This window comes from Vitis vinifera, chromosome 9 (assembly GCF_030704535.1).
Source record: "Vitis vinifera cultivar Pinot Noir 40024 chromosome 9, ASM3070453v1".
NCBI classification, from domain to species: domain Eukaryota; kingdom Viridiplantae; phylum Streptophyta; class Magnoliopsida; order Vitales; family Vitaceae; genus Vitis; species Vitis vinifera.
Window position 1 is genome coordinate 7103794 of NC_081813.1, and position 72089 is coordinate 7175882.

At 36.3% G+C, this 72089-nt stretch overlaps 2 protein-coding genes across 2 annotated transcripts; one reads left to right on the plus strand and one right to left on the minus strand.

The window, feature by feature from the left end:
• The first annotated feature begins 808 nt into the window (after positions 1-808).
• On the plus strand, positions 809-34992 carry LOC100268143 (uncharacterized). Its single transcript, XM_002265024.5, has 11 exons — positions 809-1306; positions 2613-2681; positions 6600-6692; positions 7428-7549; positions 9353-9548; positions 16482-16657; positions 22061-22190; positions 28596-28756; positions 31844-31935; positions 32208-32304; positions 34627-34992. The coding sequence occupies exons 1-11, from the start codon at positions 1019-1021 to the stop codon at positions 34670-34672; spliced, it is 1470 nt and encodes a 489-aa protein (XP_002265060.2). The 5' UTR covers positions 809-1018; the 3' UTR covers positions 34673-34992.
• A 2156-nt stretch (positions 34993-37148) lies between these two features.
• Positions 37149-37957, minus strand: LOC100245821 (uncharacterized). The gene is made up of 2 exons (XM_002264981.5): positions 37682-37957; positions 37149-37543 (listed from the first exon to the last, which is right to left on the minus strand). The coding sequence occupies exons 1-2, from the start codon at positions 37880-37882 to the stop codon at positions 37361-37363; spliced, it is 384 nt and encodes a 127-aa protein (XP_002265017.3). The 5' UTR covers positions 37883-37957; the 3' UTR covers positions 37149-37360.
• Positions 37958-72089: the final 34132 nt, after the last annotated feature.

The following is a 72089-nucleotide window of genomic DNA, read 5'->3' on the forward strand; positions in this document are numbered from 1 at the left end:
AACCCCATTAGCCAAGGTTCCAAGCTCTTCTGCACTGCTTTTGGCCATTGATTTTGCTTTTTGCTTCTCTCCGTTACTAGACTGCCTCAAACATAAGAACAATACCTCAAAGAAGATCTTCTATCAACTTCGAAACCTACCCAATTTGCATCAGTATAGGCCTCAGCCTCATGGGACTGCCTTTTCATAAAGAAAAGAGCTCTCCTTAGACTTCCTTTTAGACACTTGAGAATTCACATGATAATGTCAAGATGTCACATGATAAACTAACTCACCAAATTATTATTATTTATTTGTAAGAACAAAACAAATGTGCTTTTTTATAGGATGTAATATCGTATACTAAAATAATATAACTTTTTTCTAAAAAATATAATTTATGATTTGTCATAATATTACTATTTATATTTTAATAAAAACTATTTATGTTTTAATGTATTTGTAATAAAATTTTTTTAATAAGATTTGAATTAAGTTTAATTAATATTTTATAAATTCGAGTTTATTATTTTGTTTTACAAAATTAAAATACAAAATTGTAAATAAAATAACTTATCCAAACAATTTTTTTATTTTTTAAAAACAACTTACCAAATATATTTATTTTAATAAAATAGTAAAAAAACTTTTTAAAAATTTTTAACTTAAAAATATTTTAAAAAAATAAGTCTCAGAAAAACTTATAAAACGGGTATTACTAATTTTTTGATTTTAAAAACAGAAAACAACTTAAATGCTTTCAACTGAATTGAAAATAATTAAAAGCTGCATCTGATTTGTGTACGAAGGGTGATAAGACGGCCAGAGTGACAGTATTTAAAACGTGATGTATGCAGATCACACACCACATCCTCCGAGAGTCTGGTCCCACTCTCTCCCACAATCTCTTCCTTCTTCATCCATAAAGCCTCTTTCTTCACTTCTCCAAAACATCCTCTCAGGATGAACGCCACCGTCACCCAACATTTCTCCATTTTCTGTTTCTTCTTCTTCTCCTGAATCATTCCTCAACATTTCCATGGCAATCACATCTCTCTCTTCTCTCAGCTTCAATCCCGACCGTCCACTTCTTCTCTTCTCCTCATCCAATGGCCCTTCTTCTTCTTCCTCCTCTTTCTTCACTGGTGGCACCCATTTCCGGACCCAAAAGAGTCTCGCCTGTGTATACTTACCTTCTTCTTCTCTATCCAGTAAAAGGGTCTCTGTGGTGGTTGCTGCTTCTTCGGACTATTATTCCACACTTGGGGTTCCCAAATCTGCCAATAGCAAGGAAATCAAGGCGGCCTATCGAAAGTTAGCTCGCCAGGTATTCTATCCCTTTGGGGGGTATCTGGGTTTTTCTTTATTTACCGGTCTTTGTTTGGTTGTGGAGAAAATGCCGCAAAAGAGAAGAGAAGGGAAGCAAATGTTAAATTTTTGCCAATTTCTTTTTTATGTTATTTTGGTTTGGGGCGAAAGTGGGAGACTCGTGGGGAGTTGTGTTGTTTGTCTTCTAGGATGCTAAGGATAATATTATTTCATTTTCTTTTCTCTCTAATTTCTGTGTGATTAAATTGAGTATGGTAGCTCAATTTTCGGTTGGTGAACCGTGTTTCTATTAGATTCTTGTGTTTCTTTTATTTGTGGTTCAGTTGGTGAACTGTGTTATTATCAGATTCTTGTGTTTCTTTTATTCTTGGGTTCAATTTAGGTTTCATTTGGCTCTTTGAATGTGGGAGAAAGGAAAGAAAATGCCTGAAAAAGGTTTCATTTGTTAAGCATTCTGTGCATTTCCTTCAATCCTTGCTCTTTTTTTGGGTGGGCATAATTGAACTAGGCCATGGAGCGCTCTACTTTAATGCAGTGATCATTTGGTATTCTAATTAAGAGTAATTGCGAACCTGTGGTTGTAATTGTTTGAAGAAGTTTGATTTGTCATACTGTGATGCAATGCGGCATTGGCTAGTTACATGGGTTTAAAGTGCTTACAATTATTTGCTGAAATGGTGAGGATTGAATGACACTTACGTTTCGGTTTGTGGGGTTTTCTTATTTTGATGCTACTAGTTTGTTTAATGTGTGTGTTTGTCATGGATTTGCCCACCTCAAATGAATGCAATGAAAGCTAATGATGCACTTTTGGGCAATCCAATTTTACGTGTTCTCCAGTGTTTGGAATCAGGAACCTAATAAAAAAGGATCAGTCAAGCACAACCCAAGTAATTTAGCAAAGCCAGGGAGTTGAGTCCATATGGATAATGCCACTTCAGGATGAAGGAAAAGTTGACCAATATTTCATCATATCTTTTCACATATAATGAAGATCTGGGGAGATTACACTGCACTGTAATCTTGGTTCGAGTGCTGTGCAATTTAATTTCTCATTCGTTTGACTTGGTGTAAATTAGCATTATTTATGAATAAAAATGCACCTAAGTACTGCCATGTTTTAATTCATAAAAAATTGTATAGAGGAAATATGCTCTTGTGCTGATGCTAGCTATTGGTCTTGCCAATGTATGTTATATTTTAATGCATTTTAATTTTGCAAATCTAGTAGTGCTCACAAAAATTTTGCACCCTTTTTCTTTCCTCCTGTGGATTCTGATTTTTTACTCCTTTTTGTTTTTAAGTATCATCCTGATGTCAACAAACAACCTGGAGCCACCGAAAAGTTCAAGGAGATTAGTGCTGCATATGAGGTATACATGATAACTGATTTTCATTTTGATCTTGGTTCTTTTTATTTTTAAATTGTCTTGTTCTTTCTGGGTCTTCATTCCTTTTTCTGTTGGCATCCTGAGACCACATGCTGAATGGATGGCCTGAACCACCAACTATTTAAGATGATATGCATTTATATTATTTTTCAAGAAATTTCAGTTTCTTCCGAGTGTGATTGCATATTATTATGAAACTACCAGATTTACAATTTTTTTTATGTTTCTTCCAAGAAATGTAAAGGGAGAAGATCTTCATTTTGACCTGCATAGATGTGACAACAACAGTACTACTTAAAAGTTACTTTAAGAAATGGTTGTAGCTGCCTGTCTGTCTTGTTAATTTCTTAGCTATTTATATTTTTAGGAACTCTAGCTGAGTTGCTGACCCTCTTACTATGTGGTTCTTCCTGTCGACCTAATCTCCTCCATCCTCCCTAATTTATGTCCTTGATATTGTAAACGTCATGCTATTTCTTTGCCATCTTCATGTATATACATCTTAGTCTGTTAGAGGTATGAAATATTGATTTATTCATTCCAAAATAAATGCAATAGTGTCTTTTTGTTTCAGTTACACAGGGTAGGCATTTTGGGTTCATTTTTGTTAAAGAGCATGATAGATATTGTGGACTTGAATTCTATAAGCTTAAGTTTTTAGGAAAATTGGTTGATTAATATGGTATTATATCCTCATTTGGTGGGAGATTATGTATTGGAGCCTCACCGCGTATTTATTTTTCCAATTTCTTGAGCCTAAAAGAGGTTGATTGTGGTTGTTTTCCTATGGGCCTTTGTGTCTCTCCTTGTGCAGGTATGAGGCCACACATGAGAGAGGATGTTAAAATCATGATATATATTTTGGACCCAAATCTTACAAGCTTAAGCTTTTAGGAAATTGGTTGTCTAACAATTCTCAAGCTTAAGCTTAAGCATGTGGTACATTGATTTTTTTCCCTTGTTTTCTACCATTGCCCTTCTTTTTTGAGTCTAAAACTCATTCCTTATGGGTGCTTCCTTTTTTCTATTTGTCCTCACATCCAAAACCATCATTATTTCTCCTATGCTTTGTCTTGTATAACTAAGAGATTTGAATTTGAGTGGACTAGATTGTGACTCTCTTGATGTAGTTCCTAGTTAATGGGATCTTGCATTCAAGCTCTAATCATTAGAAAAAAATGCATTATTTTAGAATGCATGGAATGCATGGTGGTGAAAGAAAGAATTGTGGAAGAAGTGACTGAGAAGTTTCAAATAGGTTATGCAATGCTATGACACATTGATGATAAAATATGTAATGTAAGGTCTTTAAGGTACAATTGCACATCATGGTCGCTGCTATGATCCAAAATGATAAGGTTACAGCTCCTTTTATATAATCAAAAGACTAAATAAATGTTATTAAGAAAAAAAATAAATTATTAATATAAGCTTTATCAATATGAGGATGTTAGAATTAGCCCTAAATTGATTTTTTGTTGCACTTTACGCCATAATATCACCTTTCAATCTTAAAAATTAGGACGTTTTTATGATTGATATCTTTGATATGTAAACTGAATTTATTAAGAGGGAAAAATGTGAAAAGCATCTGAATTAGGAAGGTGAAGAGAAGTAAGAGAAAAGAAAACAAGCTTAAGGAGAAAAAGAAACCAAAAGGAAAAAAAAAAGAGGGGTTATTTCCCAGAGAATCAGTCCCTCTTTGATGGAAAATCCTCCTGGAGACAACATTTCTGCACTTCATGACCATAAGCTCTGATATTTCAAGAATTATATTATTCTTCTCTTTCTAAAGACTCTAAAAGATTACGTGTGGTGCTGTTGAAAGCCTCCTTATTCTATCATTGCTCAAGCTAATCCTTTAATCCAGCATCAAATTATGGATAGAACATTGCATAATCATCTGAATCATAAAAGATAAACAAATGCCAAAAATTCCTAAGGCCACTTTAAATTAAAGAAATAAATGTTCCACCTACTCCACTTTCTCCTTGCACCTGGCACTATTTTGGGGTCATCTAGTTCCTGATAATCAAATTGTCAACCACCAATCATCTAATCCTCATCACTGCCAATTCAGGAGAGTAAACTTAAATGGAATTGATGGGACTCACACTGAAAACCCTACTCTCCATGAGTCCTTGAGTAGCCGACACTTCAGACTAAGATTCTATGAAAAGACCATTTTTGCTGATGCCAAATATTTCACCTCTCTATTATCATTTATTTGAAAGTAAGAAGCTTTCAGTTATATGATTGATCTATGAATGAGATAGATTGGCTATGGACAGATAGTATGTACTTTATTTATATGTCAATGATATTGTTGTGTGCTCATGTTTGTCTATGTGTATTGCTGACAATTGAGAAACTTGAAAATTTCATTCCTACAAAATGTTCTTCTAATTTTGATGTAAGTTCATGTATTTGACACAAATCTATAAATTTCTGAAGTCTAGAGTCAGATTCAATGTGGACTTTGGGGGCAGCTGCTCCCCTCAACTCCAAAAAAAGAAAAAGAAAAAGAATTGCAAATGCTGTATCAAGGGTTGACTTTTGGCCAAATGGGGCAATGCGCGTTTCACCTTATCCCCCCAAACCTATGTTTAATATCAATTTAATTTGGCCTATCATGATGCCTATAACTTATGAAAAATATTCACTATCCTTTAACATTTTCCTATTATATGTGTACTGTTGTTTCTTTTGTATATGTATATTTGTTAAAATCTTGTATCGCTTATAAGTGCTTTTTTGAATTGTATATGTAAAAATTATTTCTAAACTTTCTTGTTATATTGTTTCTAGTGAAATTAATGATGTTTTAAAACTTAGCAGGAAATTCTAGGGTTGGGACTTCTTTATTGGTTTCTTTCTGTCTTTTAAATTGTAAAACTAGTTATATGATAAAAATATTTGGTTTTTCTATGATTTTGAATTGATTTATTATATTGAATGAGTAAGATTTGAAAATGAGAAGTAACCTAAGGAAGAAAAGTGAATTACAGTCTCTAGATTTTTGAATGAATCATATAAACTAGTTTGAAAATTTTTTAACTTCTTATTTTGGATTCTAAAAAAACCTACTTTTTGGGACTTCCAATGTTGCAATTTGATATTTCCCTTGGTTTAGGCATGAAATATGATTTTGGATGGGTCTATGACTCTGCATTGCTCTTGCCAGCGCAAGGTCCCCAACTCAATTGCTTGGATTTGTATGTAGATCAGTGTGTGTATGTGCATGCCACCATTTACATGAATAATGAATACCAATTTTCAACAGTTTTATTAATCTTCAATGATATTAGATGATAACAATTTTTCTGGGCTGGTCGGGGTTTAATAATCTGTCTTGAGTGTGGTTCAGGCTCAGTTTCAGCTCATACTGGGTCAATCCTTTTCTGGATTTTTTGGCCTAGTTGAACCTTACCAAACTTACAGACCAATTCATTAGAGTTAGCTCTAGCATTTTACGATACTCTTTTTGTCCAAATATTGTCTATTTCAGCATCCTTATTTTGACTTTTATTGTATGAACGTATGGTTTCTTGGTGGCTCAAAATACTAGTTCACAATGCATAATGTTTTTGGGACATGAAAAAGGCACAAATGTCCCTTGGGGTTAATTAAATTGCATGTTTGATATGAAAGTAGAAGAGAATGCAACAAATTTTCACTTTGTTTTGCACATAACTGTCCTGGTTTTATTTTTGGAAGCTCTTACTCTAGGATTCTGTCAACCTTTTTCATTTTGCAATTGCCAACATATTTGTCTCAGGAGCCCATACTATGTTTTTCATGTTTATGAATGCCTATAATTCATGCTATCAATGTACACTTCAAGTTCATTATCTCTCTTTCATTAGATTGTCTTTTGAATTCTGAAGTACAACTTGTCAGGTGCTATCAGATGATAAAAAGAGGGCTTTGTATGATCAATTTGGTGAAGCTGGAGTGAAGAGCGGTGTTGGGGGACAAGCTGGTGCTTATACGGTATAGCATATTCTTGTTTTCTTTCCAATAGGGATAGGAGGTATGAGATAGTCTTGTATTTCTTTTAAAACTTATCCGACAAGTGACAAATAATAAATACTGAAAGGCAACATTTTCTTGGAGAAGCATAGGCCTTTTATTGGCTTGTATTTACGCCTTGAACTACCTTTGAACTATTTGAAGAAAACATTTTTTTTTTTTTTTGATAAGTAAAGCAATTGTATTAAAAGTGCCTAAATTATACACGATGTATACAAGGCAAAAAAAGGAGAGATAGACAAAAAACAACACCCTCGCTTCACTTACAGCCCAACCAATCTGAAGAAAACTTTAATTATGTGCTCATTTTCTTTTTGTCACTGAACATGATATGATATAGAGTATGCTAGTGAGCATTTTGTTTACAAAATTTTATTCTTGACAAAATAGTGGAAACACAAGATAAAAAGTCTGAAGTGTTTTTAACTCTTGCTAAAAGCCACAACTTTTTGAATGCTGAAAGGCTATTGAGCTATTGAATGTTCGATATGTAGTAAAGACACCAGAATAGACCTGAAATGTATCAACTTCCATCCAACTCACCAAGGTTGTAGACATCACTTGTATGAGCCCTTGAAGCTTGGCTCAAGTGATGAGGGGTAGGGAAAAGGATCAGAAAACAAAATCATTTGCATGGCAAAATGTTACTGCAAATTTGCAAATCTACAATTGATATCAATTTTTTTTTTTCTACAGACTAATCCTTTTGATCTATTTGAAACCTTCTTTGGACCAAGCATGGGTGGGTTCTCTGGTATGGACCAAGCTGGATTCAGAACACGGCGGCGTACTACTGTCTCTAAAGGTGAAGATATACGGTGAGTCAAGATTTTAATAACCCTGTTTTTCTCCTTGATGTGGTCCTTGTGTGCTAATTTTAGGGCCATGTTTAATTTTGGTACTCAGAGATTCACTCTAATGAAGAGAAATGTTTACACTACTCACTGGGTACAGAATCTCTACCTTCTTTTGCACTATGAGAAGGTTGATTGAATACAAGACTACAAGTGGTCTTAGTTGCATGGCCCAGTTGAATTTCTAATGCTCCATTATTTTGTTTGTGTTTGATAACATTGTCACATTTTCTTTATTTTGATGTTGTAATCGCTTGAGAAATTATAATTATTATATTTTCATTAATTGTTGTATTGGAGGTGACCTGGGTTTGTATAGCTTCTTTATAAGAGCTTATTGCCTAAAAAGGAACTAGTTGTGTATTCTGTTCTTATTTTAGGGTTATGTAAGTGCGCAACTTATGCACAGAAGAACTTTCATCTCTCTAAACATGGGCCTTAGAGTACTGACTAATGGTGGGAACTTGATTTTTCAAATCTAGATTCTGCATTTTGTCACTTTTGATTGTGCAACTAATTAAGGAATGAAAGCAGTACTTTTTTAATCAAGTGCACTGGATAGGTGTAATGCTTAATGCAATTTAGTTTTGTTTATGTCATAATTTTTGGTCATTTTCCTGAGACCTGATAACTTTTTGCTAATAATAAATGGCATATCTATATTTTTGCAAATTAGTCTTGGTCTGTGAGCAATGGTTGAAAAGGAAATGTTTGAATGTAATCTTTATTTTCTACCATTAATGCTAAAATGGTTGCATCTTTAAATTAGTGTAAGTGAGAAAATTAGCCTCTGCCTCTCTCTCTGTCTCTGTCTCTGTCTCTCTCTCTCTACCTCCCTCCCTGGTTTTTATATTTTATTTTGTTCTATTATAGATATAACCATTAATTCACTGTTTTCCTTGTAAAGCAACTATTACTGCCTTCTTTTATAATACTTAAGTGATGTATTTGAATTCTTTATTTATTCACTCATGTGTTATTTATCTGTTTTACTCATCTTTTAAAAAATTTGTTATGCTATTGTCTTTGTCTTTTGCCAAAGGTGCATAGCTAGTAGAATTCAGATCATTGCTCATAGCTGAAGCGATTCCTATTTTCTAGACAAATATCAGTGAGAAAGATATACTTTGCAATTGTGAAATGCTTGAGAAGTTTCATCTTCACTTGAACATTATGAAAAAGAAAGTAATGTACTTGTTAAAGTTGAGTGCTATTTCTTTTGAGTTTGTTCGTGGCAGAGAAAAGTCCAGTAGTATATTATCTTGCAGCTGATTTATTGGACCAATTCTATGTGCGGAATCCTTACTCTTTATTGATTAACCATGGCAGTGATTGTATTTTGATAATTATGTAAAAACATACAGTAATTGGTACATGAAGATTATATTCATGTAACCACATCACCCGCAAGGGTAGCCCAGTTGGTTAGGGCGAATGCTGGGAAGTGTGGTCCCAATAAGTGATACATCGAATCTTGTCATTGATGATATCCTGAATTTACCCGGTGTTGGTTGTTGTGGGCGGTCAGTATCCCGAGGTTTGGGTCTTCATGGAGAGTCCTAAGGGCTTGGCTATGGAAGGTTCCTCGATTATCAAAAAAAAAAAAAAAAAAAACATATTCCCCTCTACAAATTACTTTAGCATTTGTCATTGGTGGCTGGTTAAATGCTGTTTCTTTTTCTTATTATATGTTTGTTTCACACTGAAATTACTTCTAGATGGTTATTGAGTACATTAGAATTGACCCCAGATTCCTTAGTGTTTCAGTTATGACATGACTTTAAAATTTTCTGAGGCTATATTTGGGGCTGAAAAGGAATTTGAGCTTTCCCATCTGGAAACATGTGAAGTTTGCACTGGTACTGGAGCAAAGATAGGCTCCAAGATGAGGATATGCTCAACTTGTGGTGGCAGGGGTCAAGTTATGCGAACTGAACAAACACCTTTTGGCTTGTTTTCGCAGGTATTTAATCACAATTGATTGGTTGCTTCAAATATAAAGCACCATGATCCAAAGTTAACATTAGGAAAACAGCAAAAGCTTTGCTAGAAAATGACTTGCAATGCTATTCCATATTTTATTGATATAAAATTAGTTTGCATAATGATTATTGACTTGTTCAGAATTTATCAATTGCTTTAGCGTTTGCATTGTATGCTGGTAGTTATCTGCTATTTGCATGAAGATATTTCCTTTATATGAGCAGCATATAGAAAAATTGGGTGAAATTTATTTATAGCTAAGTAGGTTTTATGTCACTATGTTGATGTAGAGAGTGAACTCTGAAGATAGGAGTGTAAATGAGAAAACTATTAATGCTTGGCAACTCTATACTTACAGATATAGAATATCATGACGCAGAAGTATCAGTGAACTTGCATTTATAATGGAGACGGTAAAAAGTATTGGACCTCTATTCACTTTCTCCTTCAGTATGCATGGTTTTCATCTCTCTATTTTTGTCCAACAGGCTCTAATATATAGTGAAAGTCAGCAATATGAACAGAGCATTTCCATATTGTCTAGATGACCCAGGGGAGAGGGGGGCGGCGGGTGTTGGGATGGGATTTCCATGTTGTCTTAATCTTGGAAAGCACTCCATTTATGAGTGATAGTAGCTCTGCTTCTACTATTTATGATGCGACTATACATGTTTGGAGTTCCCATCCCTTGTTGCTAATTGTAGTATGAAGGGGAAATGCCAACTTGGAGGGAATGGGAGTGAAAGTGGTAAAACCTCCTTGATAGTGGAAGAACTCATGCAATTGATGAACTTCGATAGAAGCATATACTTGATAATAGACCTTATGGTGTCTGATCCTTCAAAATGATAGGACCAAAGATCTTTAGAAAGCAAAGAAATGTTTGATCATGTGCTAAAGTTCTCATTTCTTTATAATCTTTTGTTGTGGGTTAGGATGTACATTGATGGAGGCTCCCTAGTCATGTTAGATTCTATAGACTGGTTGGGATATTCTTGAAGGGGTGGTTGTTTTTTTGTTGCCCTTTCTTTTTTGTTATGCTTTCTTGGCTTCCTTTGTGTATGGCTTGTGTAGAAACTGAGAATTTTTCTAATATTCATTCAAAATTGTATTTGTTTACATAATTGAGTCCCTATTTAACATATACACAAAGAGCATAGAAATTGAAAAAATACAAACATGGAAAAAGAATTAAAATCACACAAATTACCCACAATTGGGGCCTCAATTTTTCCCTCAATATCCCTACAAATCACCATTCAAATTATACCGGATTTCCACACTCCCTCTCAAGTTGGATCATAAATATTAATCATGTCCAACTTGCAAATAAAATCTTGAAAGCTTGATTTCTGTAACCCCTTGGTGAAAATATCTGCCAATTGTTCCCTTATAGGGATATAAGTCATGCAAATAATCCCTTTCTCAATTTTCTCCTTTATAAAGTGTTTGTCCACTTCTATATGTTTGGTCTTGTCGTGCTGAATAGGATTATGTGAAATACTAATGGCAGCTTTGTTGTCACAATAGAGTTTAATGGAGAACTCTATTGTAATGTGTAGTTCTTCCAACAGTTTCTGCAACCATAGTCCTTCACACATACCTTGTGCAACTGCTCTGAATTCAGCCTCGGCACTGCTTCTGGCTACTACACTCTGCTTCTTACTTCTCTATGTTACTAAATTCCCCCAGACATAGGTACAGTAGCCTGTAGTAGACCTTCTTTCATCTGCTGATCCTGCCCAATCTGCATCTGTATAGATCTCTACCTTTTTACTGTTACTCTTTTTAAAGAATAATCCTCTCCTTGGAGAACCCTTTAGGTATTTGAGGATCTTATACACTGCTTCAAGATGAATTTCCTTTGGTGAATGCATGTACTGGCTAACCATGTTTACGATGAAAGCAATGTCTGGTCTAGTGTGAGAAATGTAGATCAGTCTACTGACTAGTCGCTGATATCTCTCTCTATCCACGGGTTTTCCGTCGCTTTCCGTCTTTTTTCTTGCCTTGATAGGAGTATTGCTTGGCTTGCATCCTAGAATGCCAGTCTCAGTCAACAAGTCAAGTACATACTTTCTTTGGGAAATACTAATTCCCTTCCTTGATCTGGCGACCTCCATTCTTAAGAAATACCGCATTTGACCCAGATCTTTTACCTCAAATTCTGTGGCTAAGACCTTCTTTAACCTTTCCACTTCTCCTGTGTCATCTCCAGTGAGAATAATGTCATCAACATACATGATTAGGATGGTCATCCTTCCATTGTTGGACTGTTTGAAGAACATAGTATGATCCGACTATCCCTATTGGTATCCTTGGTTCTTAATCACCTTTGCAAATCTATCAAACCATGCTCTCGGTGATTGCTTGAGACTATAGAGAGATTTCTTCAATTTGGATACCCTGGTTTCTTCTTCTTCTTTACAGAACCCTGGTGGTAGCATCACAAACACTTCTTCTTCCAACTCACCATTCAGAAAAACATTCTTGATATCAAACTGATGGAGTGGACAGTCGAGGTTTGCTGCCAAGGATAAAAGAACTCGTATAGTGTTCAGCTTTGCCATTGGTGCAAATGTCTCGGTATAGTCGATACCGTAGGTCTGAGTGAACCCCTTTGCAACCATGCGAGCTTTGTATCGTTCTATTGTGCCATCCGCCTTATATTTCACTGTGAATACCCATTTACAGCCCACTAGTTTCTTTCCTCTTGGCAAATTCATCACTTCCCAAGTCCCATTTTTTTCCAATGCCCTTATTTCTTCCATCACTGCCTCTTTCCATTCTGGAATTTCCAAGGCTTTTTGAATGTTTTTAGGAATCTGGATTCTATCAAGGTTAGTCGTAAAAGCACGACACTTTGCAGAAAGAGCATTATAAGACACAAATTTCAAGATAGGATGGAGAGTACATGAATGAGGTTGTTTCCTAAGAGCAATGGGTAAGTCATCTGTTACCTGATTAGGATTGGAGCTAGAATCCTGAGGGGTTGGAACTATCACCGGTTTTGACTCTTTTAGTGCTTTGGAGATGAGTGTCTCATTGAACTTCGATTTTGGCCTCCTTGAGTTGACGAGTGTTTCCCTATTTGTCTGTAATTCTGTATCTCCCCCTGAGTTTAAGTGTCCTTCTGTATTAGGCGAAAGGATAGATATAAGGCACAGAGTGGATTCAAACACAGCAACATCAAGGTAGTCAAAGGTTAAGGGTGGTCTAGTTTCACTCACGGACTCCCCCTGAAGCAAGTAGTAGGGAGTATGCTAAAAAAATGTGACATCTAGGCTAACATATAATTTCTGTGAAATTGAGTCATTATATTTGTAGCCTTTTTGAGTGGAAGAGTAGCCAAGAAAGACACATTTAAGCGCTCTGGGATCAAATTTGTTCCACTTAGGTTCGTGAGTGTGGACAAACACAGTGGACCCAAACACACAAAGTGGAAGATGTGCATCGAGTCTAGAATGAGGAAAAAACTCTTGAAATTTTTGGAGGGGTGTAACAAAAGATAGGACCCGACCAGACATTCGGTTAATAAGGTATGTGGTTGTCAAAATGGAGTCACCCCAAAATTGTGAGGGCATGTGAGAGGTAAACAACAAAACACGAGCAACTTCAAGAATATGTCTATTTTTCCGTTCTGCAACCCTGTTTTGCTGAGCGGTGTCAATGCAAGAACTTTGATGTATAATACCATTTTCTTGTAGATAAGTGCTCAAGGAGTGATTAAAATACTCAGTACCATTATCAATACGAAAAATTTGAATTTTGGTGTGAAACTGAGTTTGTATCATAGAGTGAAAGTTCATGAAGACTGATCGAACCTCAGTTTTATCAGTCAACAAATATACCCAACACGCGAGTGTGATCATTAATAAAAGTAATAAACCATTTTTTATGTGTCCTATTAGGGGTACGTGAGGGTCCCCATAGATCGCTATGAATTAGAGTAAATGTATAGATGGTTTATACTTAGATTTAGGAAAAGATGCCCAATGATGTTTGGCAACACTTCACACTGAAAATCCCATGAAACTTTATTTGAATATATTGAAGGAAATAAATGTTTTAAGTACTGAAAACTAGGATGACCCATCCTTTTGTGCCATAACAAAAGTTCATTGTCCTTAGGACGAGATGCAGAATTACAAACATTAGGAGGATACTGTCCACGCACATCAGTTTCGTTGAAGTAGTATAGACCTTCACGTTCCTTAGCACTGCCAATCATCTTCCCCGATGATAGGTCTTGAAAAACACAATGAGATGGTAGAAATTTAGTTGAGCAATTAGACTTTTTGGTTAACTGGCAAATTGCAAGATAAATTAGGTACATGTAGGACAGGGTTGAGAGTAATAGACTCAGAAATACGAATACTCCCTTTGCTAGCAACTGAGGATAAAGTACCATATGCAATTTTTACTTTTAAATTACCAGCACAGGGAGAGTATGTAGAAAATAAATGATGAGCATTAGTCATATGATCAGATGCACCAAAGTCGATAATCCAGGGAGTAATATGAGACATGGTGCTAAGTGCTGTCAGAAAGGTACCTTTTTGGGCCAAAGAACCAGAGGACTAAGTAGTAGAAGACTGATCAGAGGTTTGGAAATTAGAAAAAAGCTCATATAATTTTGCAAGCTGATCGGAATTAAACCCCACACTAGAAGTTGACTGACGAATTTCTGTGGGAGTTTTGTCTGCCTGGGTTTCGGTGGAGGCCTGATGACTATGGGCTTTATTGGACTGTCTGGGCTTCTAATCAGCAGGCTTGCCATGTAAAGTCCAGCAAGTGTCTTTAATGTGGCCTAATTTCTTACAATGCTCACAATAAGTCCTCTTGGACTGTCTTGGGCTTAACCCGTTAGATCCAGCAGCATGAGGCCCACTAGATCTAGCACGAGGCCCACGGGTTAAAAGGGCTGAAGCCTCAGGCCCAAATGAGAGATCCAACATCACTCTCCTTTTGCTTTCCTCTCGCCGCACCTGAGAGAAGACCTCTCGGATGGAGGGCAACGACCGACGACTGAGAACCCTGCTCCTGACGTCGTCAAGCCTGCAATTCAGCCCTGCTAGGAACTCGAAGACCCTTTCGTTCTCCATCTTCTTGAAGCGCACACTGTCACCCGTGCACTCCCACTCCTCTTCGCAATTGAGATCGAGATCTTACCACAAACCCAACATCTTGGTGTAGTATTCCGTGACTTCCCGATCTCCTTGCTTCATCTACTAGAGCCGCGTCTTGAGTTCAAAGATTTGGGAAGCATTCTTGGCATCGGAATATGTTTCCCGTATCACATCCCACACATCCTTTGCCGTCGGGAGGAACATATAGGTTTTGCCAATAGCTGGCTTCATAGAGTTAATCAAGCATGAGGTGATGAAGGAGTTTTTGGACCGCCATTTCTGGGATGCTGCTACATCAGTTGGAGCTGGTCGTCGAGTCTGGCCGGTAAGATGCCCTAACTTTCCCTTTTCGTCAATAACAAGCTTGATTGCTTGCGCCCACGCTCTGTAATTCTTACCGTTCAATTTTTCAATGGTAAAATGAAGTGGGGAGTTGTCGAATGCACTGACGGGGCCCATTGAGGAGTGTATCTCCGACACTCTTTCATGGGTTTCCGATTGATTGGACTCATGGTTGTCTCCTCTTTGGGCAGCCATGGATTGATTAGGGTTTTAGAGCAAACACCGCTTTGATACCGTGTAGAAACTGAGAATTTTTCTAATATTCATTCAAAATTGTATTTGTTTACATAATTGGGTCCCTATTTAACATATACATAGAGAGCAAAGAAATGGAAAAAATACAAATATGGAAAAAATTAAAATCACACAAATTACCCACAATTCGGTCTCAATCTTTCCCTCAATATCCTACAAATCACCATTCAAATTATATCGGATTTCCACAGCCTGTGTATTTTGGTGCATCTTTAGATAGCACTTTTAATATATTTCTTTCATTTACTTATAAAAAAATAGACCATCTTGTGTCGTGTTTAAAGAGATATTTCTTTAAATGTAACAAATTTGGTTTTGTGATAGAAAATAGGCTACCAAGTACTGAACTAGTTTCTTAAATAATATGGAAAGGATCTACATGATATAGCAAGGAGCTCGTTGTGGATTTGTTAGACTTAAATTGTCTTGCATACTGTGTAAAAAGTAGTTCTTGGTCTTTCCATGTGATCTGTCACTTGGGCTGGAACTGTAAGAAGAGACAAATAATATATGGAAAAAGAAAAAAATTTGAGTCATGCCCTTAACTAGAGCAAGCTTTCCTAATGGTTTTCAAAGCACTAAATAATTGGGTTAAGAGGCCACTAATTTTGAGCAATCTTTCCTTTTTTTTTTTTTTTAAATAAAATTGCTACATGCTTCTATTTAATTTTGAAATGTCAAATGTTTTGTCTATCAGCTTGTCAAAAGTTTGCTAATATGAGGATAAGCCTAAATTCGATGTGGATGTTGCTTCACTTGTAACTCTGTGCAAAGTGGGAGGTTGACGATTATAATTTCTGAAAATTCCACTGTAAGCAAAAAGGTTAATTTTTTGCTTATCTTGAAGGAAAATGAATGCATTTGTGAATCGTGAGAAGATAGAAATAACACCAAATGGGGAAGATGGGAGAGCATTAGATGAGTTAGTTTGACCATATGCAATGACGATTAATAGCTTCACTAGCTAGGAGGCTTATGGTTCTTCTTTAAGGTGCTACAAGGACAAGGAAATGCTAAAACTAATCTGGGTTGATATACTAAGAAATGACATTTGGCCCATGCTTGAGCGGTATACTCAATCCTGGATAGAGTGAAAAGAAAAACAAGTCATACAGTTTTGCACCTCTTGAATGTTTTGACTAATCTCATAATTTTTTTCTTATATCGTAATCTTTTTATTAATGCAGGTTTCTGTTTGTCCAACTTGTGGTGGCGATGGTGAAGTCATTTCTGAATACTGTCGAAAATGCTCTGGTGAAGGGCGTATTCGTGTTAAGAAAGATATCAAAGTTAAAGTTCCTCCAGGAGTCAGCAAGGGCAGTATTCTCAGAGTTGCTGGAGAAGGTGATGCTGGGCTACGAGGGTATGAAAATAAATCATACTAACTTTACCTCTGCCTCAACTTAGGGTTCTTGGTATCTTATGCAAGTAATTATGAAGTGACTTTACAAAATATACTTTTTCCACTGGCTTGCCTATGACCCAACATATAAATAAAATAATTTTTTTTGATGGGTAAAAAGCAATGTATTAGAAAAGGCACCCCAGAAAGGCGCCTCAAAGTACACTACCCAATGTATGAATAAAATAATGTGGTCTATGAGCTACATGTACTATCTTCCATGTGCATATCCTGCTCCTCATGGCCATATTTAAAGATTAAGAATTAAGCATTTTTCTATGTTATGCATGGTAGCAGTTAGTGTGTACCACTGCAAAGATAACAGTCTCTTGCACTCACATTTATATTTTGAAGAATAAGTATTTTTGAACCAGAATATATGTAGAATTTTCTATGAGCAGCCAGGTTCCTTTGCTTCTTGTTTATTTTGTTTTTAAAAAATGAACTAAACTCCTTTTTTCACCAATAGAACATTTTTATCATTCCAATAAGAGGAAATCTCTTTATTTACATTTGGAGTCAGAAACAGGAAGCACTAGAATCTCTTCATATTTACTTGACTCCATTGAATGGGCTGTCTGGAAGCTGTTTGAAAATACAAATACAGATATATTGGTTAGATTGATTATTTTACTGTGCATAAGATTTTTTCTAGGGGCCAGTGTCTAGTAGAATGGTGAAAGTCTCAGGCATTCAACTGAGTCCAAATCACCTCCCTGGACCCTGCTCGGTAGGACCAGCACTGGATGCCAGCCTTTATTGATCTTTTTAGGAAATAGTAAGTATTTTAGGAAGGTATCATCTTTTAATATGTTTACTCATTTGTCTATCAAAAAATATATTAGTAAGGTATCATGTAGAGCCCAATTAAAATGGGGTAATAGTCTCTGGTGTGGCAGCCACTTCTCTACCCCATTTTAACTAGTCTCAGAATGGCTATGCATGAAGAGGTGTCCATCATATTAAAATTCATACTTCTGAAACAAGCCATGTGGCTGTTGTTATTTTCTACCGTAAGTTATATTGGATTCCTACCACACTTGCATTATTCTAATATAAAGATGGCTGTTTTTTGGTTTGATCTTCTAGCATTTCTGTCTTGTATGGGTTATCTAGTTATCTTTAGCAACAATGATTATCATTTTATTATACCTGTTGTATTGGAATGAGAAGTATATTGAACCTTTTGTGTAACCCCTTATTTTAGCAACAAATTCTAGTTGTAGTTGACAAGCTTGCTAAACGACTTGTTCATCTTATATAGCATGTGAGGCATTCAAAAGTGGGCTAAAAGAGGGTGTGTGAGGCTAAAAGGTATGTGGGTCAGGCCTTGTAGGATTTGAGGGATTTAAAGGCCCTATGCCCATTTGGCTTTGTTGGGGGGGTCGTGTTAGAGATCTTGGCTTTGATATGAGACGTCCTCAAAGAAGGGTGTATCCTAGGTCGAGAAGGCGAGGTGATCCAGTAAATGATGTGCAAAGGACGACACAAGGGGATTTATTAGTTCATTCCATTTGTTCACGGATAACTTCCTATGAATTGATTACTTTGTTGTCATTGATCCTCTGTTCCTCATGCATTGATCTAGCGCTCTTGGAGGAAGCATCTCGATCCATAGGTAATTCTCTAAGCTCCACAAATCATTTGAGGGGTAGGGTTTCCTATTCTTTTTATTTCTTTGAGGGGATGGTAGTGGGCCCTAGCCTCTTGGCAAAGGGGTTTGGAGATGTTTCTTAGAGCAAGGGTAAGGCCCTTTTGAGGATAATTTTGGTGGATGGCAGTATGGTGGAGTTTTCATCTGATGAGGAGAAGGAACATGAGGATTTGATGGGTGTGGAGACAGGGGAAGAGGATGTAGCTTTCCTAGGGGAGTTGGGGTACCCCCTTTGATGATTGGTCGAGTAGTAGTTTGGTTGCATTTAACAACTTCTTAGGCATGTTGACAGAGGGGTTTGAACTTGAAATTATAGCTCTCCTTAGAAAGATAAAGAGAGAAAAGAATTAAAGGCCCGAGTTACTGGGAAGAGAAGGAAGAAAAGCTGCTCTTCTAGATATGCAAAGGAACTAAGGAGATTGGAATGAGAAGGTAAAGTGAGTGAGAATTGCATGAAAAGTTGGAAGCTGACAACAGTTTGCCAATGAAGTTAAGAATTTTATCTTGGAATGTTATCGGGTTTAACGAGGAAGGTTATAAAGTATTTGATCTGATCCTAGTGGACAAACTTGGTTTGTTTACAGACAACAAAAATCCAAAATGTTGGTGGAAGTAATGAGAAGCTTAAGGGTGGAAAGATTTTTAGAATAGGGAGTTATGGGAGCTAGGGGTGCAATTGTAGGAGTAGGTTGTTTGTGCTAATAGGGTTCTAAAGTTTGTTAGTGTAGAAGTGGGAGGGTTTTGAATTTCATGTCATTTTGGGTGTTGCGAAGTTGGCTTTGTTTGGGTCTTCACTGGGATGCATTGAGCAACATCTAGAAGGTAAAAGGAGAGTTTGTGGGTTGAGTTATGGGCTATCAAGAGGCTGTAGGAAGATCTTTGGTGTGTTAGGGGTGATTTCAATATTGTCAAATTCATGAGGGAACATAGCAACTAGGATAGATTGTGTGGATCCATTAGGAAATTCTCCCTTTACAAGGGAGGCCCTTTACTTGTTGTGATGGATTGAATGATTAGCCTATGTCGAGGTTAGATTGGTTTTTAGCCTTGGAAGGGTGGGAAAGTCATTTTAACTAGTTAGTGCAATGTATATTGTTGAGGCCTATGTTGGGTCACCCTCCAATACTGTTAAATGGTGGAGGGATGAGGGGAGCTAATATTTTATTTAGGCTTGAAAATATGTGGTTGAAGTAGATGATTTCAAAGGCCAACTTAAGAGGTTGTGGGTGGCGTATACTTTTAGAGGTTTGTATAGTTTCATTTTAGCCTCCAAGTTGAAAGTGCTGAAATCAAACTTGAATGTTTGGAACATAGAGGGTTTTTGACAAAGTTTTAGTTAAGAAGGAGATTATTTTAATCAGGTGGTCTTTTGGGATTCTAAGGAGAGGGAAGTGGGTCTTTCTTAAGAGACAGTCAAAGCTAGAAAGGTGGTGATGTAAGAGTATTGCATGCACACCTCTTTGGACTAAAGAGATTTGGCTGAAGGAAGGTGATAGAAACATTAAAATTTTTCACAAATGGCTAATGTACACGGAAGAAGAAATTGTTTCGTCACGATTAGAATTAATGGGATTTGGCATTATGAGAAGGAGATAAAAGAAAGGGTAGTTTAGGCTTTTCACAATTTGTTGTTTGATTGGGGGGGAGTGGCGACCTAGCATCAATGTGATGTCTTTCAAAGCCTTAGACAATCAGGAGGTTGAAGGAGTATAGGTGCCATTCATTAAGGAGGAAGGATTAATGTCTATCAGATTTGAATGGTGGTAAAGCTCCAAGCCCTCATGGTTTTTCCATGGCTTTTTGCAATTTAGTTGGGACTTTGTGAAAGACGAAGTGGTAGGGCTATTTAAGGAGTTTTATGACTAGTGAAGGTTTGGAAAAGGGCTGAATGCTATGTTTTTGGTGTTAATTTCAAAGAAAGGGGGCGATGAGGGTTTGAAAGAGTTTAAACCAATAGGCCTAATGAGTGGGTTGTACCGACTTCTTGCTCAAATGCTAACAAATGGATTGAAGAGATGGTGGGAAAAACGGTTTCTACGTTTAGGAATGTCTTGGTAGAGAGAATTCTTTAGGCAATGCTCATAGCTAATGAGACATTTGATTTTGTGATGAAGAGCGCCTTCAATGGTGTGATTGTAAGCTTACTCTTATTTGAAGCACCTTATGCAAGCCGCCTATCTACTTTATATTCTTATTCAACATTCCCATAAAGGTGATATATTCAAAGAGACTTCCTATGAAGGGGCGAGGCTTTAGAGAAATAGAGACGTTAATGAGATGACCAATTGTTTGCAGGGACAAGGGGAAGGGAGGGCTTGGGCATTAGATGCCTTTCCTAGCTTAAGAGGGCTCTCCTTGAAAAGTGGTGTTTGACATAAGCATATGAAGGAGAAGCATTTTGGAAACAAGTTATGCAAGGGAAGTATGGAGAGGAGGAATTGGGTTGGAGTTCTTGCAAAGTGAGAGAAGGGCATGTGGTGGGGTTATGGAAAGATATTATAGGGGGATTAAACCTTTTTTTAGTGGTAAAGCATTCTTTGAGGTGTGCAATGGGAGAAGGGTGAAGTTTTGGAAGGATAGATGTTGTGAGGACAAACCCTTATGTGTGTCTTTTGCCTCTTTGTATGCCTTTGCATTGTTAGAAGAGGCTTGGGTGGTAGACATTTGGGTTGATCTAGATGAGGGGGGGCCTCTGAAATCCTTATTTCTCTAGACACTTGAATGATTGGAAGCTAGACAATGTAAAAACCATTTTCTAAAGGCTGCAAGGGTGGATTTTGAAGAGGGAAGAGAAGGATAGGGTGGTTTGGATGGGCTCAAGGTATGTTGTTTTTTGGTTAAATTTTTATATTCCGTTATGGAGCTAGGACATTCAATTGTTTTCTCGGTGAGCATAATTTGGAATCCATGGTTCCTGTCTAAAGTGAGTTTTTTTTTTTTTTTTTCTTTCGTAGGAAACTAGTCGGGGAAAGGTATTGACCTTGAATTAGTTTCAAAAGAGAGGGTCGTCATTGGTGAACATAGGTATTCTTTGCAAAAGCAAAGAGGGATCAATTAATCACATCCTCTTACACCATGCCAAGTAAGGGTACTATGGTAGCTACTTTTCTCTTTATTTGACATTATTTAAGTCATGAATTCTACTATTAGGGATACTCTTTTAAACTAACATGACTCTTTTATAGAAAAAAATGCAAGAAGGTTTGAAGAGTCGCTTCTTTGTGCATATTGTTTGGAAGGAAAGGAATCGAAGAGTGTTCAAAAGGGAGGAGCAGCCTATATTCAATCACTGAAGTGCCCATTCCTTAGAAGTCTAGTGTTCTAGGTTAGCATGTACATAGAAGAAAGTTTAATGCCTTTAATTGATTTTGTAGGATGAGTGGGATTTGACAGAGGGAGGGAGAAGTTTTTTTTTGTGTTTCTCTCTTTTTGGCAAAGTCTTCTGGTACTAATTGTACATGTCTTTTGTATTGTGGTGTATAATTTCTTTGCCGATATCTGTGAAATCCTTTCACTTATTTATCCAAAAAAAAAAAAAAAAGGAAAAAGAAAAAGAAATTTATATATCATGTGATCTTTTAATGTTTAGCCCATTAATCTTAACTCTCAACTATTCTGTTTGAAATTCTTAGTCATTCCAGATTTTATGCTACTTCAAAAGATGTATCAACATACATGGTTCAGAACTATTAATCTTATTTTATCAGCAGGGGCCCTCCGGGAGACCTTTTTGTATACCTTGATGTTGAAGAGATACCAGAGATCCAAAGAGATGGCATAAATCTCTGTTCAACAGTTACTGTCAGTTATCTAGATGCCATATTGGGGGCTGTTGTTAAGGTAAATATTATTTTTAATAAATTTTCATCAGTACTCTTTAATTATAATATATGCATTCTTCTTAACTTGACTCTTTAGCCTTCATCCCAAGACATTACTATCTTGCTAAAGGACCACAATATGATGTTTTTTGAGTTCTTAATAATCTAAACTAGTTTAAAATCTTAAATATATGTACAAGTGAGAGAATAAATTGTCTAAAGTAAATGATTCTTCATCAATCTTTGTGTATCAATAAAAACTGAAACTGCATCTTTTCCATGGTAATATGTAATCACATGTGCTGTTAGCTTGTTACATTCTTGAGTGTGCATATATATATGTATGTATGTATGTATGTATGTATATATGTATATATATTTCTTGATAGGAAAAAGAGAGTATATTTAAACATGCCTAAAAGGAGGCGCACAAAAGTACACACGATGTGTACAATAGCCACCTAGGCTAATGATGGAGAGATAAAGCAAAAAAAAAACTCCCTCCTTACTTAGCTCAACTACTCTACAAAATCAATCATTGCAAAAGAATAGTCCTGATCCACTGTATACAATCCTAACCCAACCCAAAAATAAGGACATAAAATCAGATTTGTTTGCTTGGTCTGATTGCTTGATATCATTAAATCCCTCCTGTTTCTTTCTTTCCAAAGAGTCCAAAACAAACACAAGGGGGCAGCCCTCCAAGCTTTTTTCCACTTCTTTCCAATGAATGAACCATGCCAACTCAACAAATTCCCTTTAACTAACGAGTGCATGACCCAGACTACAAAAATAGAGAAAATCAACTGCCACAACATTCTTGCTTTGGGACAGTGAAGAAGCAAATAATCTGTTGACTCTTCCTCTGCTTGAGTATATGTGAGTTGCTCTCCTTGTCATAAAAATTGTCTTTAAAGTTCCAACCAAGTTTTGAACATTATAATCCAAGTTAGTGTATGTTTTAGTTTCTTTCAACATGATAATTATTTATTTTGTTTTAGTTAATTCTATAAAGTGTTGGGGCTATTTTCAGAATTTTATAATCTAGAAATGAGTCATTTTATAGGCTTGTGTTGGTGTGGATTTTCAATCATTGTAATTAATGGAACCAAGTTGCTTAACTTCAGTCCAACTAACTTGGGAACCAATATGCTAATGTTAAATATATATGCTTTTATAGGCCATCTCGGGTGCAATTTTGGAAAATAATTAATATTTTATTTTTTTATTCTATTTGTCATTTTCACAATACGGATTGATTTTTTTCCCCTTAAGCATTTTAGTTCACATGCCATAGTGCATGGTTCCCAAGCTTTTAGTGTTGAAAATTGCATAAAATATAGTCAACAATATAGTCAGATGGCCACATCGTTGCCCTTGGAAGGCCATTGCACATTTGCTCCAAGTTTTTTCCACACACACTCGCTTTGCAGTGGGTGATAGGATCAAAATTCGTTTTTGGGAAGATCTATGGTGTGGGGATCAACCTTTTTACTTACAATTTCCAAGACTTTTCAAAGTCACCACAACCAAAAACCTTCTTATTTCAACTATTCTGGGTAATAACATTTCTTTGTCTTGGGATTTCACCTTTCATTGCAATCTATTTGATGTAGAGTTTGTGGATCTTGAAAGACTATTATTTCTACTTTCTAGTGTCCATTTATCTCCTTCTGTTCTATATGCGAAAATTTGGGTTCTGTCGTCTTCAGGAGCTTTCTCAATAAACTCGTTTTTTTCAGCCTTATCCAATATCTTAGATTCTATTCCTTTCTACCTTACTAATTTTTTGTGGAAGTCAAAAGTCCCTTCTAAAGTCAGGGCCTTTGCTTGGTTAGTGACACATAAGGTAAATACCAATGATATGCTATAGTTGAGGAGGCATTTCAAAGCCCTTAGCCCTGATTAGTGCATCCTCTGCAAGGAGAGTAGTGAGATGATTGATCATCTCTTTTTGCACTGTTCGATCACTTTGGGTTTGTGGCATAGGATCTTTTCTCAGGTGGGGATGAAGTGGGTTTAGCCAGACAGTATTTGCAATATAATGGTGATTTCCTTTGAGTGTTTTGGGAATTCTAATAGAGGCAGGACTCTCTGGAGGATAGCGTGTCTCTCTTTGTTGTGGATTGTGTGGAGAGAGAGGAACGCTTGGATTTTTGAGGATACTTGGAGGACTTCGGAGTTGATGTGGGATTCTCTTCAGTTTTATGTTTCTTTTTGGGCTTACTGTACAAATATTTTTAAACCCTATCATTTGAGTGTAATTCAGCTTAACTGGTTGTCGATTTGCACACCTTAAGGTTGGGTCTACAGGGCTTGGATTCATTATATGTATAGGCCTTTTGTCTTTTTGTATAGCCCTCCTTGTGTAGTGGAGGTTTTCTTAGTTTTTTGATAAGGTTTGTACATCTTAGGGAGGACTTCTCATCCTTCTCATGTTTTTCTTTTTTAATACAATTGTTCGTTTCTGATAAAAAAAAAAAAATTGCAGAAAATATAAGGGCATGTTTGGTTTTGTTTACTGAGAAAGTTTTCTCCTCTTCAAAAACATAAGGTAGAAAAAACATGCAAAAAATTGTTTGGTACCTGTTTTTGGTATGTGTTTGAAGAAAATACAGTTAAAAAATTAGTTGTCTTCAAAGAGCAGTAAATTGATATTCTATGAAGTTTTCTAGAGCTATTATCAGAGTCAATTGTAAATATGGAGAATGATGAAGGATTTAAGCGAGTTATGATGTTTATTATGCTTGTGGATCTTAGAAGCTGTAACACTGAGCAATCTCTTTCCTACCAATCAGGAGAGAACTTCAAAAGATAAGGAAATCTGAAACAATTGGGAGTTGAAAGCCAGAGAAAAGGATCTCTGTGACAATTAAAGAGCTTTAGAGAGAAGGATATGTGGAATGATTGGAAACTGCATGACACTTTAACACTTGAAAAAAAGGTATAGTCTCACTAGGAATCTAAAATACAAGAATATTTTCAAGAAAGAAACCTGTAGATACATTTTTTTATAGGTATATGTATGTCCCCGTTGGGACTTGAACCTGGTACCTCTCACAATCCCATCCAACCCTTTCCACTTGAGCTAGGCCTCAAGGGTAAGAAACCTCTAGATACATTAGGAGAGGGAGAGAATGAAAGGCAGAAAAAATTAGAGGCTTAAACAACTCAAAATTAATGAGTTGAGGTTCCCTACAAAATTGTAAGAATTTTCTTCCATAGACCCTCCTAAACTGAGAAACTGACTTTAGAAGGTGCCAAAGGAAACCAAACTTCCTTGGCTGAGAAAGACCCACACCACCTTGGGTTTAGAGAACTGTAGAATGATTTGATGAAGGAGCAACATTCTTTGTTAACTTCCAAAGTAACTTATTGGTGCACCCTTCTCATGCAACTTCTTATTGGAAACATGGAAGAAAGCATACACTGTTCCTAGTCCCCTAATATGGAAGCATCTCCAAGGGGACCAATGACCTAGATCACCTCTCCCCACTTATTCATGTTTGTGGCAAGCAATCACAAACATATCTAGGAAAGCGTATTTCAGTGTGTGCTCTCCACACCATACATCAATATGAAACTTTGTAAAACATTTCTCTCCTATTGAGAGTCATGTGCTGCAGTCTGGACTGGAAGGTTTCCCATCCCTTTCCTAATTGCTTGGCATGGGCCAACCCCAAGTCACTCCTCCTCCTTTGAGGTCCAACCTTTATCTATACTCCTTCCCAAAATTAACCCTGGATAACTCTCCTCTACAATTTTTTTCTTTTTTTTTTTCCTCCAGCCCACACCTTTGAAGCCACTTCCCAAAGAAACCTTTGTTAAGCATTGAAAGACTTCAAATCTACAAACCACCTTGTTCCTTCTTAGAGCAAACAATAGACCATCTCACTAATTGAATATTTTTCTCAAGATCATAACCTCCTAGGAATCCCTTTGGATGAACCCATCTTGTTTTATGATATATCTAAGTTGAATTCAAAACCAACCCTAACCTGCTAGTATAAAAAGCCTTGCCATTCATGTCATAACCTATGGATTCGGGTGTCAGGTGTGGATATGCATCTAGGTGTTGGGTCAGTTGGATACAACATTAATTTTCATTTTTTTTATATTTTAATTAAATTTTTAAATATTATTGAAAATTTTCTATATATCTCAAATTTTATAATATATTAATTTTGATATTTATTTTTATTGTATTAATTATTAAATTTATAATTTATCTTTAAATTTTATATGTTATTGTTTATCATTTATTTTTATTTTAATTAAATGTTAAACATTAAAAAGGATGTTGAGAGAAGTTTTAGGAAATTAAATGGGAACATATTTTTTATTTACCATAATTGATGAGAACTTTTCCAAAAATATATAGTTCATTTTATGTGAACTTTTATTAGTTGAAAACTTTTAAAACTTATATTTTTAATTATTTAAATTGAGGCTCTTTTTTTTTTAAAATTTTTTTATAGGAGTTAAGTTATATTATTTTAACATTTATATAGTTCAACTTAACTATAATTTCTATGTAAATATATTTTTAAAATTTTTTTCTTTAAAGTTAATAAAATTAGTTTAAATTTAATATAGTTTTTAAAAAGAGAATAGATAATTGTTATTATCTATTATAATTTTTTTTTTCTGAGATTAATAGGTAATTTTTATTGTCTATTATAATTTAAAAAGAAATCAAGAAAGAGATAAGAGCGAATAAAAAATTTAAATAAAGAGCTAAAATTGATGCAACCCAAGCATGTTAATTTCACACCTGCAGCCGTGTCATATTTTTGTATTAAAATAGAAAACACATGAGAAGTCCTCAAGATGTACAAACCTGATAAAAAAATTGAGAAAACCTCCGCTAAAGGAGGGCTATAAAAAAAGACAAAAGGCCTATACATGTATAATGAACCCAGACCCCGTAGACCCAACCCTAAGGTGTGCAAATCGGCAACCAGTTAAATTGAATTACACTCAAAGGATAGGGTTTAAAAATGTAGCCGTGTCATATCAACATGGGTATTTTTGGTTGAAATTGAAGTATTAGTGTATTACATGTCAAAACAGAAAAATGTTGATGCAAATGCTTGAAATCGCCATAGCAAACTCCAAGTAACCCTAGAAACAGCCACAAGATTTCCTACTGGCAACAGAGGGAAATGTTGACACAAATTGTTCACATAACCACAAAGAGAAAAAAAATGCTGATTTCAAATCACAACAAAGAGAGACAGGCAGCCAAATGGGTTACCATTTAAGGGTTTTTGCCCTTGAAAGATCAGTCCTTCAGATTGCACAAACCACAGCATTAGCTGGGGCTGCGATTTCTCTATACATTTCATTTATTCAGATTGTATACATTTAAGACTTTAATCCCTGTTAGATTTTAAATTATCTTATGTTATTCTGGAAAAAAGTAACCCACAAAGCTAGTCATTGAAGAGGGGTCCTGCTGCTAAATCGATTACAGTTATGGTTCCTTTTTGTTTTTTGGCTGGATTTGTTCTCCAAAGTTCAGTTTTTTGGATTGCACAAAACAACAGCATTAGATGGGGTTGCGGTTCCTCTCTAGCCTCTATGTGTTCGGATTTTATATATTTAAAACTTAAAACTTATTATATTTCATCTGCTCTGTAAAAGAAAATCAGCTTTGAATTGAAAAAAATAACACTTGCAGTAGAAGCCAATGAAGAGGGGTACTACAACTTAATAGGGCCAGGGCAACCTGAACCCAGGCTGATTATTATTAGGTTGGTTTGACCTGATTTGAATCAGTCCAAACTAACACCATCTAGATCCATTTATATCTGGTGGGTTGGTGGGCATGGTCTGGACATGCAAACATTATGACTATGTTTGGTTCCCGGAAAGTTTGAAGGAAAATGTTAGGGAAATAAAATAGAGGAAAAGCAGAAGGAAAGAAAAATTGAAGGAGAATGAAAAATAAATTTAAAGTAAATAAATTATTTTTATATACCATTCAAACTTTTTTCACTTTTTTCACTTATTTAACTTTTCTATATAAAGATTAAATAATTTTAAAAATATAAAATTTTCATTAATTTTAATTATATCCGAATTTCTTTCATATTTCTCATAGTAAAACCAAACATGAGAAAATCGCTTATATTAAAAAAAAAAAACCAAACATGAGAAAATCATTTTCTTTAACATCTTTTTTCTTTCCCTAGTATTTTTTGGGAACCAAACATAGCATATAGGTTTTGTTGTAAAGTGGCTTGACTGCCTTTTGGGATTCTGAAGACATTGATTTTAAGTTTGATTTGTAATTTCTATGCACATCCACTTTACCAACATTTAGAGCTAAGATATAAGTTATTGAGTGCAATTTGCTGCAAGTTCTTGTTGGATGCTTTTTATAGACTGTGAATTAATTGATTCCTTGGCACTTAAACAGGTGAAGACTGTTGAAGGGGTTACTGAACTACAGATTCCATCGGGTACTCAACCTGGGGATGTACTTGTCTTGGCAAAGAAAGGTGCACCAAAACTGAACAGACCAACAATACGTGGTGACCACTTATTCACTGTTAAAGTAACTATTCCAAATCGCATCAGGTGCGCAATCATTATAGTTACTTTATCAAGTTATTCTTTTAATTGAATGTTTATTTGATTTGCTACTTAATTATATTATAACTGATGATTGGATGTTGTTGTTATCTATGCATTTGACCTATGGTTTGGCTTTTCCTACTTATTTTCTCCTTCTCTTATCCATTCTTACAAACTCAAATTTCTTTAGTTTATGCGTTTGTTTTACAATGTTCTATGAATTTGCTTTTGTGATTTAGATTCGTATATTGTATGAAAATTTAGAGCATTTTCTTAATAGGTTGGAATGGATACTTGTAAATATAGTGTATGTAAATATTTGTCTGGATACTTGTAATTTCTTATCAGAAATGGCTAATAGGTAAATAGCTTAGCAAGCTTTGACTTAAATGATTTGGTTACTTTGTCTTTTAAATGTGTATCATGTGCTTAGTTGCGTTATTTTCTTTTTGGGTGATGCTTTCTAAGCGCGTGCGCACACACACACACACACACACCTCACTTACAAAAAAGGGTAAAGAAGTAAATCCCTCATTCTAATTCTCAATGTTGATCTGTGTTCCCAAATAATGTATACAGTAGGGGACTTTCAAACTCCCCTTATTTTGAACCCTTTTTGATTTAATGTGCTTTAAGGTTGTTAGATAACCAATTTTCCTAAAAGTTCAAAATATTAGGATTTGGGCCTACAATATAGATCATGCTCCAACACCTCTCCTATTGCTGCACCCTCTCCCACGTGCAGGCCCTATACATGTTATGAGAGGCACAAATCACCATTTCCAACACCCCCACACTTGGGGCTTCACATTGCCAAGAGAGGACTCCAACCCCCCACCCCCACATATGGCCTTATTCTCAATGTGGGAGGCACAAACCACAAGGATGGTAGACAGATCACACTTTTGTGATTGAGGACTTGAAACGCAAGACTTCTAGTTAACTAAGCTCACACAGGGACTCACTAAATTAGGGAAATAAACATGCAATGAAGTTTGAATTTATGAGCATTTGCTAAATGAGACTTTGATATCATGTTGGATATCCAATTTTCCTAAAAGCTTAAATTGATTAGGATTTGAGCCTGCAATATATATAATGCTCCAACATCCCCCCTCATGTGTGACCCCATACTTGCCATGGGAGGCACAAACCACAATGGTGGAAAACAAATTATATTTTCGTGATTACACATAGTTGGACAAATGATATAATGAGATGAAGATTTGAACTCCAAACCCTCTAGTTAATCAAAACTCTGGGAGTTTATCCATGATCCATAGCCTAAATGCTATGGATTCCCCTTTGGTCTTGGATTCCACAAGGGTTAAGGAGAGGGATGATCTTGTTTGTTTGCCAAGTGAGTTTATCAAGTTCAGTGAGTTCGTGGGGATGTCTGTGGATGGGTTTCGAAAAGGAGATCAATTCCCTCCTCAGGAGAATGGAATCAAGAAAAAGCCGTGAAGTTAGGGTTTCAGGGGGCAAGAGGAAACCCCCTTCTTCGTTTCGTATCGGAAGGGAGATCTGAAAATTAGCGTACATGGTGAATTATAAGGATTCACAGCTCACTGCCAAGGGAAAGTGGAGGAGAGTTGGGGATTAAGGGAAGCACTTTGTAGGCGTGCTCAAGGGGGGTTTCAGTGCCTTGGGGGGTTTTCCTGTGGGTGCTTATTGTGGGTCCTCTTAAAAGGGTCTTTCTAACTCTTTGGGGGTTGTTTGCTGTTAGTGGTGTTTGGTTTTCTTTTTCTTTTCTTCGCTTGCCTTTTGGCCTTATTTGTATACTCAGTGTGCACTTTTTTACACCTTTTTGCAAGCGCTTTTAATTTATTCTCCTATTTACCTATCAAAAAAAAAAAAAAAAAAAGGGCCTAAATGCATAACACCAATGAATGATCCTGGGAATATTCCAAGTCCTGCTGTTATGCCTGGTCCTTAAGTTTTTGGCTGTTCACTTGGCAAGCTGATGCCCCTAAATGCTGCTTCTTAAGAATCTGTATAGGTTACACAACGCTCTATCAGAATTTCTGATCCCATTTTTTGAATGAATACGTATCTGGTAGCATTTTTATGCATCCTTATGGACGTGTGAGATGAGGTGACAGATGCTCTGTCATGCGAACTTTATAGAAATAGGCCTGTGGAGCCTGTGTGTGTGAACCAGCGACCCTTGCTTAACACAAGCAGAGCCTGAACTTAATTTGCTGATTCTGAGAAGTTCTTGGTCCTCAATGCTGGCTTAAGTACCTATGGGGTCTGATTGAGCTGGGTTAAAATTGGCTTATCATATACTGAGCTTGTGTCAATTTATTGAGCCTAGCCCGAACTGGGTCACTGCCATGCACACCAAAGCTTTAGCAATCTGAGCTGAGCTCCAGTCCATACTGGATTTTAATTTAGGGAGCTTGAACAGAGCTGGAGAATGTTGACACAGCTCTTTAATGTGTATGGTCCTAATTGCGTCATAAGTAAAATACTCCAATTTAAAGTTAACCAGAAATCTTATGCAATCCTATGTTTTTTGTTTGGTTAGCACGCATTTTTTCATAGATTTTTGTGAGAAAACAATACTTCTAATTAACTCAAAACTCAAATGTAGCTTTTTTCCTTTTGATAGGCCTTACGCTTATTTGTTGCCAGTTAAGGTTTAATAGTCGTGCCTCAATATAAGTACAGTTCAGTTGGTATGAGTACTTGGACGTTGGTGCATTCAATTTTATTATTTATCTGCCCAATGGAATGTTCTGATCAAGCCTTGCATACTCACCTTTTAAATGGTTGTTCAGTGTGTATTTTGGAACTTGTATATTTTGGGCATTCTTGACATTTTCATAATTTTACTTGTATTAATTTTATTTTCATATTGTTTATATTGATGAATGCTGAGAATATTTTTTACCAAGTTGATTTCTTCTTTTAGTTATATATTTGTCCATGTTTCTTTTTTCTAAAACCTACTTGGTAGTGAATGCTCTGGCATGTTACCTTAGCAATTGGCTGAGATCAATAAAACCCATGCTTTTCCATGATCCTATTGCAAATGTAGAAATAATGCAAATTTTTTTAATTTAATGCTGTGGTTGTTTGTTATAGTGCCAAAGAACGTGAACTGCTTGAAGAGCTTGCTTTCCTAAGTAATAATACCAGCAGCCGGTCACGAACTCGCCCTAAAGCTCAGCCAGCCAGTAAGATATTTACCATGTTTAATGACTTTTCATTAAGTTCAAATTATTGAAGTACCTTATTTTTGAACATGTATCCACATGAGTTTTCATCTCATTGTTTCTATTCAATAGTTGCAGACTGATTTTCCTTTGCCAATCCAAATTATGTTTGAATTGCTGTGGAATGAGAAATACATGCCATTGCACATACCACTTTCCAGCTAGATTGATAAATATGTTTTTATATAATCTTATGGGTTTTGAAACTTTAACGTGGTGCTTTAATTTTACAGCAAAAAGTAGGGAAAGTCAGAAAGATGCTGTTACAGAGAAAACTGAAGATGCAGGAGATGATAATGACGTATGGAAGAAGTTAAAAGATTTTGCTGGGTAATTATTTTGCTCAATTTTTCACCTGCAAAGTATTATCATGATTTACTTTGACTGTACATTGAATTTGTCACTTTTCTTTTTAACTGTTATCATATGCTGGTGGGATGCAGGGGTTACATTTTTTCTAGCATCATTAAATTATTTTGTATTCCCAGTTAATAATTTCTGTGTAAAAAGGCATTCCAGAGCCCAAATATCAAGCACAATTTATCATAAAAGAGATTCCCATCCATAAGCTTCAGGCGTGAAGCATGGGTTCTGGAAGACTGGAACTCTATAATTTGGGATGGGGCACATGTTAATGGGTGCAATATCCACCACAAGATGGCTCCTTCTTGGGAAATTTATAACCTATCAAAATTGGCTGTTGTGGACATTTAACTTAAAAACAGTTGAACAAAATTTCCGGTATCTAACACATGGTAGAGTATAGATGGTTGGGATGCTAGGCTTGGTACAATGGTAACATGCCTTGTTTCCCGAAAAATTTGTTGTTGAATGCTTCTGCTTCATTACTGTGTTGTTTCATGGAGGCTTCATAGTTGTCATTATGCTTATGGTGGTTTTTAGGATGTTGTTTGCTTGGAGGAACCATCCTTTAAGTGATTCTTAGGTTTAGTTCTGTTGGTTCTCTTCTCTTGAGGGTAGTGTGTGTAACTGTGTATGTATATGGTGAATTCAGTTTTGTCTTTTGATTGAGATTGTTAGCTTGATATACATTGTGGGTCCATATCATAGCAGTTTAGGTTAACATGATATTAGGAGATAAAGGTCTCATGATTCAGTCTCTCCTACTACTACTGTCCCTATCTATGATAGACATTGTGGGCCTATATCTTAACAGCTTGGGCTTTTAGCAAAGTTTGTAGGTTAACGGTGATTTTCTTCTATTTCCAAATATTCAAAACAGCGAGAACTCTGGGTTGTCATATTTATTCCGTGTTTTTGAGGGTGTTCAAATCTCTTCTTCAACTCTTGAATCTATGTTTGGTCTCTTGAATCGCCTGTATCATTTCTTAATAGACCCTGCTTCATTGTTCAAGGAATGTGAACACTGTTCCAGCTGTGATGATTGGCAAAGATTTGTTGCCTCCAAAAGTGTGGGTCTTGGCTTGGTTGGTAGCACATGGCAAAGCAAACTTAAATGGCTGGTTTGAGGCAGCCTAACAAAGCTTTTATCACCTGAACTCTGAAGGAAGAGTAGATGTAATGTAATCTCTCCTACATTTAGTCACTCTTTCTGGCACATTTTTTTTTTTACTACTTGAATCAGCTTGGTTCCTTATAGGAGGATTCACTTTGATGGTTATAAAGGAGATAGAGTAGGTTTTGTGGTCTTGCAGTGAGCATGCGGCAATTTGGGTTATCAGGATGGAAAGAAATTCTAGAATTTTTTGAGTAGTAATCTCATTTTGACATGGTTTTGGGTTGGGATTGTTGGTTTGTCTCTCTTTAGGAGTCAACTAGCCATTCATTTTGCTGCTGCAACATTATTAGAGAAAACCTGTAGGCTGTGTTTGCTCATGGAGGATCTTGAGCTAGTAAATCTAGCTGCTAAATCCAGCCCATAGCGGTGCTCTAGATCCCCCAGACCGGATCATCTTTGTGAGTATATCACTAAGGTGAAAGAGCTTTGTGGAAATCAACCTCTCAATTTTCCTTGACTGGACATGACTAACATTACAAGGCAAGTAGTTTTTATATTGTTCAACAATTGGGAGTAATTGCAGTTAAGGGTCAACTTGTCACATGCCAATGTCTTAAAAAACATGTACTTGGAGGATTTGGACATGATTTCTTGTATTTGATGGCAATCCATTGGCATAATACAATTTCCAATGATTGTATCATGTCTAGTATGGTTCTTTCTCAAGAGTACCTTTCTCCATTTCTATACGTTGAAAAAACGAATATAGCACTCAATTTTGATCATTGCCAAGATAGCAAAATTGAAGATGACTTTCTCTTCAAACCTTATTATCTTATTGCTGTCTAAACTTCTGTGCTATCCTAATCAAACATCCAAGTCTGAGATTCAACATCCCTCCATAAGTAACTGGTTGATTATCCATTACTGGATGCTGGTCCCCAATTGTGCAGTCTACACACAGATGACTTTTTTGTGTTATGTTGTCCTCTGGTCTTCATGGCCGCCTTTTTAATAATCTTTCTTTCACTGATTTATTTTTTTGTGTTTTTTTTTCTTCTTTTTTCTGATGTTCCTTGGGGAACCTTTACCCCATTTATTAGATTTGCATCTACTCTCCTTTCAACAATATACTTGTTTTAGATTGACCGAAAAAGTCATGAAACTTGCAGGTCTGTTGCAAGTGGAGCTCTTAACTGGCTGAAGGACAACTTCTAGTCTGATGATGTATCTACTCAACATATTAAAACCTGCATTGGTTTACTCATATGGGCCTCATGTTTTTCCCCCTAAAAGTATGGCCCCAACAGAATCAGGCAGTCATTATTCCAGGTGCTTTAACCGAGCGGTATGCATTTTGCTGAAAAAAATGAATTGGCCCCATTGTGGATATTCTTTGATTTTTCTGGTGTAAATTTTAGAACTTGGTATATTACTACAGCTTCGCTCTGCAATCCCCCCATTCCCTTATTTGGCATTTTTGATGGCAACAACAGCTAGCTTATGCAATGAATTGAATAAATTGACAGTTGAAAACATCAGCTTGTTTTGTTCTAAACAATAGTTTTCCCTTTCAAAGATGGTGAAAATTTTAGCAAATTATATCCATCAGATATATTTCTTTCCTTCAGAATGCGGGGAAAAAAAAAGGGTCCTGGATGAATTTCATTCAACTTGGTTTCTTGTATAAACCTTTATTCAATCCTCCAGAGGGGAAATTTTTTGTTTAAATGTCAGGTAGACTTGATGGCTAGAAAACAGGGAGATTTCAGGTCATCTATGCAAAACAGGGATCTAAAAATATTCAAGGAAGAAAAACAACTGATGGCTTTTAAGCTTCAACTGCTTACATTGAATGAATGGATAAGCAACTTGAAACATTCCTTTCAGAACATAGTCAAGAATGTTCATTTTTCCTATTGTTCTCATGACAAGTGGCCTTGTTTGGAGGAATAAAAAGGTAAAGTTGGAGCTACAATACCACTTGAAAATGAATATTTCTTCTGTCTTTGAAATTGTCTCCATGAATGACAATGCTCAGTAGCAAAAACTGAGATTTAATTGGTACTATCTTTGTAAATTTCTACATTTCATTTTGATAAGAAACATCACTTAAGTGACAAGGCACTGAGAATTTTGAGGTACGCCTTCAACTTCTCCTGTTCAGAAGTATTTTTGAAGTGCACTTCTACACCATCAAAGTGAACTTTTTGAACTTTTTCGATGGCCATCGGAAATTAGCTACTTAAGTCTACTTAAGTCGAATTGCATTGTACCTTAATCATATTTGTTTGTACCACGCATGGGGTCTTATTACGTTTTGGTGGTCGTGCATGTGCAACTTAATTTCCATAGCTTTGTTCTGAGTGTCATTCCTTTATACCACATATAATGTCTCATTGTTTTGTATTTTAGTATTATTTGTTTATACCTTATCTTATTTCTTTACAACTTAATCATGTTTATTTGTATGTGGATCCATATATTTGTATTTCTATGTGAGGCCCAAATTTTACCATACATTTTCAACTACTCGATTCAAAGTTCAATAGCTATTAGGAGTCGGTTTGACAATGATTTTAAGAAACATTTTTAGCCTAAAGTATTTTTGAATCAATATAAAATATTTGATAAAATTTATGAAACATTTTGAAAATTTTGAAAAATCATTTGTAATATTGAAAAATCAATTGTAGTGTTTTTTTGATAAAATACTTGATATATGGTTCTCTTAAAATTATTCTTGAGAAAATACTTTTATTAAAAATACTTTGAGTATAAATACTCTCAAACACACTCTAATTTAGTATTATAGTATTTTTTATTTTTAAAATGTAACAAAAAAATGCTTTTAATTAGTTGGTAGAGTATGAGATTTAGAAGTTACTTGATCTATCAAGGAGTATCTTTGAACCATTTAAAAATTGAAAGGGTATTTGGGAAAATTTAATACTTAATGTTTAATGACTTAAAATATTTTAAATTAAATTATATTTAAATCATATTAGGAATGTATTTAACAATATTTCTATTAAAATTATTTTTTATGTAAATATTTTCTCTAAAAGTATTTTTGTAAGAATATCCGGAAAGCCTTATAAGTGATTTTTTAACTTTTTAATTTTATTAAATGCTTGAATTTTTTTCATAAACAATTCTTTGGGTGGAAGGGGTTTTTAGAAGCACATGGAACTCTAAATGATTAAGTTATTTTATTAAAATCATTTGATAATATTAAATTATTTTATTAAATATATTTAATGTTAATCAAACCACACACATAAGTAAAAAATTAAAAAAAAAAACAAGATTTTTAACCTGACAATTAATATGATTCCTACGTTTAAGGAGTGCACTAACATTTAATAATTCACTAATAAAAACAAATAAGAAGCCTTACAATGGTGAAGTTTTAAAAAAACCTCTCAATTTGAGATTGTACTCTAAAAGAAAAATCAAAACCCTTAACATAAAAGTGTTAAATATATAATAAGTACAAACTTATCGATAATCATATATATATATATATATATATATATATATATATATATATAAATCTCCATGAGTGTAGCCCCCTTCAACCTCGGGAGTTGATCTAAGAGTTGATCTAATAGCTTGACCCTAAACCCTCCACATCAAACACGACAAAATTGATTCAGGCTTCACGATCCAACACTTATTTAAGTTATTAATCTAATCGAAGAGGCCATAAAAGCACTATTTCATCATTTGTGAGAAAGAAAATTTACATTAAGTTTTCAATGGAGGCTCAATTCAACTCTTTGCAGACGATTGGCTGCATGAATATTCATTTTGAACAACCCAATTGAGCAGGAAGGATCACATTACTTTCCTCTTCACAGTGGGATTTGCAATTGAATACCATACACTAGACACATTCCTACCTCAGTCTTGTCGACTTTGCTTCAGCAAAAGCCAAACAGCCACAACAACCGGAGCCGACACCATAATCAGAGCCTGTATGATGTTGGGTCTTGTTATCTCCGGCAAGATTATGCTTCCGTACTTTATCACAGCTGCACCCACAACAGACCCACCTCCTAATTTCACCAAATACTTCAAATCCTCCTGAAAATTCAACAAATATTCACTCAAAATTGAAAATTTCATCCATAATCCGCAATACCCAGATAGGTAAGTTCAGGAAATGTACACCAAACATTGAAGACTCGTCCATTTTTGGGAGCACAGAAAGTGAAATCTGACCTCTGAGATGAACGATGGTGAGATATTGTTGTTCATGCTGGAATCTTGTTCTTCTCGTTCGGGGTTGGAAGCTTGGACACGGGAAGATCCTCTAAACGACGTCGTTGGGAATTTTATCCTTGGATTTAGTTGCAGGTAATGGGGTGACGAAAAGCAGAGTTTGGGAAGAAGATGACTTGCTGTGGCTGCCACTTTTGCCATATCTCAAAGCTCAAACCAGTTCCCTCTGTTGGACTATAGACTACACAAGCTTTTGTGGTCCCAAAGCGCATCACTGGCTCATAACCATATATACTTTCCCTCTTTTGCTTTTTATTTTTCTTTAATTTTTTTAGAAAATTTTATTTGTGAAAATGAACAAGCTAGGGTGTAGTTTCGAGATATATATATATATATTAATTTTAAAAATTTATTTTAAAAAGATAATAAATTTTAAAAATCATGTAAAAAATTTGGGGTATACCTCAAAGTTTCCAAATTTTAACAGTAATTTTAAAAGCAACTTCTAGGGGCGAGGCTGTAGCTGATTCTTTTAAGTTTTAGCTTTAAGACCTTGCCTAACTATGTTTTGGCTGATGAACTGTTGGAGCCATGACTGATGCATCTAAGGTGACACATGTTGGTTCTCCTCTATAGGAAGTAGGTTATATTTCTATGTAGACCAATAGGTCGTCCCTTCTATCTAGTCTACACGGTCATGCCAATTCCTCCATCTTTGTGTTGTAACAAAAAATAAGGTAATTGTTTTTTGGTTGAATAGAAAATGTTAAAATATTTGATTTTTTTTATTCAATTAAAAGTAACCTGTTGATATCGTCTAATATAATTAAAGTGAACTTATTAATGACAAGTCATTATATACTATTATATAATAGTCTTCCATTTTGAATCAAGTCGTTCTCTAGCTATTATATACTATTTTTGAATTGACATTTTTTAAGTAGTGTCTATACTCGTACCCACCATATGATGTTAGATTCAAGGATTAAAATATTGGAAATAATGAAAATACTGTTAGAGTTTTGAAAATTAAATTATGAAAATTGAAAACTTGGAAATTTATTAAAAAACGACAGTTTTGAAAATTACTGTATTTTATGAAAATATAAAAAATATCAATGAAAATTTAAAAATAATATATTGATAAAATTAAAATTAATCAAAATTTATAAAAATGTTATAATTTTTTTTAAGAAACAATAAAAATATATTATATACATATTAAAGTTGTTTTATTGGAAAAAATTATATAAATATATTTGAAAAAAAAAAGATGATTTGTGCTATTATTTTTTTTGCTTAAAAAATATTTTTGACTTATTTATTGGTTTATATTAAATGTATAATTATAAGGTCCAAAAACTTGGTGATAATTGTTGAGAAAATAAGAATAAATTCTCCAATATTTTAATCCATGGTTGGATTTATAGTCAATAAAATTTGGTTTTTTAATTCATGGTTGGATTTTCATTTTTAGGTGGTATCTATATCTTGACTTGTTGTTTGGTACCTCTAAATTACTTTGTTTAGAAGCGCCGATAAAATCCAAAATTTTAATCCATGTTTGGATTTTCATCTTTCGGTGGTGTCTATATCTTAACATCTTGTTTTGCACCTCTAGATTACTTTGTTTAGACTAGTATTTAGGAGGTAGTTAGAATTATGCTTTTATATGATACCTTTATTTCAATGTCATTAGTGCATTGATGTATATTGCATATGGTACATAATCAGATATTATATTTTGTTAACATGCTCGCAAGACATTATTTTGCACCAATTGAAAGACATTGAAATATGGTCAAACATGTACTACAATATGATAAATCAAGCAACAATGATGGTTACTATTTAGATCATTCAAAAATATCCCCAATTTATGAAGCAAATCATGTGGACTACCTTCCATTAAAGGTCATGCTATTAAGTTACATGAAGATAATCCTATTTGTATTGCACAAATTAAAGAAAGATTTATAAAATGTGATAGGGCTAAGTATATCTCTCTCAAATTCTTCTATACTCAAGAGTTCTAAAAGAAAGGTGAAATTAATGTTCAACAAATTCGGTCATATGAAAATCTAGCAAATCTATTCATAAAGGTGTTGCCTTCAACTACATTTAAAAAAGTTAAGATACAACATCAAAATGTAAAGATTGGGATATATATCTACTAATTAAAATGTTGAATAAAACATAATTATATCTATATGAGGGGGAAAAAAAATACTAATACGTATATACTATATTCTTTTTTTTTTTTCATCCAAGTTTTGTCCCACTCGGTTTTATTGACAAGATTTTCAATAAGACAGTTTAAATGGTCAAAGTATTTAAAGAATATTGTACCCTTTTTCCTTCATTAAGGTTTTTCTTAGTAAGGTTTTAATAATCATATTTTTATGATCATCTAAAGGAGAGTGTTATTAAATATGAAAATTTATTAAATTATGGAAACTTGTGGATGATTATTCATATTGATATAAATTCTTTGTGACTTCTTATAAAAGGGAAGATCTTTAATGAAATATTCATTTAGTTTCCTTATGAAAATTCTATTTTCTCTTTTCTCAATTTCTTGTTCTTCCACTTTATTTTCTACAATTTAATATAATTGTATAATTTAGTTGAAGATGAACTTTTATTTAATTAAAGTTCAAAAATAAAAAAAATTCAAAATTTCAAATTAAAAACTTGATGTTAAATTAATAAAAAAATAAATTAAGATAATAGTCATATGAGAAAAACAAGATAAAATAAAACAAAATGAGTATGACTATTAAATAAATTTTGTGAAAGATTTTATTTGTGGATTTCTTTAATTTTATTAAAGTCCCAATAAATTGATAAAATGAAATTTAAGTCATTTCACTTAAAATCCTATAAAAATAAATTCAACTAAGAGAAGAATTACTTTATTTCATAGTCATATGCCAAACAGTGCATTTCACATTTTTTTTTCCCACAATAAAAACTTGTCTATAATTTATATATGGTTTTCATCTCATTTTTTTATTTTCATTTGTTTTACAATAATTTATTAATAAAGGAAATATTTTGGATAATCCATGTACTGTTCAGCCTTTTTGGAGACAAGCTGGATTTATTCTTTCTCATATTAACCAGCTTGATATTTGATGTGATATGTTACCAACATCTTTCTCATATTAATGCTGAGACAAATCGGATTAATTCTTTCTCATATTAACCAACTTGATATTCAATGTGATATGTTACTAGCATCTTTCTCATATTAATGCTGAGATAAACTAGACTCATATTAACCAACTTGATATTTGATGTGAAATATTACTAGTATCTTAGACACAAATTGGATTTATTCTTTTTCACATTAACCAACATCTTGAGATAGGATGTGATATGTGTTGTTGCCTCGCGTCTTTGACAATCCACGCAGTTGCTAGATGGATGGACACGTGATTTCAACCCATAAAAGTTCTTGATCCAGTCGTCATACCTGCAAGAAGGCATCCGGACAGGGTGTCCGGACACACCCTCCGATGGTTTTGTTAGCCATGGTGAGAGAGAGATATAGATCAGTTGGCCTTTTATTAGGTATCAGGAGGTTACCAGGGGATCCCCTTCTTCTTTGTCTGAAGGCTTTATATATACAGCTTCAGGGGTACTGTTCCTCTCATTAATGGTGAAGAGATATTTTATGTTGTTATGATGATAATAGGCGTCAGTAGGAGCATCATCACCCTACGAACGGCTGTCAGAAACCATGATAGGTGATGCGACTGTCATAGATTGTGGGAAGTGACTTGCTGTCTCTTCATCTTGTCTTCTCACTCTGCAGGTGATGGGATGTGGGTCATGACTGTTTGTTGTGATAGCGTGTAAGACTCGCTTTACTTTAATTGATGATCCGGACGATTATATCCGGATGACACATGCTGATTATCCGGATGTATTGTGGAGCGGATGCATTATGAAGGTTGTCCGGGTTCCCATGCTCTACCAGCGTCGTTTGCTCTTCCTTGGATAGGAGAAGCTGAAACGTCATTTGCCTTTCCTTGAGGTGGTCCGGATAGGGGAACTGCGTCATGCGTATCCTTAGGGGAATCCGGATGATGATGGTCCGGCTGATAACACGTGCCACGTGTCATTGTGAGATGCGTGCCATGTGTTTCCTAGAGGGAGGGGTCCCTACAATATGCTACTCTCATTAAGGAATGGCTATGACAAGTTTGAGGGGACTTATTTAATATCCTCCAATATTTCAAATATGAGTAACACCAATGTAAATAAACTTTTAAAAATCTTTTGATGGTGGAATAATTAATTTTGTTAACTCACATAAGCAATTCTTGTGTGTTGGATGAAAGAATAAGGCCCTAAAAAAATAGGAAAGATCACAACAAATATTCCTTAGAATTTCAAACTAGGCAAATGACCTTGTTATGGTAAGCGTGGAGCGAAGAACAAGGTAGTAAAAGAAATAGGGAAAGATCACATCAAATGGGTGTGTCATCAATTTCTTATGAGGCATATTCATAAGAATTTCTAACTAACTAGATGGGTATAAGCGTAGCATTTCCTTGTAGGTTACATCCTTTAATCCTTCCTTTCATAGTCTTTGTGTTTTGGGTCTCTTTGTACTATTTTTATTTTGAAGTTAAACATTTAGAATCCCTATTAATCTTCTTGGCTCTAATATGTTAAGACATTCTTTACCTTAAATTTGGAACCAATTTCTTGTCAATAGAAGCTTTAATGTCATGGATGAATTCATTTTTTTCTTATATTTCTTGTCTTTAGGTCTATAATTGGTCAGACTATGTCAAAATTATTTATATTTTTATATTTCTATAATTAATCTAAAAACTAAAAAGATAAAATAAAGAAAAAAAAAACAATTGAAGTTTGATTGGAAGAATGAGAAAGAAGATTTTTTATTTTTTATTTGCTTCAATATGAAATTCAAGGCAAGTTCTTTACATATTATTTATTTTTGAAATTCTTTTCTTGTTCTTTAAAAATAGATCAATAGGGAAATTTGTTTTTTGGTAAAAATATTATATTAGTGACTTGTACTTGAGTTTAAGAAAAAAAAAATTTGATATTTGAGTTTCATTTTTGATGGCATGTAATAAAAAAAATTAAATAATATATACAATGGAATTAGCTTTGAATATTAAATTATACTGAATAGGGGATTTAATAAAATTTAAAGGGAATTTGGTCCTTGAATTAACAACTTGGCGATTGCATTGGAGGGAGATAAAGTTTCTTTTTATGGCTGCAATGTCCATGTATATGGTTGTCGGAAAGAAATAATAAAGTAATAATGAGATTTGAGTTGTGGGGTAGGAGGATAAGTAATAGCAAACTATTTAATTGGCTTTATCTATTTAGTTATTTATTTATTTATTTTTATGTTGTGTGATTTGTGGAAAAGTGCCTACTGGGGTTCTTTTCCCTTAATAAGAACCTTTTAATTATTCTTTTAATTCTTCATTATGAAAGAAAAATTCAAAAAAACATTTGACAAAATTTTATTAAATTTGGACTTGTGTTTTTCCTTGTTCTTTTAATTTTAAAGTTTTTATTCTCCATTTTCACCCTTTAATTTTTTTTGGACATTAATACAAGTGACAATTATATCTAAAAGTAAGATTTTTTTTTTTCCTTTTACCCCAAACATTCTTTTGACATTTGGGTAAGATATTTTTTATACTTTTCCATTGCAATTTGTTATTAGAGTAAGCAAACATTTTTCTATAAACAACAATATAATTTTTTTAACCTTTGCTTTCTTTTCCTCTATTTGGTTAACATGCATTTATAGTTTAACTTAAAATTTAAGTCAAAAGATGACAAAGCATACCTAAAATAAGTCCATGCATGATATGGGGAAACTTGATGAATGAAATAAAATGAATATGGAAGAATTATATAGTTAAGGGCATAAAATTAGTACCTTTTTGGTTTAACATTATTCATGCAGAAAGTATTTAGATTCCAAACTGATGATCATACGATATCAAAGACTCTCTCAGGCTCTATGTACAAAGTAAGAAATATGTGAATGAATGTATTAAGAAATTATCTAACTCATGAATTTGATATAATCCTTTTCTATTTCTTTGACCATTCTTTGATTTTTTATGGTATCAATTTAATTTATTTACTATTTTCCTCTCTCATGTTGCCAATACTAACCTAATGTGTGAATCACTATTATTGTATTTGAGACATTGAAGGAGACTAATATTAATTAATTGTACAAGGTCGATATATGATAAAAATAGAAAAAAATTATTATGACTGATTATGTAGGCGTGGTTTATGATGAAAACAAGAAAGGATTATCACGTTTGATGCGATCCCAAATTGTAACACCACTAGATTGTGTGATTGAAACATCACTAGATTGTAAGATTGAGAAACCATGAGATTGTGAGATTGAAACACCATTTAATTAATTCCGATTCTCTTCTCAAGTATTTCTCAAAATGATCTTAAATTCAACATGTTCTCATCTCATTCAATGATAATTAATTAGATGCATTTCTTTTGATAATACCAAGTTGTTGGCCAATATCCCATCTAAAACTTAATTTAATTTTACATTTTCAGTTATAATTAATGTTGTTAAATTTCTATTTCTAATTTTTTATTAAATTTTATTTAAGGAGAAAACTAATTTGTGACATTCCACCTCATATTTATACCAAAGTACAAAAATAAATAATTTTGTTAAATCTTATTTTTTATTATCATATATATACTAAAATTTGAGAGAAATATTACCCATACTAAAATTTGAGACTAATATCACCCTTGTAACATTTATAAATTTAACATTTAATTTTTATTCTAGAGGTGCCTTTTTAAAAATGGAAGGTTAATTTTGATCACATATGGGTTCCATCTCTTGGATTTGGTTCATGTACTTTAATTTAATTTAATTTGTTAAGCTAATAACCCATTATTATTAAATAAAGATATCAATTTCCTTTTTCTTTCTAGCCTCTCTTTGCATCCACATTTTTAAAAGTCGCAAATAATCAATATATCTTACTTAATTAATAAATATAGAGTGATAAGTTTCACGAGTAAGTTCTTATTTACTTTTTATGTCTTCTCAAAATAGAGAAAGTAAATAATACAACCCTCTACTTGTATCCCAACCAATTAGATATTTTATTTGTTAAGCTAATAAAAGTATATAAGAAGTATTGAGTTTAATCTATTCCTATTTTATCTTACTTTTTGGAATCATAAAAAAAATAATATTTGTGAAAAAAAAATTCTTAAACCTTATAGGTTATTTATCTTATATATACGAGAATAGAGAAAACCACACTAAACTTTGATGAAACTTTTATAGATTCAATATTTAATTTTAATTTTATAGATGTTTCTTAATGGAAGTTTAATTTTGATCATAAATAGATTACACCGCTCTAATTTGGTTTACCTACTTTAATTTTGTTAAGCTAATAACACTTTTTTATTGAATAAAACATATCAATTTATACTTTATCTCTTTTCTCTCTTTGTAGTCCATTTTTGTATTTGAAATGTTATGAGTAATAATTCTTAAAAACAACTTCTTATCTACTTTTTTTTCTCCACAAAATAAAGATCCACTCAAATAAGATGACATGAATCCTAATAAATGAAATATTTAAAAATTAAAATTAGTAAAAAATAAAATAAAATAAAATAAATTAAAAATAAACTTTTAATGACTTAAATTTTCTTTAGTTATACATGTTTTATTTTAACCATTTTTCTATTAAGGAATGCTTTTGAAAAATGACAATTTTATATGCATAATCACTTTTACCATCATTAAAAGTGGTTGTAAAAATGATGATAAGATGAGCATTTTCCTTTGAAAAATTTACTTTTTTAATGTTCTAGCATAGGATACTTTCAAATTCATTTAATTATTTTTTTTTACTTATATTCATAGTTTTTTTGAATTAATTTCGGTTTTTGTAATAAAAAATTATTGCAACATAAATTTATGATTATGAATTAGATAAATTGACCAAAAGAAAATAATTGAAAATATTTGACCTAAGATAGTTAGAAAATTGTTTGACACAAATCATAAGGAAAAGGAAAATATAAGAAAGTTTGATATACAGGATAACTAAGTATAAAATTAAGTTTTGCTCATTTTTCTAAATACAAATATACTATTTTTTTTTCCCTTAGTAATTTAGTGGAACAAAATATAGAGTAAGTTGTGCATTATTCTCCAATAATTCAGTTTTCTTTTGCTCAATTTTTCCATGAACATCTAAGCAAGAAATAAATATTATAAATTTTATATATTTTTTTCTTTATATAATTTTCCTTTCTATTTTCTTTATCTTGTAGTTTACTAAACTTTAATTTTGATTCTCATGTTTCCTGATATGCACATTTTAAATTGTTTTTTTTTCCTTTTTCGTTTTTAAGTATGAAGTCCTCTTTGTTTTACTTAATTAAATTTTATAACCTATTACAATTGGAAAATAATCGAAACAAAAACTTAAAATTATTGCTAGCCTAACTCAATAGTATATAAGAAGCAATCCTAAGAAAATTCTACTTTGATGATCATGTGACATGGATGATGTTCATGTTATGTGAAGTATTCTATAGACTCTATACCCTTTCAAAAACACGAACTTGTGATTGCATCATCTTATAAGAAATTATGAAGTTACAAGTTTCATGTCATTCCTCACCATTTCTTCAACTTGCATGATCTTTCAATCTACTTGTTGAGTTTTTTCTAATCTTAGAATGTGTTAGTACAATAAAAAAGGGGGATAGTCATATGGCTTTAGTAGGGACTAGAGAAAACTACAACTAAAGGGTGTGTATGGTTATGCTTGCAATAAGCCTGATATGGCCACAATGGGCTAAGCTCCAAAAATAGGGTCCATATATAAGCACCAATTCTTATTTATGTAGTCTCATGTTAAGTATATAAATAGGGTCTCCTAGATTTAGGAAAAAGTAAGATGGAAATCAATGACTAAAATCAAATCCATAAAAAATGGTTAGTGCTCATGAGATGATGAATTAAAAGCCAAAAATTAGACATTCATTAAATAGGATTAAAAGAAAGGCTAGAACTCAATAAAAATAAGTGAAGAGATCTAAGTAGTATGAGTACCCAAGGACAAATTTTGAGGTCAACACTAGGCTTATATATACTCTAGCCATATAAAATGCTTGATAACTTTCCTTGTCTAAGGGCAACTACAAAAGATTGGGTTGTAGTCACTATAGATACATCCAAAGGACTAATTACTAAAAAATATTTAATCAAGTTGAAATTGTCTCCAATACTTAAGAATGATCATGTGATGCTAATGACATGGTCATGTGCTTGTAAGAGTGTGCATAAATGCTCATACTTATTTGTGTTCCAATTAAGTAACAAGTTGTGATTGTACATCATAAGAAATCATCGACTCACTAATTTGATATGGAAGGGACCAATATCAAATAATACGATGCCCACTTATCCAATCATATATATATAGAAGTTGAAGACTGATATTCTTAACAAATTTGAAGATATCTCATCTCCTTTGCCTATTCTGCAAAGACGAATGAAGAGAAGATTGTGCATACATCCCTTTAATCAAAGGTGAGACTCGCTTTCTTAAGTGAAAATTTGTAATTTTTAAAAATTAGAGAACATGGACTCACAAAGGCATTAATATTCCTACAAAGCATGTATACAACTTTTAGATATATATATATATATATATATATATATATATATATATAAAATGTAAAAAACAAGGGTTATAACAAAGCATATAAACAACTAATCAAAATACTTGTATATATTTACATTCTTCATTAATACAAATCATGGTCTAACAACATTCTTTCAAAATATTTTCAAGTTTCAGTTCATTCTTCACAAGTCCAATTGAGGTAGTATTGAACTAAGTAATAGCAGCTCGAGATCAATGCATATCTCTTTGACCTGTGCATCTAGAGTGGTTATCCTTTGATCCAAGGATTGAAATTCTCCTTAATGTTATTGCCTCAGGCATCAATATAGGAGAATAGGGTGTACATCTGGGATTGACGACAAGGATTTGAAAATGCTAGCTTTGAATTCTTAATTGAGGTAGGTGTCCCACTAGTATTGCCCTTGGTCTACTGAGCACCTTGTATAGTCTCCACAGCCGCCATTCTCTCAATCTCCTCTGTTGATACCTCGCGTCTTTGATGATCCACGTAGTTGCCAGATGGATGGACGCGTGATCTCAACCCATAAAGGTTCTTGATCCAGCCATTATACCTGCAAGAAGGCATCCGGACAGGGTGTCCGGACGCACCCTCCGATGGTCTTGTTAGCCATGGTAAGAGAGAGAGAGAGATAAATCAGTTGGCCTTTTACGAGGTATCAGGAGGTTACCAGGGGATCCCCTTCTTCTTTGTGTGAAGGCTTATATATATAGCTTCAGGGGAACTATTCCTCTTATTAATGGTGAGGAGATATTTTATGTTGTTATGATGATAATAGGCGTCAGTAGGAGCATCATCACTCTACGAACGGCTGTCAGAAACCATGGTAGGTGATGCGGCTGTCAGAGATCGTGGGAAGTGATCATGTAGAATGATCGTGGGAAGTGACTTGCTGTCACTTCATCTTGTCTTCTCACTCTGCAGGTGATGGGATGTGGGCCATGATTGTTTGTTGTGATAGCGTGTAAGACTCTCTTTACTTTAATTGATGATCCGGACGATTATATCCGGATGGCACATGCTGATTATCCGGATGTATTATGGAGCGGATGCATTATGAAGGTTGTCTGGGTTCCCATGCTCTGCCAGCGTCGTTTGCTCTTCCTTGGATAGGAGAAGCTGAAACGTCATTTGCCTTTCCTTGAGGCGGTCCGGATAGGGGAACTGCATCATGCGTATCCTTAGGGGAATCCGGATGATGATGGTCCGGCTGATAACACGTGCCACGTGTCATTGTGAGATGCGTGCCACGTGTTTCCCAGAGGGAGGGGTCCCTACATTGCCCCCCTTTTTAACTTGCCTATTTTGCCCAAAAAATGGGCGGGTTAAAAAAATAACTGGCTTTTTGAAAACTGAAGCGGTCTTTTCGTCTAACTGGGTCACGTGGCGAGTGGGGGTGCGGAAGCCATAAGAGGCATTTATGATGAGCCGCCGACTCTGGGTATTCCCAGGCAGCATGTCGTTTTAATGATAGCGTTGTTTGGTCGTTTGGCTTTCCGAGGGCTTGTCCCCTTATAAATAGCGCACTGTACCTTCTTTTTCATTTTTTCCTACTGCATTCTCCTGAGAGCCTTTTTTCTTCTTGCTTTTGTTGTGTCCTTTGCTTTTCTGAGTAAAGAGACTCGAAAGCTCTTTTGTACCGGTGATTTTGTATCTCGACATTTGTTTGCTGCTAGTGATTTTGTATCGAGACAGCAACCTTTCTTCTTCAGAGCTTCATTTGGTACGTGTACTTTTGCTATTGCTGTTCCTTTTGTTGCGTTTGTTGGTTCTTTGGTTTTGGTTTCTGATTTGTTTGGGTTTTGTTTGGGTAAGTCGCTTACGATTGTTTGGCATTTGTTGGTGCTTTGGGGTTCTTTGGGGGTTTTTTTTTTTCCTGACTGCTTTGGGTTAGGGTTTGTGTATTTTCTGGGTTACTTGTGTTTTTACTCACTGCGCTTCTTTGTATGTAGATTTTGGTTTGTCTTTGTGGTAAGAAATGGCTGCAAAAAAGACTGTTTCAACTTCCCGGGCTAGCGAGGTTCGTGAAAAAGCGACAGATAAGCTGGATGCGAAGGAATTTCGGGAACGGTTCTGTATCCCGAATAGCGTGGCTATTGAATTGCTGAATGGGAGGGTGCTTGTGCCTACTGATAAATCAGAAGAAAAAACCATCATCTTCTCGAAGGAACAATTCAACGCGGGGCTCCGGTTCCCTCTGCCGGCGTTGTTCAAGGAGTTCCTTCACTTCACCCAGATTCCACCTGTCTTCATTCATCCCAACATCGTTCGGGTGCTGATGGGATGCAGCATCATAAACATGCTGTACGACCTCGACCTCACGCTGCTGGAGGTGTTTTTTGTTTATTCTCTGAAGAAGGTAAAGAATGACATCTTCAGCATGTCCGCACACTTGCCCTCCCTTCAATTGGTGACAGAGCTACCAGATTCGATAAAGGGAGGGGCGACGGGACACGTGGTGGTTCGGGGTGCCTGGGCGGGGTTTTTGGAGCATCCGGCGAGGCCTTTCTCTCCAAACTACTCCTTGGTGGTTCCGGGTAGGTTTGCTTTGCGACTATTTGTCCGGCTTTTACTTTGTTGATTTTTTTTTTTTTGGATGGTATTCTCATCTTTTGTTGCTGTTATTGTAGGTCCGGAATTGAGGGGCCACATTGTAGACTAGGTGGAAAAGGCGTCTTTTGCCTGTCTCAGCAAGTTGTTTGAGATAGACGCCAAGGAGAGGCAGTGCAAGACGCTGCTGACTGCGTGGAATCTGACGGCGGTCGTCCGGGAGCCCCAAGAATACGTTATCAACATTCTCCCCAGGAAGATGCCAAAGGAGGTAGTGCCTGGGGAGCATTATACTGTGAAGGATCTTCCGATTTACCAGGCGTTAAAAGAGGCTGACGCTGAAAAACGCCGGGTTCTCCTGGACAATCGGGAGAAGAAGAAAAACGAAGGAACCCTTCGGAAGGCTCCCGGACAGAAACGCGACGGAGACTCTTCTCCAAAGAAAACTCCAGCGAAAAGGAGGAAGCTGTTGAAGAAGAATGGGAAGGACGTGAGGGAGCCCACTCCTCCCAAGGAATTTGCTCCTCCGCCCATTACTCACGAGGCGGAGGTAATGATAGAGGAGCCCGTGAACCCTACTCCTCATTCCATCTCAAGCGGCTCCGGACACGTCGCGGGGCTGAACCACTCAAGCACCTCCTTGGCCGCGGTTGCCCGTCCGGCGAATTTGGCTGAGAAAGCTGCGTCTGTCAACCATCCGGACTCCCGTAATCCGGATGCCGATGCAGCTGAGGCCGTTTGTGCGACCCCCATGGAGGAAGCGGGGGCAGAAAGCCAGAGTCAGCCCTCTGACGATCCGGACCGGCTGGCTCTTGTTCTGGTGACGGGGCCACCCTCAAATAGGCCTCGCTCGGCGCGCAATCTGAGGTCCGGACTCCTCGGGCGGCTTCAAGATCGTCAGCAAGAGATCGAAGTTAGTTGCTCATCCGCCCACGACGCTCATCCGGATGGAGGCGAAGTGGAAATGGCAACTGAGCCTCCAGTTGTCCCTGTGATGGTCCCGGATGAGGTTGCACCCGGGGAGACCCATCCGGTTATAAATGTTGAGGCCCCGAATCCGGAACAAGAGTCATCTTCTCTTGCCTCATCGGAGGGGAATCCTGTTAATGATGCGTCTTGCACCTCTACTAGCCCTTTTAGCTACGCGGAGTTGGAAGAGAAGCTGAAACAGATTCCACCCGGCTTGCCCACTGTCATGCTTTCAGCCCAGATGTTCGAGATGGTGGAAACGGTAAACTGCTTTTGTGCTTTTTGATTTTCTTGTCATTCTGATGTGTGATTTCTAACTTTGCTTTTCTTGCTTGGCTATTTGTCTGCAGCTGGTGAGTGGTCTCCGTGGCATGACCAATCAATACGATCTTTTCACTGACCTGCTGCGGACCACGGACTATATGAAGGCCTTCGCCGCTCGGCACAAAGATACTGAAGACCGTCCGCGCCTGAGACTGGTGGAGGCCGAAGCCAGCATATCCACCGCCCGGGGGGAGAATGAGGCCCTCCGGGCAGATTTGGCTGATGCAAAAGTCCGGGAGGAATCAATGGATGCCCGTTTGCATGAGGCAGAGGATGAGATGGCTCGGCTGCGGGGGGAGGTGAGGCAACTCTCGACCGAGGTTTCGATTGAAAAGTAGCAGAAAGAAGACTTGCAGTTGCGCTTATCCGTGCAAAAAGAAGAGCTTGAGCGGGAGTTTGCTGTAGAGAGGGAGGAGCTTGAAGCGGATTATCAAAAACAAGTGGACGATACCTTCATCTTCGGCTATCGCTGTTGTATGAAGAAGAATGGCATAAAACGGGATGTCCCTTCAATTCCTCCGGGTGAAGAGAAGAAACTTTAAGGCTGCTCCCTGATAGCTTTTGTCTTTTTGCAACTTTTTGCTGTAATCTTCTTTTTGTACTTTCTACGGTCCGGAGACCTCTTTGTACATACATTTATATACATCAATAAAACAGTTCTTTTTCCATTTGCACTTGTCTTTGCTTTTTCATTGATAATACTGTTTTAAATTAGACACATTCCATGGCCTAAGTAATGGAGTTCCGTCTAAATTTTGTAAATGATAGGCTCCATTGTTACTTGCCTTAGACACTATATAGGGTCCTTCCCAATTGGCTTGGAATTTCCCTGCACCCACTTCAGTAGTATTTTCGAAAACTTTTCTAAGGACTAGCGTACCATTTTTGAAGCTTCTTGGCTTCACTTTGCGATTGTAATGTGCTGATGCCCTTTGTTGATAACCTGCCATCCGGATGGCCGCGCTTTCCCTCACTTCATCCGTCCAATCCAAATTTCTCCCTAATTCCATGTTTGCATCACTCTGTTTTGCAGCGTCAGTCCAGATAGTAGGGAGACCTATTTCGGTAGGAATGACTGCATCCATTCCATATGCGAGAGCGAAAGGAGTATTTCCTGTTGGCCGTCCGGGTGTAGTTCGGTAGGCCCATAGGACGCCGAGCAGCTCCTCGACCCATTTTCCTTTGGCTTGTTCAAGCCTTTTCTTTAAGGCAGTGATTAGGGTCTTGTTTGTGGCTTCTGCTTGCCCATTGCTTTGAGGATATCGTGGTGTGGAGTATGAGTTCCGGATGTTTAGCTCCGAACAGAAATTCCTGAATGCAATGCTATCAAATTGTGGACTATTGTCGGCTATGATGGTTTGGGGAATTCCAAAACGGCAGATAATATTTTTCCATACAAACTTGGTGACATCCTTGTCTTTGATGCTAGCATATGCTTCAGCTTCCACCCACTTACTGAAATAATCTGTGGCAACAAGCAAAAATTTCTTTTGGGCAGGGGCAGCTGGGAGAGGTCCCACTATGTCCATGCCCCATTGTGCGAAGGGCCATGGGCCTGAGATTGATTTTAACGTTGTTGATGGCATATGTGGAATGTGAGCATACTTTTGACATTTATCACATCTTTTAACATATGCTGCTGCGTCCTTCTTCATTGTTGGCCAATAGTATCCTTGTGAATGAGCCCTATGTGCTAGAGATCGTCCTCCCGAATGATTTCCGCATATTCCCTCATGTAACTCAGCCAACACATATTGGGCCTCTGAATGCCCTAGGCACCGAAGGTATGGTCCTGTGAAGGATCGTTTGTACAAGTGCCCTCCAATTAAGGTGAAACGGGCAGCTTGCACCCGGACTTTGTGTGCCTGTTTGAGATCTCCGGGTAGAGTTCCTGTCTGGATATATTCTGCGATGTGATACGTCCATTCTTGATCCTCCGCTTGTTTTGCCTCAATGGTGCTGCAAGTAGAAATTTCTGCAACAGAGGGATTGGCTTGCACATGTATAGGCAATAGAATGGCTTCTTTGATGGGGAGGGAGGCAGCTATACTGGCCAAGGCGTCCGCGCGCCTATTGTCAGCTCGCTTGATTTTTTCGATTGTCCATTCGGTAAATTGCTGCAAGGTGTTTCTTACTTTAGCTAAGTATCGTGTCATGCGTGCGTCCTTAGCCTCGTATTCCTCCTGGACATGTTTTACCACGAGTTGTGAGTCGCTGAAGATCCGGAGTTTGGAGACGGATAGAGCAAGGGCAAGGTCCAATTCGGACAAGATAGCCTCATATTCTGCTTCATTGTTGGAGGCAGAGAATCCCAGCCGGATGGCTTGCTCCAAATGTTCCCCGGTTGGGGATTGTAGTAGGAGCCCAACTCCAGAGCCTGATGAGCGTGAGGCTCCGTCAACTCGTAAAGTCCACCATTCTTGTTTACTTGATTCGTGGTGTTGGCTGGGTCTTCGGGAATATTCTAGCACGAAGTCAGCCATTACTTGGCCTTTCATGGACAATCTGGGCTGGAATTCGATTCCAAATTCGCTTAATTCGATGGCCCATTGCAGCATTCTCCCGGTTAAATCTGGCTTGTGCAGAATGTTACGAAGGGGCTGGTCAGTTAGTACGATCACTGGATAAGCTTGGAAATAAGGGCAGAGCTTCTGGGCAGCGCTTCGAAGGGCTAAGGCTGTTAGTTCCATTTTTGAATATCTGGTTTCTACGTCTGCCAATGCCCTGCTGACGTAGTAGATGGGTTTCTGCTCCTTGGGTGAGGGGCAGCGGAATAGAACGGCGCTGATCGCCCATTCTGATACCGCCAGATATATGTACAATTTTTCCTTTGGGATGGGACTGCTCAAGATGGGTGGTTGCATAAGACAATGCTTAATTTTTTCGAAAGCGTTTTGGCAACTGTCCGTCCATCCGTGTGCTCCAGCTTTTCGTATTGCCAAGAAGAAGGGTCGCAATTCATCAGTGAATCGGGCTATAAAACGCCCTAGTGCGACGAGCTTGCCTGTGAGCCGTTGTAACTCCTTCTTGTTCCTGGGAGGAGTTGTTTCCATGACTGCCTTGACTTGATCCGGGCTGACTTCTATGCCCCTTTGGCTGACCATAAATCCCAGAAATTTGCCAGCACTCACGCCAAAGGCGCATTTAGAAGGATTTAGCTTCATGCCATACTTTCGTAAGAGGTGAAAAACTTCTTGTAAGTGAAGGACATGCTGCTCTCGGGTTTTGCTTTTAACCACGATATCATCAATATATACCTCTACCGTGTGACCTATCAGAGGTTTGAAGATTTTTGTCATCAATCTTTGATAAGTGGCGCCCGCGTTTTTGAGTCCGAATGGCATGACTTTGTAGCAATAGAGGCCGTGTGGCGTTATGAATGCTGTCTTTTCTTCGTCATCCGGGGACATGGGGATTTGATGATATCCGGAGAAGGCATCCAAGAAAGAGAGCATCCCTTGCCCGGAAGTGGAATCCACAATCTGATCTATTCGTGGCAAGGGAAAACTGTCTTTTGGAGATGCGTTATTGAGGTTGGTATAGTCTACACACACTCGCCATTTTCCTTATTTTTTGGGTACCACCACTACGTTTGCCAACCAATCCGGATAAGATACTTCTCTGATGAATCCGGCTTCTAGCAATTTGTCAATCTCATTCTGGATAACTTCTTGTATATCCGGGTGGAAACGTCTAATCTTCTGCCGGATGGGCCTGGCAGTTAAAAAGACGTTAAGCCTGTGAGACGTAATAGAGGGGTGAATTCCCTTCATATCAGAATGCGCCCATGCGAAGATGTCATGATTCTGTCTGAGGATATTTTGCATGCTCTGAGTTTCTTCGGTTGTCATAAGGGAACCGATGTTCGTGAAGTGAGTGTTTTCCTCCGAAATTTGGATTGTTTGTAAGGGATCTACTGCCGGGGGATCTTTGTCCGCCGGACCCAATAATTGCTATTGGTCATGTGCAATGCTGGGTTCAGGGGGAGATGCATCCTTCTGGTTGGCCCCTGCTTCACGTGCTATCTGATAGCACTAGCGAGCGGCTAATTGGCTGCCATATAGGTCAATTTGGCCATCGTTGGTGAGAAAACTCACCATTTGATGGTATGTAGAGGGGATAGCTTTCATGTAGTGGAGCCATGTGCGCCCCAAAATGACATTGAAGGGTGATAGCTCCTGCACTACTGAAAACTGTACGTTGAGAGTGACGGGGCCTGCTTGGACCGGCAGTACAATGTCTCCCAAGGATGAAGTTGAAGATCCGTTGAATCCTGATAGGATTCGTCCAGGGTTTTCGAGGCCTGTGAGAGTGTGTCCCATGTGGCCCACGACCGATGCTTGCACAAGATCGGTCGAACTGCCTGGGTCAACCAAGATACGCCGCAGATCGAAGTCCCCAATTTCCAGGGACAAGATGAGGGCGTCGCGATGCGGCTGCAGTGTCCGGGTGGGATCCACTGGTGGAAAAATGATTGTTCCATCTATGGGGCGAGGGCCCCCTCCAGTTAGCCCAGGCCGGATGGAGTTGATGCGTTCGCGTATTGATGCGGCTCGCAACAATTTTTGCCTCTTTCGCCTAGAGTCGTACTCCTTATCAGATGGCCCTCCGGTAATATAGTTTATAACGGCCTTGGGGGCAGCTGGGGCCCTAAGGTTCCCGGGGTTGTGATGTTGGGGTGCGTCCCTTTGTCCATTATCTGATCGGAGGTATTGCTTCAAATGCCCTGCTTTTATGAGCCTTTCGACCAGATACTGGAAAGATCGGCATGTCTCTGTTGTATGGCCATGATCTTTGTGGAAGGCACATCTCCTGCTACGATCCCTTGTGGATGGGTCCGTTCCAATGGGTCTAGGCCACTTGAAGTCGGACAAGTCCTGGATCATCGGGAGAAGCTTCTCATATGATATGGAAAGAGGTGTGAGAGGCGGCATTTCCAGGCGACTTGGCCCTTCCTGCCTTCGGTCAGGCGGTTTTGGCCGATCCGGAGGTTTAGTATTTCTCTCCGCATTACCTCTAGATGGCCGTGCGGCAACCAAAACTTGCTGAGTGGCTGCACGTACGTCATCTTTGAGCATTGAATATTTGCTGGCTCGTCTGAATAAGTCATCCATCGTTGTAGGAGGCTTTTTAGCCAGTGATTCGAAAAATGGAGTGCCTGGATAGATGCTTCGCTTGAAAATCTGTAGGACATCATCCATACTGCAAGCTTATACTTGAAGTACGGCTTGGCCAAACCGCTTCACAAATTCCCTTAAGGATTCGTTATCTTGCATTTTTATGTTCTGCAAGGTGCTGATATTTTGCTTGTGTCGAACGGAGCACAGGTATTGTCCCACAAAAGCTTCGGACAGGTCCCTGAAATTGCCAACAGAGTTGGGAGGTAGGCGATGAAACCATGAGAGGGCTTGTCCTTGTAGGCTAGCGGGAAATACTTTGCATAGTAGTGCATCGTTGTCAATATCGAGCGTCATAAGCTGTCGATAATGCATGATGTGATCGAAGGGATCATTGGTTCCATCGTATGTGGAAAATTTTGGTACGAGGAATCCCCTTGGGGGCTCGTAATTAATGATATGAGAGCAGAAAGGCGTGGAGAGCATGTCATCCAGCCTTTTGCTAATGGAGCCAATGGGTGGCCCGTTTGGGATGTTTCTCCCAGTTGGTTGTTCCGCTGGGTGCGAATGAACGTTCCGCATCACGGGGGTGACTACGGGGTCACGATGCGGGTGAACGTTTTGCAACATGGGGGTGGCCATGGGGTCAGGGCGTGGTGCCCAAGTTGTGGCCATTGGTGGCCTTGATCTTCCAGGCTCTTGTGGGCCTAGTCTTGCGCGCATCGAATTTGACAACTGGGATTTTTTATCACGTTGTCTTTTCACTGAAAAGTGAGTAGAGTCTGAGCTTTCCTCACGGGGAGCTCGAGGCATAGGCTTGCGTGGCTCATGAGGTCTTACGTTGCATGCTCCTGGGATAACTCCTGTCGTCCCAGGATATATTGACTCCGGTTCTTGTTGAGGCCTTGAGTTTGCTACTTGGCCCCTCGAACGCTGACGTCGAGGGGGCCCTGATGTTGAAGCCTGGATGCGTAACACAACGTTTTCTTCTCTCAATCTTTCTGTCTCCTGGAAGAGAGCTTTCAGCTGTCTTTCGCTTGCCAACTGTCTCATTTCGATGGCTAGGCGCCATTCAAAATTATCATCCTCTCCCCTACCAGATGAACGTCTTTGGGAAGGTGTGGCCATCTTTTTTAGTGACTGAATCAAAGTAAAAATTTTCCCACAGACGGCGCCAATGTTGATACCTCGCGTCTTTGACGATCCACGTAGTTGCCAGATGGATGGACGCGTGATCTCAACCCATAAAGGTTCTTGATCCAGCCATTATACCTGCAAGAAGGCATCCGGACAGGGTGTCCGGACGCACCCTCCGATGGTCTTGTTAGCCATGGTAAGAGAGAGAGAGAGATAAATCAGTTGGCCTTTTACTAGGTATCAGGAGGTTACCAGGGGATCCCCTTCTTCTTTGTGTGAAGGCTTATATATATAGCTTCAGGGGAACTATTCCTCTTATTAATGGTGAGGAGATATTTTATGTTGTTATGATGATAATAGGCGTTAGTAGGAGCATCATCACCCTACGAACGGTTGTCAGAAACCATGGTAGGTGATGCGGCTGTCAGAGATCGTGGGAAGTGATCATGTAGAATGATCGTGGGAAGTGACTTGCTGTCACTTCATCTTGTCTTCTCACTCTGCAGGTGATGGGATGTGGGTCATGACTGTTTGTTGTGATAGCGTGTAAGACTCGCTTTACTTTAATTGATGATCCGGACGATTATGTCCGGATGACACATGCTGATTATCCGGATGTATTGTGGAGCGGATGCATTATGAAGGTTGTCCGGGTTCCCATGCTCTGCCAGCGTCGTTTGCTCTTCCTTGGATAGGAGAAGCTGAAACGTCATTTGCCTTTCCTTGAGGCGGTCCGGATAGGGGAACTACATCATGCGTATCCTTAGGGGAATCCGGATGATGATGGTCCGGCTGATAACACGTGCCACGTGTCATTGTGAGATGCGTGCCACGTGTTTCCCAGAGGGAGGGGTCCCTACATCCTCCTCTTCTTAAAGGGCCTCCTCATGCATCTAAGTTGTTGTGGATGAAGCTGGAGTACTCTCATTATTGCTCTTTTGTTGCTTTTCTCTCCTTTTCCTTGGTGCCCAAGAACCATCTTCAAGATCCCTGAAATGCATTCTCACAAAAGTAGCCTTATTATGTGTCATAGGGGCTCAAGTACTTAGTCTGAGGTTCATTGCAGAAATTAATTTACTCTAAAAGTCCTTAGTATCTTGGTGATGAAATCTCATAGGGTGGAATGCAGGACCTGGTATATTGAAACAGTGTTTCATCACCATGACCGTATCTTAGGGGGCTGTCTCCGATGAGGGGTTATGTTTATATGAGACTAAAAGTCATGGACACTGCTAAAAGCCACCACATGGTAGCAGACAACCCCCAAGATCAAAGTACTCAAGCTGCACAAAAATCAATATTTCTATTATAGATGATATTTCGAATGGAGAAGAGTTCAACAAACCTGGTTTGTTGTGTGAGAGATGAGAACAAATAAGAATCGAATTATGCCTTGGTACGTGCCTCCTAAGATATTGTCAACTGTGGATCTCTTTAGAGCCTTGGCTGAAGAACCGACATCAGACCTACATTAGACCGACACCAGAACTAGTGAACATCAAATTGAATATAGGTTATGAACCAAATTGATATCGAACTCATAAATCATGTTGAGTTCGATGAGAGGAGTCTTGGAAGTGGGATACAGTTAATGAAGACAAGAATAATGTGCCTGTGGATATTTTAGTCAAGGAAGAAGTTCAAAATGCTGAAAATAAAGATCCACCTTCTCCATTTGCAAATTTGTCTTCCACAAGCGATGAAGAGAATCCACCAAAAAAGATGAGAAGTATTTGGAAGATTTATGAATGGGGCTTCAAATGAAAAGGTAGGTGATTTTGCTTTGGTTGCAAAGGCAGATCCTGTAACTTTTGAAGAAGCTTTTCTAGATCAGAAATGGAGGATAGCCATTGATAAAAAATTATTGCACTTGAACAAAACAAAACAAAGGAGATTACTAATTCTCCGAAGGATAAGAAACCTCTTGTAGTCAATGGGTGTATCAAACGTAGCTGAATTCAATTAGTGAAGTGGAAAAATATAAGGCACAAATCATGGTAAAAGGCTATAACCAAAAGTATGGTATTGACTTCTATGAAATTTTTGCTCCTGTGACTCAATTAGAAACCATTCGTTTGCTGTTGATGGTATCTGTTCAAAGAGAATGGAAGGTGCATCAAATGGATGTGAAATCTGCATTCTTGAATGAGCTCTTGCATGAAAAAGTGTATGTCGAGCAGTCACAAGGATATGTGAAGAATAGAGAACAAAAAACAAAGTGTATCAGGTGGCTTCTCTTCTTGTACTAATCATCTATCAAAACATTACTTTCACCATCATGAGATCTTATTGACAACATCATGAAGGCATTCTTGATCTAAATTATTTAATTGATTTTATTTATTTATTTACTTATTATGATGTTGTGTTATTAGTGGAAAAATGGTCTAGAGTATTGCCCCATTCCTATATTCTTTATGTAATTTTTTTTAATTTCATATAGATATATTAAAAGTTACTCTAAAATGTGTATACATTCTTTCAATTCTTAATTTTTCATATAGAAGAGATTTAGGTCATGTTTTTATTTTTTTTATTTTTTTATTTTTATTTTTACTTTTTTATTTCATTTTCACCCTTTAATTTTTTGGATATTGAATCAAATACAATGACATTTATATTCAAGATTATGATTATTTTTTCTTTTAGTCCAAACGTTCTTATAACATTTGTGTGAGATATTTTATTCACTTCTCCATTACAATTTGTTATTAAGGTATATTTTTTATATATATACAACAATATAAGTTTTCCATTTTTCCCTATTTGGTTAATATGCATTTATAGTTAGGCTTAAATTTTTCATCAAAAGATGACCAAGTAGACGTAAAAAAAAAAAAAAAAAAAAAACAAAAAAGATGGCTACTTGGCATGTATGGTATAGAGAAACTATGGTATAAAGAAACTTGATGAATGAAATAAATGGAATTTAAACATCTTTTCTTCTATATGTATGTAATGGAAAAATTAAAAAAGATTAAAGTTCAGAAGAACATAAATGGATTCAAGTAACTAACAAACATTTTTTTTATCTTTTTCTCTTTGTCCAAAATTGCTTGAACGAGCTAATGAATATAAGCATGTGAAAAGAATTTGGTAAAGTATCACTTTGTTGGATGTGACTATCAATAGTAACCTAATGTTCATGACTACTATTTATGTTTCTTGTGATCAATTGTTTGAGTTATTTAAGATATTGGAGGAAACTAACATCAATTAATTTTAACCCTCATTTGCTCCAATTGGGTTGAGAGAATTAATTTTGATGACTATACAATATGAAAAATTAATTTGATGACTACACAATACGGAAATGGTTCAATAACCAATGTTCACCAAGAAAGAATACTTCATTTAAAAATTATTTAAATTTTGTATTTTTATTTTTTTATTTGTAGAGAAAAATTATTTTATCCAAATCATGTTTTTATTTATAAAAGAATTGGGTTTATATTAAGTTTAACGTACTCCTCATTTATTGTTCAAAAATAAAAATAAAGAGGGCATGTATGGCACGTATGGTATAGAGAAACTATGGTATAAAGTTAATAAAATATTTTTATATATTATTTCATTCTCATTTCACTTATTCTTCTTTTTTAATATAAAAATTAAATAATTTTAAAATGTATAAGTTTTTGACAAATTTTAATTAAATTTGCTTTTCTTAGTATATTATTCATGGTAAAGCAACAATGAAAAATCATTCTCCTTTATTATTTCTTTTTCTTTTTCTTTGTACTTTCCAAGGACCATTAGGAAAACTATGTTAGCTTGGATTGCAACAAGTAAATTGACTTCTATTTGGGAGTGATTACAAAAAGTTTGGAAGTATCTCTAATCCTTGAAAGCGATTTCTTACAAATACAAGATATTGGATAAAGTTTTAAAAATTGCTCTTAAAAATATAGAGAATGCTTGAAGTAATTATTGGACTAGCACTTAATAGGTACTTCTTCCAAATATCATTTTTATTATGTGATACTTATGTTAGTAAAACCACCATTAAAAAAAATGTTCTCATTTATATTTAAATAGGATTGGATTCTCAATAAAGACATTTGTAATATAAGTTTCTTTTATAAAAGTGCTAGAGGCTAAAAATATTTTTTGAGAATTACTCCAACATACCTTTGACTTAATATAAATTAATTTTAAGTCATTAATATGTTTAATATACATGTTTTGTGAAATATCTTAATAAGACCATTTACGTCCTACCAGGGGAGTTTATAAAATGTTATAACATTGTTTAAAGGTGAAAAAAACAACTTTTAATTAAGAGTATTTGGATAGAAATTCAACCATTTGTTCTTATACTTTCAAATGTGGCTTTTCGGAAAAGTGAAGAGACCCGATAGAAAGTAGATTTTTATTGATTAAAAATTTAAAATATCAAAATTATTTTTATCCTAACATAAGTAGCATTCAGAAGATATATTTTTACAAGTTAGACTTCTAATTCGGCCATGTAAAACGCTTGATAACTAATTTTAATCTGAGGGCAGATGCAAAACACTGGTTACTTCGAGAAGAGTAATTTCTTTGAAACTCCCCCTTCACATACACGATGATCATGTGATACTAAGGACATGGCCATGCGCTTATTTTGGCATGCATGAAGGCTCATACTCACATGTCAGTTCAGTAAAAAATAATGATTGTACATCAGAAGAAATGTTCAGCTCATGAATTTGATGTGATTCTTTCTTACTTCATCAGGCAACCTTCCTCTTTCAATCCAAGGTTGGTCTGAGGATGGAAAAGGAAACTCTATAACATAATGTTGAGACTTCTCTTAATGACACACCTCCAACACATTACTTATTCATTTTTCATATTAAGATCAATCAAAATGTTTGAGACATTGGAAGAGACCAACATCAAACTCCCTTCTCCCCAAAAATGCCAATTCAATGTGTAGTAGAGATATCCTATATTCTTTGTATATTGTTAAAAACTCTAGTTTTCTATTTCAAGTTCCCACATGCACCAACAGTGTGCTAATTTTTTTTTTTTTTTTTTTTTTTTTTGTGTTTTCTTGTTACAACTAGGGCCTAATAGAACATAAACAAGTTTTAAAATTATCAATAAATCATTTTTTTTTTCTAGTCAATGCCGTTGGATTTTATATGAATAAAAAAAGTAATCAATTTGTGTATTTAGGATGCTTTGTTCTAAACCTATACTATATTTGGTTCCAAAATATACTTAAAGAAAATGTTTTTGATTTTAGTATAAAAAAATACAAAATAAAATAACACATACATAAAATTAGTTAAAAATTATGTATTTATAAATTATTTAATATTTAAATAGAAGAGTTAATATATATATATATGTAAGCGTGTCAAAAAAAATAGAAAAAATGAATTTCTAACTTTAATTAAATTTTGATGCACTTTCAAGGTGAAAGTGTACACATTCAAATTAAAGATAGTCCTTGTATCATTAAAATGTATCTAAATACTACATTTTGATCTAAAAGCAGATAAAATTCTAATTATTTTTAGTAAAATATATTAATTTTGGATTTTATAAATTTAAGTACCCTTTCAATTTTTTTTGAAAAGGGTGTATTAAAATGCATTTTTATCTCATTATTTTTCTTCCACTTTTTTCTTTATACTCTTTCTCAGTATTCACCCCCCTTCAAATCTTCTAGAACCAAATATAGTGTTTATGTAGTCTGTTGCAATTGCAACAACAATAAATATTTTGATGCAAAATGCTTGTCAGCAATTAAATGCGAAGTTGTATTTTGGTCCCCAAGGAAATATCATGTTTTCCATATATGATCACATCCGTGCTAAACATATGCCATACTCATCAGTTCCACCCACTTGTAGCTAGCAAAATAAAATATCAATTAGTAATCAAATATAGTATTTAGTTCATGACTAGTGCTTGAATCCAACTACAGAAGTTTACCCAATTCTGTGAATTTGTTTTCACTCTGCTGATATCTCATAAACAAATTATATTCGAATATTCCCAAATATAATGTAAATTTTCTTATATCTAGTACACCATTTCCAAAAACGTATTATATTCTAGAGGAAGGGATACCTAGTCTCACATACTAATAAGTGCTACTTTAATTTCATTAGAGTGAGGCATTTAATTCCATATATTTATAACTTCTACAATCCAGATGAGTGACATGTGCTCCTAAAAACTTCTGAACTTAAGCTCTTAAAATACTCTTTTTAAGTTGTAGCATGCCTCTTATTTTCAATTAGTAACTTTTTATTTTTCCAATAGCCTAAATGATATTCCTTTTCAGTTGTAGCATCCCTAGTTTTGGTTGATGATAAAAACTGATAACAAATCAAATTGCCTAAACATATATACTTGAAGCATTATGGGTTCTCAAGTGTCTTAATTGGAGAAAAATAAAGATAAATTTGTGGAGAATGGTAGAGTCATCTTTAAAATGTCTGACATTTCATATGACATTCCTTCAACTCAGCTTCAATTTTTATTCAATTGCAATTTCATTTAAGTTTTACTTGATCTTCTGTAAGCTTCTAAAATCAGCACCATTTGAGAGCATATGCCTGACACAACCATATTAGTTGTAACCATCTGTCAAGTTATATGTCATGTTGGAGCTAGTTGTGTGTTGTTACCTACCTACCTCCCTACCTCCCTAGCTTCCACTAACAGCCAATCTAAGAAGGCTAATTTGCAAAGCCAAGTCAAATCGAAGGTCTGAAAGTTACCTTGTAGGTCGAGCTTGATTCAGAGTGGTTTTTGAGGAATGCCATTGCTTTTATTTCACCACCGTAAGAGGGATCTTTATGACACTAGAAAGACTTTTAGCATTTTTTTTTTAAATTAAACAATTTTAAGAAAAATGAAAAGTATTAATACAATAATGTTAAGGAAAATTCAAAATAGAGAGAAGAGTATAAAGATGTAAATAATGATTTTATAATAGTTCAACAATGCTCTATATTTATTTCATCTTACTTCAACCAGAGTTTGAATTTTTTTTCACCATTCTAATGCTTTTTCCAACTCATAGCCTTCAAATATCATACAACTACTAGATTCAAAATTTTAGTATCTCTTTACAACCACTTAAGTAATACCTTACTCTTAAAACAAACCCCTCACACAATATAATTTTTTTTTTTCCATTTTTTCTTGCTAATTTATAAATAAAACTCAAAATATAAGAACAAACTAGGGTTAAAGGTGCACTAATTAGGATTACTCAAGAAAATTGCTCAAAGCTCTTTAATGTCATTGTAACAGCGATTTCAAGAAGTTGGTGAAATTATAAATGAAACAAGAAAGCTTTAAATAGGAGTCTGAGGGTAAAACTAACTATTAGACACAATTTCACATTATCAATTGATTACATAATTAACTAAAAACTAGTCGTTGGAGGTTTAACAATAACTGATGGAGCCAAAAAACTCAACTGGTTAAAGCATTGGTCTATTTTGAACTACCTCTCATCTAATAGCTACTGCCAATAAGACTACTTAAAACCCTCTCAATCAGTAAATCAAAACAGTCAACTGATTCCTCCCCAAGATTTCTATAATTGCAAATTTACAAGTTTCAAGCCTTGACAAATTTAGGAACTAGCTACGACAAACTCATTACATATTTTTGATAAACTTTTAATCACGAATTGCATTGAATTAATATTGGTTTTCATTTCAAACATATTTCATCTAACTTTTATAAAGAAAATAAGACAATTTAGGTTTTAAATTGAAGGCTTTTCAATCAGACTTTAAGTGTTTGGTGTCATATGCTTGATAAGTCATCTATGGTGCATGAACTTTCATCCTTTTCTCCATTGTTCTTTTTAATGGCTTTTCGATTTAAGCTTGATATAAAGAGTTAAGCACATGATTGAATTATCATTCTTTATTATGTAATCATCAAAATTCACAATGAGGAAACATAAAACATTCTCCTTTTTTATGATGACAATATATGAACATGCCAAGAAAATATATCATCCAAAATAAACCAAATATCATCCAAAAGAAAAGATGCATTAGATGATGTCTTCCCTTTTTTGGAAGCATAAAAAAGAAAGGAGGATAACAACACTATTAGGACTTAAAAGTGGCTAAGATAGTAAGTGGTAGTGAAGGCCATAAACTCCTCATGTTGTGCACAAAGTTTTCTTGTGGAGGTAGTGCCAAACTATGTAATAGCAGCTCAAGATCAGCCTTATGTCTCCAACCTATGCCTCTAGAGTGGTCATCTTCTGATCCAAGGACTGAACTTGGGAGGATTGCTGAAAGCTCGACTCCTCAACACGATTGCCTCAACTGAGTTTAGAGCCAGGATAAGCGATGTCCCAATTCATCTCTGGTACTGGCACTGCATACTCGGTCTCCTAAGCACCCTGTCTAGTCTCCTCAGCCTCCATCCTCTCAATCTCCTTCTCCTCCTCCTCCTAGAGGGCCTCCTCATGCATCTGAGTTGTTATGGATGAAGTTGGAGTCTTACTGCTCTTTTTGCTCTTCTTCTCTCCCTTTCCCTTGGTGCCCTAGAACATTCCTGGAGCTCCTTGAAATGCATTCTCGCCAAAGTGGCCTTATTATATGTCATAGGGGCTCAACTACTCAGTCTTAGGTTGGGAGCGAAATTGACTCTATATAATGCAATATGATTTACCCAAGATTCATGCAACATCCAAAGAGGACACGATCAACCAGATAAAGCCTCAAGAAATGATACGTCATGGTAATCTCTCTTTAGAATAAAAATATAACTCATCATGTGTGGAGGACCCGACTGAGCATAGTAAGCTAGCAGGCTGGTGGCTTATGGGCGTATTACAAAAACTGAAGGTCACATAGCCACTTAACAGTCAGCATGGTCGAAAAGCCTTCAGTACAGGTCAGTTCTCCCCTCATCGTGTAGGGAATTAAACCGAATTCCCAACCCGTGAGAAACAAAAATTAGAGAAAACACACGCCAAAGAAAAACAATCACACACACAAGACAGTATTTACGTGGTTCGGCAATTTGCTTACGTCCACGGAGTTGTAGGGATATCACTATTATCAGGGAAGAATACAGAGTACAACTTGGCGGCTACAATATTCTCTATATATATATAGCACGGCAACCCTACCATACTAAAAAACCCTAATTACAAAAGGTGGTTCCACAATGGGCTAAACGGGCCCAACAGGCTTCAATAAATCTCCCATTAAAAAGCCATGCTATATTATTCGGGTCGGGTCGTCAAACTGGATCAAACAAAACTAGGCTCCACAAAGCCCAACAAATCTCCCACTTGGAGACTAGTCCAATCACCAACATCAAACCGCTATCCTCCAAGAAACAATCCCTCATCCCTACAACTCATCCTCCTGTCCTCAAGCTAGAAGACCAATTGAAGCTGCGCACAACTTCAACTTCTCAATAGTGACACCCTTAGTCAACATGTCTGCAGGGTTCTTAGATCCACAAATCTTCTCAAGTATTACTAGTTTATCTTCAACAAGATAACGGATAAAGTGGTATTTTGTTTGTATATGTTTCGACTTTGAATGAAAAGCCGAATTTTTGGCAAGAAAAATTGCACTCTGACTGTCACTGTGTAGAATGACCATCTCCTGCTTCTTACCCAATTCATCTAAGAAACCATGTAGCCAAATCATCTCCTTTCCAGCTTCAGTTGCTGCAACATACTCAGCTTCTGTAGTAGACAAAGTAACAATCTTCTGTAAATTTGAAGTCCATGATATAGCTGTACCACCTAGAGTAAAAACAAACCCAGTAGTACTCTTTTTACTATCAATATCACCAGCAAAATCAGCATCTACATAACCCTGCAGTTTCAAACTTGCACCTGTGAAGCAAAGACATGTATCTAATGAACCCTTTAGATATCTTAAAATCCACTTGACTGCCTCCCAATGCTGTTTTCCAGGCCTACTCATGAATCTGCTCACAACTCCCACTGCATGTGCAATGTCTGGCCTTGTACACACCATAGCATACATCAAGCTGCCAATAGCTGAGGCATAGGGCACCTTGCTCATATGGTCCCTTTCTTCTTCTGTCTTTGGTGACTGTTCTTTGCTTAGTTTGAAATGACTACCCAAGGGTGTGCTCACTGGTTTAGCTTCATTCATGTTGAACCTGCTGAGAACTTTCTTCACATACTCTGACTGTGAAAGCTTCAATGTACCATTAGCCTTGTCTCTAATGATTCTCATACCAAGGATTTGCTTTGCAGCTCCCAAATCCTTCATTGCAAACTGTTTGGACAATTGCTTCTTCAGATTATTAATCTTCTCAATGTCAAACCCTGCAATAAGCATATCATCCACATACAATAGTAATATGATATAAGAATTGTCAAAGGACTTAAAATAACAACAGTGATCAGCTTCACATCTCTTGAACCCAATTCTATGCATAAAATTGTCAAACTTCTTGTACCACTGTCTAGGAGCTTGTTTAAGGCCATACAAGCTCTTTCTCAGTTTGCAGACTAGATTCTCTTGTCCCTGAATAATGAACCCTTCTGGTTGAATCATGTAAAGGTCTTCCTCCAAGTCACCATGAAGGAATGCTGTCTTCACATCTAACTGCTCAAGATGTAAGTTTTCTGCAGCCACCATTCCAAGTACAAGTCTAATTGTTGACATCTTCACAACTGGAGAAAATATCTCTGTGTAGTCAATACCCTCCTTCTGTTGGAACCCTTTAACAACTAATCTGGCCTTGTAACGTTTGCTACCATCATGCTCATTCTTTATTTTGTATACCCACTTGTTGTGCAAAGCCTTCTTTCCTATTGGCAATTCAGTCAGTTCCCATGTCTGATTCCCTAATAGGGAATCCATCTCATCCTTCATGGCTAACTCCCACTTGCTTGAATTCTCATCTTGCAAGGCTTCATCATAATACTCTGGCTCACCACCATCAGTCAACAGGAGATAATTTAAAACAGGTGAATAACGTTGCGGAGGTCTAATGTTCCTGGAAGATCTACGAACTTCAGCTATAGGTGTACTCAAATCTACCTGTGAATTTACATTCTCCTTATCTTCTTCACCTCCTTTTTGGACAGTACTTTCAGTCAATTCATCTAAGTTGACAAACTCAGATTTCTTTTGATCTATCTCTGTAACATATGACGTTACAGTTGACCTATCCTTGTACATAACCTGTTCATTAAATATCACATTTCTACTTCTGATGATTTTCCTGTTTTGTTCATCCCAAAACCTATAGCCAAATTTCTCATCACCATAGCCAATGAAAAAACATATTTTTGACTTTGCATCAAGTTTACTACGAGCATCAGAATCAATATGAACATAAGAAACACAACCAAAAACTTTTAAATGTGAAAACTTCACCTCTTTACCGCTCCAAACCTCCTCAGGAAGTCTGAACTCCATGGGAACTGATGGTCCTCGGTTTATCAGGTAAGCTGCAGTGCTAACAGCATCAGCCCAAAAAGTTTTTGGTAGTCCAGCATGCAACCTCATACTTCTAGCACGCTCATTGAGAGTTCTATTCATGCGCTCAGCCACACCATTCTGCTGTGGTGTCCTAGGAATGGTCTTCTCCATCCTAATTCCCTGTGCAGCACAATACTCACTGAATCCTCCATCTATGTACTCTCCTCCATTATCTGACCTCAAACATTTTACTTTCAAACCTGTTTCTGTCTCAACCATGGCCTTCCACTTCTTAAAAGTTACAAATACATCAGATTTATTTTTCAGAAAATAAACCCATACCTTTCTACTTGAGTCATCAATAAAGGTGATGTAGTACCTTGAACCTCCTAGGGATGCAACCGGAGAAGGCCCCCACAAATCAGTGTGTACTAGTTCCAATTTTTCAGCCTTCGGTGTCCTGCCAGTTTTCAAGAAGCTCACCTTTTTTTGCTTTCCTAAGATGCAACTTTCACACATGTCAAAATCAATGGACTTCAATTCTGGTAGTTTTCCTTTTGACAACAACATCTTCATTCCTTTCTCACTCATGTGACCAAGTCTGCGGTGCCATAGGCTTGTATCAGTACTTGCATCAGCAACTGCAATTGTGTCTCTTGGACATGAGGTCATATACAGAGTGCCAGTTTTCTTTCCACGAGCCAATACCCTAGCTCCCTTTGTAACCTTCCAAGTACCACCAACAAATAGTATTGCATGTCCTTCATCATCAAGTTGTCCAACAGAAATCAGATTCCTCTTCAGGTCAGGAATATGTCGAACCTTCTCCAGTAACCAAACAGACCCATTGGGCAACGATATCCGGATATCTCCCAAACCCACAACATCCAAGGCTGAACCATCAGCCAAATATACCTTACCAAAATCACCTGCAACATAATTCTGTATGATTTCTCGGTGTGGAGTGGTATGAAACGAAGCTCCTGAATCCAAAACCCAATCATCAAGTGGACTGTCTACTGCAAGAAGTAATGCATCCTGTACTTCTTCTGTTACAGCATTAGCAGAATCATCTTCATTCTTCTTCTTAGGGCTTTTGCATTGCCTTTTAAAGTGACCTGTTTTCCCACAATTCCAGCATTGTACTTGTTGGCCTGATCTAGATTTGCTTCTGTTCCGATTAGAATTTCTGGAATTTGATCTACCTTGATTTGAATTTCTGTTATTACCTCTACCTCTTGTCTCAAGGTTTAGGGCAGAACCAGATCCTGAGGTTTCACCTGCATCTCTTCGGCGAATCTCCTCGGCCAGAATTAAATCTCGTATATCATTGTACTTGAGTTTTTCCTTTCCCGTAGAATTGCTTACTGCCATCCTCATTGCCTCCCAACTGTTTGGCAAAGAAGCCAAGACGATCAGAGCACGAATCTCATCATCAAAATCAATTTCTACAGACGACAATTGATTTGTGATTGTATTAAATTCATTTAGATGTTGTGCTACTGATGCATTCTCTGCCATCTTCAAATTGAACAATTTCTTCATCAGATGCACCTTATTATTTGCGGACGGCTTTTCATACATACCGGACAAAGCCTTCATCAGATCTGCTGTGGTCTTCTCCTTTACAACATTGTGTGCAACAGACCTAGACAGAGTTAACCTAATAACTCCTAAAACCTGTCTGTCAAGAAGCGCCCATTCCTCAGCCTTCATACTCTCAGGTTTTGTCCCCAAAAGAGGCAGATGCAATTTCCTCCCATAGAGATAATCTTCAATCTGCATCCTCCAATACGCAAAGTCTGTGCCATCAAACTTTTCTATTCCAGACGCCTTTCCTGCTTCCTCTGCCATTGCTCCCACTCAAACCTAACCCTAGGCTCTGATACCAGTTGTAGGGAATTAAACCGAATTCCCAACCCGTGAGAAACAAAAATTAGAGAAAACACACGCCAAAGAAAAACAATCACACACACAAGACAGTATTTACGTGGTTCGGCAATTTGCTTACGTCCACGGAGTTGTAGGGATATCACTATTATCAGGGAAGAATACAGAGTACAACTTGGCGGCTACAATATTCTCTATATATATATAGCACGGCAACCCTACCATACTAAAAAACCCTAATTACAAAAGGTGGTTCCACAATGGGCTAAACGGGCCCAACAGGCTTCAATAAATCTCCCATTAAAAAGCCATGCTATATTATTCGGGTCGGGTCGTCAAACTGGATCAAACAAAACTAGGCTCCACAAAGCCCAACACATCGGGTATCTCTAGAACTGAACACAATCTAGAAATGTGGAAAGGAATAGAAACCCCTTTCACACTAATCTCAATGGGGCCTCCCAATTCATACTCCATGCTGGTGGAGAAACATATCACAATTGAGGATACGTAGTCTCAGTCATGGACGCTACTGACCACCCATGGCACAAATAGACCCCAAAAATCAAATTACTCAAGCTCCACATAATCAATAATTCTACCATAGATGGTATTATATATTCCTAGTGAAGAAGAGTTCACCAAACTTGGCCTGCTGTGTGGGAGATGAGAACAAACGTAAATCAAAGCATGCCTTTGTCAACCTTGATCTCTTGAAGGTCATTGCATAAAGAACTGACTCCAGACCGATAATAGAACTAGTGAAAACCAAACTGAACCCAGGTTATCTAATCTTTACCCATGAGACAAGAGCCCGTCCCCTCTTCTCTATCTAATAAGAATTTATTAAACTAGGATAAGGATATGGGTCTAATTCCATAATCAACCCATCCTATCCCTCTGAGGCAATAAATTGGGGCTTCTCTTCTTCTGCTAATTATCTATCAAAGCATTAATATTCCCTCTCTCCTTGCTTACTGTTCTAGGGTTTTTAAATTGTAAGCATACAAAAATGGCTCCTGTAACTTTCACCACCACAAAAGATCTTCTTATTGACAGGATCGAGAAGGTATTCCTAGTCTAAACTATTTAATGAGTCCAGCCTATATAATTTTTTTTTTTTTTAATGTTGCTGTGTGATTGGTGGAAAAGTCCTCTAGAGTTTTACCCTTTTTCTATATTCTTATATAAGAAAAGTTTTGTCAAATATGAGAGAAATTTGTAAAATTTTATTAATTAAATTTAGACATTTTCCTTCTCATTTTTCACGTT

Bases quoted from the DNA above. Each gene is read 5' to 3' on its own strand.
- LOC100268143 (XM_002265024.5), top strand. From the start codon at position 1,019: ATGGCAATCACATCTCTCTCTTCTCTCAGCTTCAATCCCGACCGTCCA. The intron at 22,191-28,595 runs GTAAATATTATT...GCACTTAAACAG, and splicing joins TATTGGGGGCTGTTGTTAAG to GTGAAGACTGTTGAAGGGGT. The intron at 28,757-31,843 runs GTGCGCAATCAT...TGTTTGTTATAG, and splicing joins ACTATTCCAAATCGCATCAG to TGCCAAAGAACGTGAACTGC.
- LOC100245821 (XM_002264981.5), bottom strand. From the start codon at position 37,882: ATGGCAAAAGTGGCAGCCACAGCAAGTCATCTTCTTCCCAAACTCTGC. The intron at 37,544-37,681 runs GTCAGATTTCAC...TTGAATTTTCAG, and splicing joins CACCATCGTTCATCTCAGAG to GAGGATTTGAAGTATTTGGT.